This window comes from Papaver somniferum, chromosome 2 (assembly GCF_003573695.1).
Source record: "Papaver somniferum cultivar HN1 chromosome 2, ASM357369v1, whole genome shotgun sequence".
Classification (NCBI taxonomy): Eukaryota; Viridiplantae; Streptophyta; class Magnoliopsida; order Ranunculales; family Papaveraceae; genus Papaver; species Papaver somniferum.
Genome location: NC_039359.1, coordinates 25356167 through 25428255, shown reverse-complemented (window position 1 = coordinate 25428255; position 72089 = coordinate 25356167). Strand labels below are relative to the sequence as shown.

The 72089-nt window shown below is 37.0% G+C and overlaps 3 protein-coding genes, 1 non-coding gene and 1 pseudogene across 4 annotated transcripts; 3 read left to right on the top strand and 2 right to left on the bottom strand.

Moving 5' to 3' along the window:
• Positions 1-1270: 1270 nt before the first annotated feature.
• LOC113350758 lies at positions 1271-2970 on the top strand. The gene is made up of 3 exons (XM_026594881.1): positions 1271-1580; positions 1662-2511; positions 2706-2970. The coding sequence occupies exons 1-3, from the start codon at positions 1271-1273 to the stop codon at positions 2968-2970; spliced, it is 1425 nt and encodes a 474-aa protein (XP_026450666.1).
• A 353-nt stretch (positions 2971-3323) lies between these two features.
• LOC113350757 lies at positions 3324-3887 on the top strand. Its single transcript, XM_026594879.1, has one exon. It carries the CDS (start codon positions 3324-3326, stop codon positions 3885-3887), a length of 564 nt encoding a protein of 187 aa, XP_026450664.1.
• Positions 3888-33546: 29659 nt separating this feature from the next.
• On the top strand, positions 33547-33646 carry LOC113354611 (annotated as a pseudogene).
• A 12713-nt stretch (positions 33647-46359) lies between these two features.
• On the bottom strand, positions 46360-46431 carry TRNAC-GCA. The gene has a single exon. It is a non-coding gene; the product is annotated as a tRNA-Cys (tRNA).
• Positions 46432-54214: 7783 nt separating this feature from the next.
• Positions 54215-61366, bottom strand: LOC113347177. The gene is made up of 11 exons (XM_026590779.1): positions 60738-61366; positions 59580-59844; positions 59076-59235; positions 58019-58991; positions 57501-57909; positions 57190-57371; positions 56455-56614; positions 56002-56232; positions 55559-55912; positions 55329-55430; positions 54215-55092 (listed from the first exon to the last, which is right to left on the bottom strand). Exons 1-11 carry the CDS (start codon positions 61220-61222, stop codon positions 54844-54846), a joined length of 3570 nt encoding a protein of 1189 aa, XP_026446564.1. The 5' UTR covers positions 61223-61366; the 3' UTR covers positions 54215-54843.
• Between the last annotated feature and the right edge of the window lie 10723 nt (positions 61367-72089).

Here is a 72089-nt window from a genome sequence, read left to right as displayed (position 1 = left end):
GCAACTAATAGATTTTCAAAAGTAATAATTGTAAATACCAAGTATGAAGCATCAAGAGTCTATAAACTAAGCATACTCCATCAAAATAGATCACAATCACTCAAACAAAAATCATATTCAATAATAGTTCAAGGCAAATAATCATAATAATAATTGCAATAAATTAAATAAAATAGATTGTACCGCTTTTTGTTGGAAAAATAGCTTGCTCTATCGCCTCAGCAATGGGGTTTAGCTCCTCATATTAATCATGATCTCAAAGTAATTGTTTATGGCTCAAAAGATGATTAAAAAGATGAAAAGTGACAATACAGACGATTCGCAATAGTTTGTTGGTGCTGCAGAATCACTGTTACAGGGAGAAATAGTAGCTAAAGACCTAATGCAACCGCTGTGATGAACGACACATAGGTACTGCTGTGAAACAACGATAGTTTGTTGCGACAGTTGCTTGTGCGTCAATGTTCTTCGTGTTCTTCTTCTTCAGCAGCAGCAGCAGAATATTGTATTTTCCTGCAACTCGATCTCCGGAGCTCTCTATTCTCCTCTAAACTTCTCCTAAGGTTTCGTACCCCTTATCTGACTTATCCCCTCTCCTTTTATAGGCCACATCTTGATTAAATCTCCCCCAAAATCTTGGTTTATCTCCACAGCAAGTTTCGGAGTTTTCTTTCTGCCAAACTCTCTTCACGCGTATTTGACCTCTCCCAATACTTCCAAACTCTTTATTAGATAACTGCGAATGTTGGGGAAGCTTTTCTAGCCTTTAATCTCCCTGAATTGTCGAAAAATACTCCAACAGCAACCTGTGACCACAACACCTCTGTTTCCTTGTCCCGATCGATCTAACCCAATTCATTCGATCCAATCACATATACCGACCCTGTTATGCTCTAGGAAGTCCAGCCCAACAAAAATCCGAGATTGAATCTCCTTAAATCTTCCCAAGAATGCGAACCCTAATCTGCATGCATGCTGGTTTGTTTTCCCGACAAATTTGAAATTTGAATTTGTGAAGAAAGGGGGGCGCCCCCTATCCAGAGTAGGGGTGCCTTTAGCAGCTGCCTTAAGGGGTTTCCTGAGGGTTCCCCTTATCCAAACCGAGGGTCCGAATAGCAAGTGTCCTCCGGGTGCTTTCCGACAACTTTTCGAGCCAATTTTTTCCAAAAATGTTTATTGGCCAAAAATACCTACAAATAAATAAAACACCATAATAAGTACAAAAATGATCCCTAACAATATATAGAATCGAGACAAATCGGACACAAAAATGTCTCTATCAACAAGGTCGGATGCTATTAAGGATTTTAGGCCTATTGGTTTGAGTAATTTTTTCTTCAAAATCATTACAAAATTTTTGGATACCAGGCTTGGTACGGTTCTGAATAGACTGATTTCTGAAGAACAAGTGGCTTTTATGAAGGGAAGGAACATTCATGAAAATATAGCTCTTGCGTCTGAATTGATTAATGAGATTTCTACGCCAAGGAACTTTGGTAATGTCGGCTTAAAACTTGACATTGCTCAAGCTTTTGATACTATAAGTTGGGAGTTTATAACTGAAGTTTTCCGTCAATATGGTTTTTCTGAAACCCGGTGCTCTTAGATTCATAGTATTCTTAGTTCGGCTAGGATTTCTGTGCTAATAAATGGCAATCCAGAGGGTTTCTTTGGCATCACTAGAGGGTTGCACCAAGGTGATCCTCTTTCACGTTTGATTTTTGTTCTTATTGAAGATATTTTGAGTCGTAATCTCTCTAAATTGTTTGCTAATAGAAGTATGCACAACATGGTTAGTAAGAAAGGTGTGGCTCCAACACACTTTCTCTTTGCGGATGATATTCTTGTTTTCTGCAGAGGTAATCTTCATAGTTTGCAAAATTTGAAGACTATGCTTAGTGTCTATGAGAAGGCTTCAGGCCAGTGCGTAAATTATGCGAAGAGCAAATTTTATTACAGTGGTGGCACTTATTCTCGGAGTATTGCTATTACTAATTATTTGGGCATGGAAAGAGCTTTATTTCTGGATAAACATCTGGGAATTCAATTGAAGCCTGGAATTTTGCGGCACATTCATGTCAGGCAGGTGGTTGAAAATATTATGGACAAGTTGGCTGGTTGGAAGGGTAAACTCTTATCTTTTCAAGCTAGACTGGTGTTGATCAGATCGTTGATTGCTAGTTATGTTATTCACTATATGGCTGTTTATAAATGGCCTTGCAATATCATTAAACGGGTTAAGAGAGCCATTATGAATTTTCTTTGGTCGGGTGATGCGGAAAAGAGTAAGTTCTTTACGGTTTTATATGACAACCTGTGTTGTTCAAGACGTGAATGTGGCATGGGGCTTAGAAGATTGATTGATGTTAACAAGGCTATGCTTATGAAGTTATGGATTTCAATTCGTGATTCGGACAAGACTTGGGACAGATTTTTGAGGGTGAAGTACTTCAAATTGAATGGAGTTTTGATTGATTACAAACTTGGTTATACGGTTTTTCCTGGAATCAGGTGGGTTTATGATTTTGTGCAGCAACACACTAGGACAATTATAGGTTGTGACGCTAATACTTCATTATTCTTTGATAATTGGCTTGGTGATTTTTTGATTCCGAAGAGATTAGGTATTATTTACAAAGGCCCTAATGATTTTAAGGCTAAGTTAGTGATATCATTGTTGATGGTGCTTGGGCTATTCCTCAAAGCACTCGGGATTTGATGGTTCGGCTCAATATTGATGTTGGAAACTTGCCTATTATTGTTGGGGGCGATGACTATAAGATTTGGGATTTTGATAGCAAAGGAGTCTTCTCATTTAAATCTGCAAAGGCTGCCATTAGAGAGAATGCAGAAACTCTGCCAACTGCAACTTTATTTTCTCGGCCAGTTGTGCACCCTACTCTAAGTGTTCAATATTGGAAGATCTGGGCAAAGCAGTGTTGTGCTAGTGATGATAATGTCATTAAGTAGACTGGGAGGTGTTTTCCTTCAATGTGTCGTTTGTGTAGACGGGATTGCGAAACTCTTAGCCATATTACTTGGAAGTGCAGATTTTCCAAGAGAATTTGGGCTTGGGCGGCTCGTATTTTTAATCTGCAACCAAAAGAAGATTTGGTGGCTTCGTATAAGGCTGCTAAGGGGTGAAGCAGGATGATTAAGGATATGTGGTTGGTTGCTAATCTTGCAATCACTACGGAGTTATGGAGGCTGCGCAACAAAGTTTATTTTGAAGATGTTGTTGTGCATTGTCTAGGTTTTAAAGGTAGAGTTTATCAGTTAATTCGTGATAACTCAATACGGATGAAGGGCCATATGAATAATCAATGGAGGATTTAAGCATCTTGAATTATTTCAAAGTGAAGCATAGATCGTGCAAAGTTTCTTCTCCAATTGAGGTAAGGTGGTGTCCTCCTAACCAAGATGAAATCATGATTTGCTGTGATGGTGCGTCCCTTGGAAATCCAGGCCCGGCTGGTGCTGGCGTTAGATTTCGTGATGCAAACGTAGCTATTTTGGGAGTCCTCTGCGTTGGCCTGGGATTGCAGACAAACTTTTATGCGGAAGCGTGCGCAGTTATATATGGTGCTATGTTGGCTAGAAGGTGGATTTTTAGGAGTATCTGCGTACAATATGATTCGATGAGTTGCATTCAAGCTTTTCAAAATGAGGGTTTACCTTGGCAATTAAATCAGAAGTGGAGATTGGTGAGGAGTTTCTACTCCAATATTCGCTACATTCATAAATATAGGGAAGTTAATTTTTCTGCAGATGCTTCGGCTAAGCAAGCCTATTTGCTAGATGAGGACATTTTTGAGTTTTATGAGGAGAGGCCAATTTCTATGCTTTCTGTAGAATGGCCGGGTGAGGTTTATTTCCGTTTTAAATAGGCTAGTTTTGTTGGTAGCCCATGGCTAACTCATTATAGCCTACGACCTGTAAAGTTTTTGCTTTTTTAATCTATTTTATCGACTGAGTATAAAAAACTGAAGACTTCATTGGGACTGTGAATCCAGACCGATACTACTTCCTTGTAGTTGTGTGATCTGATCTTGCTGTTTTTATTGTACTAAGTACAATCGTAAGATTGGCTTGAGATTGATTTCTCCGATAGGCAAGATATAAAAGAAGTCACAAACATCTTTGTATCATCGTTTGTGATTCCGCAATATCTTCTTTCGCTAGTCGATTAAGATTATTGTGAGGTGATTGATAATACTAGGTTGTTCTTCGGGAATATAAGTCTGGGTTATCAATTGGTTCCTGTTCACCTTGATTTATCAAAAGACAGAAAAAAAACTCATAGGTATTTATGTGGGAGACCGATTTATCTATTATCGTAGATTTTCTGTGGGATACGTATTTGTTTATTAAAGTCTTCGACTTTGGGTCGTAGCAACTCTTAGTTGTGGGTGAGATCAGATAAGGGAATCAAGTGCGTAGTATCCTGCTAGGATCAGAGACGTAAGGAGCGCAACTGTACCTTGTATCATTGTGAGATTGATTTGGGTTCAACTACAGTCTAGACCGAAGTTAGTTTGTAGTAGGATAGTGTCTGTAGCGGCTTAATACAGTGTGTGTTCAAATCTGGACTAGGTCCCGGGGTTTTTCTGCATTTGCGGTTTCCTCGTTAACAAAACTTTTGGTTTCTGTGTTATTTCTTTTCTGCATTATATTTTGTTACATAATTGAAATATCACAGGTTGTGCGTTGAATCGATCGATTGGGAAATCCAACCTTTGGTTGTTGATTGAAATTGATTGATCCTTAAACATTGGTCTTTGGTACCGTTCAAGTGATTTTTCTTGTGTTCAATTAGACTTGGAGATTCCTATTTGCTTGAGTAAGTATCGAATCGAGAAAGTGAGATATAACTCTTTGATATACTTTTATTAAGATTGAGTTTGAATGTCTAGTTGATTCTCTTAAAAGTATTTTGGAGTAAGTCCATACAGATTGCTAATCGAAATATTGGGTGTGGTTGTTAGAGCCTCGCTTTTTCAATAACATTAGATGATTCCATCATGACTTGGGTTCTGAGATTAAATACTCAGAAGCCACGACTGCCAGATGCATAGCCGAGAAAAATACCCTCATCGCTTTTTGAATCAAACTTCCCTTTCTGTTCTCGATCCTTTAGAATGTAGTACTTACTGTCGAACACTCTGAGATAGTGTAAGTTGGGTTTCTTACCTTACCACAACTCATAGAGGGTGTTTAAGGTCTTTGACCATAAGTAAACACGATTGATCAAATAGCAAGCCGTAAAAACATCCTCACCCCAAAACCTTAACGGTAAGTCTTTGTTATGGAGCATTACCCTAGCCATTTCCTGAATATTTCTGTTCTTCCTTTTTGCAACTCCATTTGCTTGTGGAGTGATAGGTGGTGAGTGTTGTTGAATAATTCCCAGAGAGTCACAGTATTCAAATACCTTGGTGTCTTTGAATTTTTTGCCACGATCGCTTCTAATTTTCTTTAGTTTGAAACCTTGTTCATTCTGGATTCTATTAACAATAATCTTGAACTCACTGAGAGTTTCATTCTTGTGAGCCAAAAATGCCACCCAGGTGAATCTAGTGTAATCATCTACCATAAGCAAAGCATACTTCTTCCCATCCACTGTAGATTGTTGAATTGGGCCGAAAATATCTATATGAATTAAATCAAGTGGAGCTTTGGTGAGAATATTTCTAGATGATTTGTGTGGATCTTTCGTTTGTTTACCATTTTGACAGGCACCACATACAACTTCAACCTTACCATTGATTTTGGGAACGCCTCTAACAAGTTTTTTGTTAATGATCTTAGTTAGAAGGCGATAATTGATGTGACCAAAACGTTCATGCCAAAGGTGTGTGGATTCTACCTTAGTGAAATTGCAAAAATTACTGAACTGAGTATCTAGAAGATAATAGTTATTTTTGCCACGTGATCCTTGAAAAATCACTTTCTCAGATTTGTCGACAATGTCACATCCTTTATCATTGAAGACAACCTTATGGCCCTTGTCACAGATTTGACTTATAGAAAGAAGATTAGCAGTCATACCTTTAACGTATACGATATCATGAATTTCAGGAACACCAGGTAATTTGATCGCCCCTTTCTTGCTTATGTAACAACAACTTCCATCTCCAAAAGTTACAGGTCCACCATCAAAATCTCTTGAGTTGATAAACCATGAGAGATCTCCAACCATGTGCCTGCTACATCCACTATCAAGGAACCATTGAAAGGGTGATGTTGACTTCAGAGAAAAAGCTCCCATACTAGCACTACTAACCATTTTAGGTTTTCTTGTTAGTATTGAATGTCTTTTAAGAGATGACACAAGTTGAATAGCTTTTTTATGAAAATAACTAGCAACTTTTAGTTTTCTCTTGAAGGACAAACACACATGTTGAAAGTGATTGTGAAAACTACAAAACAAACACGTACCAACATCATCAACCTTGTTCGAAGAGTTCTAAGCACTATTTCACAAAGCATAGACTTTGCTTATCACCTGACAAATGGTATTTCTTCAAGGAAGAATTAGAGTTGTCATTTAAAACCTTTGAAAAAGACTTTACGAACTCCAAATCCTTAAGCTTTGCAATTTCTGCAGTAAGATCAGAATCGATCTGGATTTGTTTATCTAACTTTTTCTGAAGCTCAATAACATCTTCAGAGCAATCTTGAGAATTAGGGTTTTTGATATAACTTTCGCAATGAGATCCATCAATTTCCTTTATCCATCGAAATTTTTCGAGACACAGGAACTTGATGAGTTTTTTTAAATCAGGATTATCAACCTTTTCGATGGTTTCTAGAACACACTTGATATTGAGTTTATCCATTTCTGGTGAAGCGTTTTCAGAGACAATATCGTCCATATCAGATCGCTACAAACATAGACTTATGAGGTCTTTAACGTGTTTTCCTGTTCTGATACCAATTGAAAATGCGGGGGTCTAACAACCACACCTAACAATTCGTTTGGAAATCTGAGAGGACTTATTTCAATACACTTTATAGAGAATCAACTAGACAGTCAGACTCAATCTAGAATAAAGTATATCAAAGAGTTTAATATCTGTAACTCTTAATCCAAACCGCAATAAGCAAATAGAAATATGCGAGCCCGATTGAATATAAGAGGAAGTACTTGAACGGTACCAAATTCCAATGTTCAAGTGTCAATCAATGTAAATCAACAACCCAAGGTTGGATATTCTAATTGATTGATCTTAACGCACAACCTGTGATATTTCAATTATATAACAAAATATAATGCGGAAAAGAAATAACACAGACACCAGAATTTTGTTAGCGAGGAAACTGCAAATGCATAAAAACCCCGGAACCTAGTCTAGATTGAATACCACATTGTATTAAGTCGCTACAGACACTAGCCTACTACCAATTAACTTCGGACTGGACTGTAGTTGAACCCTAATCAATCTCACACTGATTCAAGGTATAGTTGCGCTCCTTACGTCTCTGATCCCAGCAGGATACTACGCACTTGCTTCTCTTAGTTGATCTCACCCGCAACCAAAAGTTACTACAACCCAAAGTCGAAGACTTGATAGACAAATCTGTCTCACACAGAAAAATCTATAGGATTGAATAAATTTGTCTCCCACAGAAATACCCAAGAGTTTTTGTTCCGTGTTTTGATAAATCAAGGTGAACTGGAACCAATTGATAAACCAGACTTATATTCCCGAAGAACAGCCTAGTATTATACATCACCTCACAATAAACTTAATCGACTAGCGAAACAAGTTATTGTGGAATCACAAACGATGAGACGAAGGTGTTTGTGATTACTTTTCTATCTTGCATATCGGAGATATAAAATCTCGAGCCAATTATTTTAATTATAATCAACAAGATAGAAACAACAAGATCAGATCACGTAATTACAAAGATAATAGTTGGTTCTGGCTTCACAATCCCAATGAAGTCTTCAAGTCGTTAACCTACAGGGTCTCAAGAAGAAACCTAAGGTTAAAGGAGAATCGACTCTAGTTATGTAACTAGTAGCACACAAGAGGTGTGGAGATTAGTTTCCCAGTTTCTAGAGTTCTCCTTTGTATAATTCTCAAATCAGAGTTTGCGATCCAAGTTACCTTGGTAAAAAAGCATTCAATAATCACCGTTAGATAAAAAACCCGATTCAACCAAGCTAATATCTTTCAATTGTTAGATCGAACTTAGCTTGTTACACACAAATGAAATGTACTCTCATTTAGGTTTATGTAACCGTACCTAAACGTGTACACCATGTTGTTTCACAAACAGTTAACCAAGGTTAGCCATATGATTACTCTCATATCAACCTTATTCATCTCAATCATAACTAGTTCAAATGACTTAAATGAAACTAGTTAAAGAGTTGTTCAATTGTTATAGAAAACACAATTGAAACAAATCGGTTTGATTCACTTGAATCAATCATGAACATTATAGACATGGTTTGCAAAGATTGCATTCCTTAATATTTAAATGTTTAAGTCCATGAACTGACCGATTTGACAAAGTAACCAGCTTAAGTATGCGTACGGGTATGCGTACTTAAGCAACCGGATTTGAGTTTGTTAAGTTTCCAAACTCTCGAAAACTTCCGCCAGTATGCGTATGGGTATGCATACTTAAGGTGACTAGTTTAGGAGTTTGTAATTCCCAAACTCAGCAGATATTTTCGGTTCAAAAACTTCCGCCAGTATGTGTACGAGTACGCATACTTATCTTGTCTCCTTCACCAATTTGGTATACACACATATGCATACACTTGGTTCCCGGTTTGGATTTATACACTAATGTGCGAACACAATATATATGCTTATATCTAAACATGGTTACATTCTCAACTCTTTATTTCGATCATTGAAACATTCTTCTATAATGAAAATAACCGTTTTCACACACTATTAGCATCAAAGAAATTTTCAAGATATTGAAATAATCATTATCGAAACATTCCAAGCCTACATTAAATGATTGTATCACACAAACCATGTAAGATGTTACTCGGTAATTTACTCATGATATAAGATGAACTTGCTCGAAGCGAAAGCTTACCAACACATATTTCGAGAAAATAACAAGATCAGAACACGCAACCACAGAGAAAACAGTTGGGTCTGGCTTCACAATCCCAATTAAGTCATCAATTCGTTAACCTACAGGGTTCTGGAAAAACCTAAGGTTAAGGGAGAATCGACTCTAGTCGCAACTGGTATTACACAAGAGATTTGGGGATTAGGTTTCCCAGTTTCTAGAGTTCTCCCTTATATAGTCTTCAAATCAGGGTTTGCAATCAATGTTACCTTGGTAACAAAGCATTCAATATTCACCGTTAGATGAAAACCTGATTAGACTCAAGCTAATATCTTTCAACCGATAGATCGATCTTAGCTTGTTACACACAAATGAAAAGTGATTTCATTTAGATATGAGTAACCATACCTAAATGTGTGCACCTTGTTGGCTCAACAATAGTTAACCGAGGTTAGCCATATGAACACTTTCGTATCAACCTTATTCATCTTAACCATAACTAGTTCAAATGACTCAAATTGAAAAAGCGGGGGTCTAACAACACCACCCAATATTTCACTTAGCAATCTGTATGGACTAACTCCGAAATACTTTCTTGAGAATCAACTAGACAGTCAGACTCAATCTAGGTAAAAGCATCTCAAGGAGTTAATATCTCTCTCTTGTTTTGATTTACTCGAGCTAAGAGAAATCAGCGAGTCTTCAATCAAACACAAGGAATAACTTGGATGGTACAAAAGAGCCATATCCAAGGATCAATCAATGAAAATCAACAACCTAAGGTTGGATATTCTAATTGATGATCTACAACGCACAATATGTATTATTTCAATTATAAAGATAAAACAATATAATGCGGAAATTGAAATAACACAGACACCATAATTTTGTTAACGAGGAAACCGCAAATACAGAAAAATAACGGGACCTAGTCCAGATTGAACACACATTGTATTAAGCCGCTACAGACACTAGCCTACTCCAAGCTAACTTCAGACTGAACTGTAGTTGAACCCCAATCAGTCTCCCACTGATCCAAGGTACAGTTGTACTCCCTACGCTTCTGATCCCAGCAGGATACTACGCACTTGATTCCCTTAGCTGATCTCACCCACAACTAAGAGTTGCTACGACCCAAAGTCGAAGACTTAACAATAAACAAATCTATCTCACACAGACAAGTCTATCAAAGGATCAATATGTCTTCCACAGATAAACCCTAAAATGTTTGTTCCGTATTTTGATAATAATCAAGGTGAACAGGAACCAATTCATAATCCGGTCTTATATTCCCGAAGAACAGCCTAGAGTTATCAATCACCTCACAACAATCTTAATCGTATGGTAGCAAAACAAGATGTTGCGTAATCACAAACAATGAGACGAAGATGTTTGTGATTACTTTTTATATCTTGCCTATCGGAGATATCAATCTCAAGCCAATCAATCTGATTGTACTCGTACGATAGAAGATGCAAGATCAGATCACACAACTTTGATAAAAGTAGTATCGGTCTGGCTTCACAATCCCAATGAAGTCTTTAAGTCGTTAACCTGGTTTCAGAAGAAGAAAACCAAATGTTAAAAGATAACCGACTCTAGTATGCAAACTAGTATTACATGTGAGGTGTGGGGATTAGTTTTTCACAATACATAGATGTCTCCTTTATATAGTCTTTCAAATCAGGGTTTGCAATTAAGTTACCTTGGTAACAAAGCAATCAATATGCACCGTTAGATGAAAACCTGATTTAGATTCAAGCTAATATTTCTCAACCGTTAGAGCACACGCTTGACAATGAACGCTTCTAGGCTTGTTAACCGTACCCAAACGTATGCACTTGTTGGTTCGATGAAGATCCACCAGTTCCTTGAGTAGTCCTTCGTCTTGTATGATGATTGCCATGAAGTCCTTGAGCTCAACTACACTTTCTATCCTAGTATGAGACTTAGCTATAATAGACTAGAAATCAAGACTTATAGTTTTGATCACTAACATTGACAAACATGCTTGAGATAGCAACGCATGTGAGTTCGACCGGACAATGCTCTAACAATCTCCCTCTTTGTCAATTTTAGTGACAAAACTATCAATACATATGGAATACAAAAAATATAAAGAAACTTTAGTAGCTCCTATTCCACGTGTCTAATCTTCAACATTCCTCGAAATCTTCGTCACTTCCAAGTACTCCAATGATCCCAAAGGTTGTAAGTTTAGCATCACCGTTGTTGAAGATCCGTAGCTATAACAATGAGAAAACATGGTTCTCGATCATTGTTATACAGGGTCATAGTATTATTACACATCGTCAAATTTCAATTGTGTCATAACTTCAACAATAATACTATGGTGATATGTATCACTCCACCTTAGTCAATACTCCATCTCACATGAAACCACTCCCCCTTACACAATGATCCGAAAACCATATGTATTTGTAGTGTGAACTACATATTAATTCTCCCCCTTTTTGTCAATAAAATTGGCAAAGGTACAAAAACGGGATCATAATGAAATTTCCGAGAGAGACATTTCATGACAAAAAGAAAAAATACATACCAACTAATTTAGATGCAATCATAAATCCGAAGCTAAATGCATTCATCAAGGAGTTTAAAGATACAAGATAACCCCTCTAAAATTCCACATTCGCACACCCCTCAAGATATGACCATTAAGCACAAGTTCAAAACAACTCTCCCCCATTTGATGTCATTCCCGAAGGAACAACAAGAGCGACCTTAATTTCGAAAGAAAAGAAGGATTTTTATTGGACACAAAGAAAAACCATGAGAATGATTTCCTATATCCCAAAAATCAATCAAATTAATCACAAGTAAACCCATGATTAATTTAATCGGAATACACAATCAAATTAAACACAAGAGGTGATCAATTCAATTGATTGTGCTCAATATAAGAGAACTTATGGAGACACGAAAATACTCAACTAGATTAATTACAAGAGAATCCGTAATTAATCTAATTGGAATACACAACCAAAATAATCACAAAAGTAATCAATTTAATTGTCATTTGTTTTGCTTGACATAAGAAAACTTACGGAGCAATAACTAAATAACCAAACAAGATGATTAATTTAGTTCAATATGCTCGACATAACATATCTCACGGAACAACAACTAAGCTAAAAAATCAACTTGGTTGTATAGTGCTCAACATAAGATACATTACGGAGCCTCACAGTAATACATAAAATATGGATCAGGGATGATCAATACTGCGAAATACACAAGGATTCATTCTATTTTCCATGACCATTTGCATAATGATTTTTAATAGACATAATCCTTGAAAACAAAAGATTTTAACCTATCTTCCATCAAATATTTGACTATATAAGCTTAACTTTTGTATTTGTCAAAATTCCATTCATTCTTTTATCAATACGTGAAAATCGATCACGAACGACTTTACTTTTGACAAAGTATGGGACGAACATAGTTCACGAACGTAAACACAAATATCCCATAACAAATTTCAATATAGCAAATCATAAAGATTAATACTGTAAAAACATCATCTTCCAAAAAGTTTTTAGAATTTAAACCAATAAACCTAAAAAGGAACAAGAAGATGAAAAAATAATAGCTATGTGTAGTCACAATCATTGCTATTCCTAATTATTCTTCCAACTAATTCAAAAAGAAGACATACTAGGCAACATAAATAACACAAGATAAAGGAAAACAGACTCCAGTGTTATTCCAAACACAAACTAAGATCATATGGACGGATCAGAATCCTCATGAGATAACGGGTCTTTGAGCTTGTGAACAACAACATTCATTGCAGCATTAAAGAGGTGATTCTCTTTGCGACGATCATTGATGTAAGACTTTATAAGACCAAGGTCAGCAGTAACCTTTTCCAACTCAGTTTTCAATGCATCAAGATTTTTCAGCGTAACAATGAGCTCTTGTTTTGCTTCCCCAAAATATTTTAGAAAGTCATGAACCACTTCAGCAGAAATCATATCATCTTTCTCATCATCGTCATAAGCATAGGCGTAGTAACAAGAAGCGTTAGGATGATCTTCATCTACAAGAGTTATTTTCTTCTTTTCCTTGGACTCAACTTCAAGACCTTTGTCAAGAAATCCTCTTGCAAAACCACCATAGCAAGATGAAGAAGAGACATTCTTGACAACCCAGATGCCAACCTAGAGTATGCGTACGTGACTTTCCTAACTCAATAGGTTGGTGTTTGTACCATGAGTAAAATTGCCATATATTGGGCCAAAATGTTACATGAGCCACTGTTCAAGCCTGCTAACCAGTCAGCCGACGCAGCCCACCAGCCTACCCAGTGTTACATAAATTCAACGCCCGGTCAATGGTCAAAGTCAATGCCCGGTCAAAGGTCAAGGTCAATGGTAAAAGTCAAGGTCAATGGTAAAAGTCAACAATCGGTCAATGTCAAGGTCGTGTTGCCGATGGTGCTGCCATGCAGTTTCCATCCATGTTTCCAATGGTGCTGCCATGCAGTTTCCACTCATGTTGCCAGCGGTGCTGCCAACCAATTCCCAGCTAAGTACTCAATTGCACTGCTAGCCAGTCTCTACCCGTGCTATCAGCTGTGCTGCCAGCCAGCATCCATCCATATTGCCAGCCATTATGCCTGTCAACCATCAATCAAGTCTGCCAGCATGCAAAATTAATTCAGGAAGCATGCAAAAGCAGTTTCATGCGAATTAATTCTGGAGACATGAATCAGTAGTTTCATGCAGAATTTAACATGGAAGCATGCAGTATTAATTCCAGCAGTTTCATGCAGAATTTAACAGCAGTATTAATTCCAGCAGTTTCATACATAATTGAACACGCAGTATTAATTCCAGCAGTTTCATACAGAATTGAAGATGGAGGCATGAATGAGCAGTTAATGCCATTTAGGTTTATATTGAAATTAGATATTGAACTGTATAAATAGGGAGAGAGGGGTAGCTAATAGAAAAAAAGATACATTGTAATACAAATATCAATGAAATATCACTCCCCAAGGGGATTCGTCCGTGGACGTAGGAAAACCATGCCGAACCACGTTAAATCCGTGTGTCTGTCATTTCTTGTTATTTCCTATTATTAGCCATGTTTTTATCAACAACACCAGTTTAATCGTGTTCTGTGCCTAGAAGTATTTCTGGGTGCAAACATTGGCGCCGATGAAGGGGAATACGAGAAAAGGTATCGTGTTTTCCCATTGAGAAAAGTTGTATAAAATGCTTCAAAATCGTGTCCGTGAAAAAGCAGTTTGAACGTCTTGAAAAATCACTGTTGCAGTCCAGTTTTGATCACAATTGCAGTAATCCAGATAATCGCAGTTAATGCAGTCCAGTTGGTCGCAACTGCTACAGTCCAGATTCGTTGTTCGAGATCTACTAAAACTATTACCTTCGGAAACTACTAAAACTGCATCACTACAAAGACCGATGAAACCGCACTCAGGACGTTCGGTCCACGGTAAAAGGTGGCGTAAAAACATCATCAAAATTGTTGTTGGATGTTCGATCCGCAACATGGATGGGTCCAGTTTTGATTTCAATCACTGCAGTCCAGCTGATCGCAGCTGCTGCAGTCCAGTTAATCACAGTTACTGCAGTCCAGTTGATCGCAACTGCTGCATTCCAGATTCGCAGTCGGAAGCCACTAAAGCTGACTCTTTGCAAAGATCGCTAAAATTGGTTATTGGTTATTTGATCCGCAGAATGTTCAAGTCCGAAGTTCGGAAAACTTGCTTCCCAAATAATGCAGTATCTACATGTTCGAGTTTGTTGTATGTCGAAATCACTACTTTCATGATCGCAAGGTTGTCAAGTTGTCTACATATTTAGGCGCTTGAAAATCCTAGAGAAAAGTTCCAGAAAATACCACAAAGTGTAGCAAAATAGTGGTGGAAGGTCCGAGAGAAACGGCAATAGTACCCAATAAACCGTTGCTAAAAGTTCAAGGAGATTATTACAACAGACGAGAAAAGATAACAGTTCAGAAAACTGTTGCGAAATGTTCGAACAAAAGATAACAGTCAAAAACTGTTGCAAGAATTTTCAAAGGAAAGACCACAATTCACAAAAAGCGTTGCGAAAAGTTTCAAATACAAAAAAAATAAAAAATCAGATCACCCACTTCTGGAGGTTTTGTTCACCCGCGTTAAAGATGTTCACCCACTTTTGGAGGTTTCGTTCACCCGTGTTAAAGATGTTCACCCATTTTTGAAGGTTTCGTTCACCCTCGTTAATGAATGTTCACCCACATCATCTGACACGTCAGCAACTCGGCCTAATCAGCAACCACCACATCATCAACCTTGTCAGGTCAGTGGCTGCCACGTCATCAAAATGGCCGAGTAAGTATTCCACGTCAACATCCCGACCAACCGACAACCGCCACGTCAGCAATCCATGTCAGCATCCTAGACAACTGATAACTGCCACGTCAGCAATGTAAAGCCACGTCAGCAGCAGAATCACCCAACTGTTGTCTTCTCCGACGACGTCATCTTCCCCGTCACCATCACCGTCCTCAACTCCGGCACCGTCGTCTTCTCCGGAAACAGCAACAGCAGGCCCCGGGCATACCCGCCGGCAATACCCACCGGCTAATTACCCAGTGTTTCTCGGTGTACCCAACTAAGTTGCAGATTATCCAATGTTTTTTTGAGTAACATAATTGTGTGGTCCCTGGATGGTTACACCCCACTCAGATTGAACTGCAGGATGTTTCCACCCTTACTAGCCGAGTCAAGTCAACTTACCACTGAGTCGCTGAACAAGCCGAGCCATGGCTCGCTGGGATTTTTCCGTCCCTTTCCACGCGCGCTAAGGGAAAATCTTGTTCGACAATAACTTCTTCGTTTTAAGTCCGAATTGAGTGATTTTTGGCTCGTTGGAATCGTCTTTCAATTCCCTACAACATGAAAGTGAAAAATCATGAGTTTGGAAAATTTTATTTTTGAGGTTCCGAGCGGCACGTCAACCACTATCAAGTGAAAACTACATATCATATTCAATGTTCGCGAACACTATTGTGTCAAGTTTCTATCCACAAAATGCCCGTGTGCAAAGATCGTGAGAACTGGTTGGATTCATAAACCTAAACACGCACATGTACGGTGCTAGTTAAAACTGTTAAAGTCCAGTTATGTGAACTGTTGTAATCTAGTTATCCTCAGCAATACTGCAGTCCAGTTGATCGTAAGTGCTGCAGTCCAGTTTTCATCACAATTTTTGTATTCCAGTTCTGCAGTAACAGTTGCAGTCCAGTTCCAATATAACTGCAGTAGTCCAGTTTTGATTCAACTGGTGCAATCCAGTCTGGCAGAAAATCTAGTGGCTAGGTCGAGCCAAGTCGAGACGCTGAGCCAACTACACCAGAAAAGGCCGCTGTCACAGAGCTGAGATGCTCGAGACGTCTTCTTCAGCATGACGTCGTCATGAAGTTACCCCTCATTTACAAGAACAATATCGTCGCAATTTTTCTCTCGAAAGTTCGTCAGCAGCAAGATCAATCTCGATCAACTCAATTGACTTCACAATTCAGAAGAGTTGTTGCCTGGAACACTTTTGGTAGCACACTCTTCGACTATCATCATCACTTAGAAACAACAACATAGCCAGTGGACATCCTAACTACCACATATGAAAGAGTTGCAATACCAAATCTCATAAGGTACGAATACAATTAAATATTTTTGCATCATTTCATATAATCATGCATACTTTTGTTCAATGAAACACCTACAATGTGGAGAGCATTTTCTCATGAGGAGATGCACACATTTCAATTCTGCACGCATCTGGAATAGTGGGATTGGCCCCCTGCGCGAATTTCAGATAGCAGACACAGTCAACTTCATTATATGCACGAGCAAGATGCAGCAAGGAAGCGCACCCTTGTGCGAGCATTAAACAGCGTGATAACCACTATCTTCTGGGGATGAGTTGTATATCACTTCAACGTGGATGACCATCACTTGGGGGCAAGATATGTAACACCTCATGGTCTAAAATAACTCCTTTTTGGCGAGCTACGTAACACTCCATACGCTTGGGGGTGAGTTACATAGCACCTAAATGCAATGCGAATTCAGCTTCTGAAAAATAGAAACAAAAGGTAACCCAAACTTCTTAATCCTCCAACGAGTTACAGGATTAAGAGGGGGTGGGCATACACCCTAATATTTTGACGCAATTATTGCAATAAGTGTTGTTAAACTGCTACATCTAAGTCGATCGAACTGTTGTAATCCAGTTCCTAAGCAATTGTTGCACTCAGTTGGACGCAACTGATGCATTCCAGTTTTGCTCATCCATTTTGTACTCAGTTGGACGCAACTAATGCAGTCTGGTTTTATTTATAACTGTTACACTCAGGTTTATCGAACTGTTTAAGTCTAATTCCTCAGCAGCTGTTGCAGTCTAGCTTATCGCAGCTGATGCAGTCTAGCTTATCGCAGCTGCTGCAGTGCAGCGTTGCTCACTCCTCTTGCAGTCCAGCTGACGCAACTGCTTCAGTGCAGTCTTGCTCGTCGCTGCTTCAGTTCAGCTGATCGAAGCTACTGCAGTCCAGCTATGTTCGCAGTTCCTGCAGTCCAACTGACCGCAGCTGTTGCATTGCAGTCTTGCTCGTCGCTGCTGCAGCTCAGCTGATCGAAGCTGCTACAGTCCATCTATGTTCGCAGTTCCTGCAGTCCAGCTGACCGCAGCTGTTGCAGTGCAGTCTTGCTCGTCGTTGCTGCAGCTCAGCTGATCGAAGCTGCTCCAGTCCAGCTATGTTCGCAATTCCTACAGTCTAGATGATCGCAGCTGCTGCAGTTATGTTCGCAGTCCTGCAGTCCAGCTGATCGCAGCTGCTGCAATCCAGCTGATCGCAACTGCTGCAGTATAACTTTGTTCGTCGCTGTTGCAGTCCAGCTGATCGCAGCTGTTGCAGTCCGGATATGCTCTTCGCTGCTGCAACTCAGATGATCGAAGCTGTTGCAGTCCAGCTATGTTCGCAATTCCTGCAGTCTAGCTGATCGCAGCTGCTGCAGTTATGTTCGTAGCTCCTGCAGTCCAGTTGATCGCAGATGCAGTGTAACTTTGCTCGTCGCTGTTGAAGTCCAGCTCATCGCAACTGCTGCAGTCCGGATATGCTCGTCGCTGCTGCATCTCAGCTGATCAAAGCTGCTGCAGTCCATCTATGTTCGCAATTCCTGCAGTCTAGCTGATTGCAGCTGCTGCAGTTATGTTCGCAGCTCCTGCAGTCCAGCTGATCGCAGCTGCTGCAGTGTAACTTTGCTCGTCGCTGTTGCAGTCCAGTTGATCGCAGCTATGGAAGTCCGGATATGCTCGTCACCGCTGCAGCTCAGCTGATCGAAGTTGCTGCAGTCCAGCTATGTTCGCAATTCCTACAGTCTAGCTGATCGCAGCTGCTGCAGTTATGTTCGCAGCTCCTGCAGTCTAGCTGATCGCAGCTACTGCAGTGTAACTTTGCTCGTCGCTGTTGCAGTCCAGTTGATCGCAGCTGCTGCAGTCCGGATATGCTCGTCGCTGCTGCAGCTCAGCTGATCAAAGCTGCTGCAGTCCAGCTATGTTCGCAATTCCTGCAGTCTAGATGATCGCAGCTCCTGTAGTCCAGCTGATCGCAGCTGCTGCAGTCCGGATATGCTCTTCGCTGCTGCAGTTCAGCTGATCGAAGATGCTGCAGTCCAGCTCTGTTCGCAGATCATGCATTCAGGCTGATTGTAGTTGTTGCAGACCAGCTTTTCTCAATGCTATTACTACCCAGTTTTGTTCATTATTGCAGAGGACAGTTTTTTGTGACCGTCGCAATCCTGATTCATATAATTATTAAAGACATATCAAGATCGAACTCACATCCAGTAGCACGGCCAAGACCATTGGAGATCCAACAACATACAAAATTTGTTACCGTCTCAACTATTAAAGGGTCACACCCTTTCGCTCGCAACTACCGCGGCTCAGTCCGTAATTGACAGCAGCTACCAACAGCTACTACTACCTAGTTTGGTCGGAAATTACTGACAGTCTGCAAATTCAAATTTCATTTACAACAACAGTTACTTTTCAAGTTCTATGCAACTACCACAGTTCAGTTTTACATCAACAGTTACAGCTCACTTTCAACACCACTTCGCTCCTGCATCACGCTTCCGCTGCAGACCAGTTCAGCCTTCAGTCCTGTTTTTGCATACAACAATGGTTCATACCCAAGTATTGACCACCGATCTCCCAGTCACAACAGCCTCACTTGGGGGCGTCTTGATTGTGATTTCCGCAAACAACAAGGGAAGTTTTCCAATCACCTCAGCATCAATAATTCACATTTGGGGCGAGTTTTGTCATTGACTAAGGAAAACGAATCATCTTAACCCCCAACAAGTTGGAGGTTAAGAGAGGGCAATGTTTGTACCATGAGTAAAATTGCCACATATTGGGCCAGAATGTTACCTGGGCCACTGATCAAGCCTTCTAACCAATCAGCCAACGTAGCCCACCAGCTTGCCCAGTGTTACATAAATTCAACGTCCGGTCAATGGTCAAAGTCAACGCCCAGTCAATGGTCAAAGTCAACACTCGTTCAATGGTCAATGTCAACGAAAAAATTAACAACCAGTCAACGTTCAAAGTCAACCATCAGTCAATGTCAAGGTCGTGTTGCCGATGGTGCTGCCATGCAGTTTCCATCCATGTTGCCAATGGTGCTGCCATGCAGTTTCCACTCATGTTGCCAGCGGTGTTTCCAACCAATTCCCAGCTCAGTACTCTTGCACTGCCAGCCAGTCTCTACCCGTGCTGTCAGCTGTGCTGCCAGCCAGCATCCATCCATACTGCCAGCCATTATGCCTGTCAACCATCAATCCAGTCTGCCAGCATACAGAATTAATTCAGGAAGCATGCAAAAGCAGTTTCATGCGAATTAATTCAGGAGGCATAAATCAGCAGTTTCATGCAGAATTTAACATGGAGGCATGCAGTATTAATTCCAGCAGTTTCATGCAGAATTTAACATGGAGGCATGCAGTATTAATCCAGCAGTTTTATACATAATGGAACATGCAGTATTAATTCCAACAGTTTCATACAGAATTGAAGATGGAGGCATGAATGAGCAGTTAATGCCATTTAAGTTTATTTTGAAATTAGATATTGAACTGTATAAATAGGGAGAGAGAGGTAACTAATAGAAAAAAAGATACATTGTAATACAAATATCAATGAAATATCACTACCCAAGGGGATTCGTTCGTGGACGTAGGCAAACCATGCTGAACCACGTTAAATCCGTGTGTCTGTCATTTCTGATTATTTCCTGTTATTAGCCCTGTTTTTATCAACAACAACAGTTTAATCATGTTCTGTGCCTAGAAGTATTTCTGGGTGCAAACAGTTGGTATTTAAGGGTCTCTTAGGGAAGGGATTCTAGGGTTTTCTTAAACAGTTCACTCGTGCCAGAACACGGGTATCCGTTCGAGTGCAACATGACCCCCAAAAATAATAACGCCCAAAAGGGACTTTTGCAACAAAAGACTCGGAAAAAAATCCATAACTCAGGAAACCAATTTTGAGCACAGTTGTAGAAAGAAACAAGACTCAAACAAGGACTTCCTAAAGAAAAAGAGAAGAAAATTAAGACACAACAATACTTTAAGCACAACAAATCTGCAATCAATAGTTTACCTATGGACGATAAGAAGATAGCTCAACTCAACAAACGCAGATGCCAAAAGTATACCTGATTATTAACATATCTTACTCAACATGGTTTTTATGAGTAAGCTCTTCAAACCTTGTGATTAATTAGCACAAGTATGAGCCACGAGCTCATCAAGAGATTTGTGTTTATGGTCAAGTCTCTTTTTCCTCCTAAATCTAGAGAGGGATCCCTTTAGATGTGAGAAATTATCATAAAACTTACTGTCATCAAAAGACGAGACATAGTTTGAGTTCTTACTAGAAGAATGTTGATTTGAGGAGGAAGACAACCTGTTGACAATTTCCTTATACCTTTCGATTATCTCCTTCAGATTATCTCTCATTTCATCAATTCTTCTTCTTTCTCCTGGAATTTTGTTCACATCAGGGACAACGTTATTTCCAGATACCATGACATGATCTTCCTTTAGACGATGTTTATTAAGACGTTTGTTCTGCACTTGAGCGTTTGAGGAACTCATTGAACTGACTTTCCTGGTAGCATACACAGGGTAGGTACGAAAACCAATCGGTTTAGTCATACGAATGTCAGTTACACCTTCGAGAATTAAGTCTAAGGTGTTCTGAAGTTGAACCAAGGAGTTTTTATTCAACTTAGAGTTTCCCTTCGTTTCATAGATCTCTTTGTCTCACATAGGAGACATATTTTCTGAACACAAGAATGATTAGATAGTACCGTCTTAGTATCATCGTTTGAAGATTTCTTCCCTCTATCTGATGTGCAACATTGTTGATTGATGGAGATTTCAAGCACATCTGTTTTACAAGAAGGGGCTTCCGTTTTTACTTCTGAGTATGTAACATCTTTATTGTGTCAGAAGTACATGGCATATTAGATTGCTTTGAGCATTCTTGAATAGAGAGATTACTCAAGCGATGTTAAATTTCCAAGGCATCTCTTTTGAGGCTAGCTTCAAGAGTCGTACACGAAGAATGATCTTCAGCATTACCTTTGGATTTTCAATCTCTTATTACACCAAGTAGAATATTGACATGGTGCTTCAATCGGTTAAATCGTCAGCTTGGATTCTAACAAGATTGAATCAATTCACTCTCTTCGACTGAATCCTGTTCATTAATGGAGAAGCTCTCTTTTGAAGGGTAATCGGGATCACACATGTCAGTGTTTGTCTGTCTCGTCAGTACAGAAGATTCATCTATATTCGAGATTGGGGAACCTTTCTCTTTAATAGAATTAGACGATATAGTTTTTTTATTTCTGGTGACGCGTTTATCAGAGATAGTACTCTTGTCCATAGAGTCAGATCGCTACAAACACAGACTTGTAAGGTCTTGAACGTGTTTGCCTGCTCTGATACCAATTGAAAAAGCGGGGGTCTAACAACACCACCCAATATTTCTCTTAGCAATCTGTATGGACTAACTCCAAAATACTTTCTAGAGAATCAACTAGACAGTCAGACTCAATCTAGGTAAAAGTATCTCAAGGAGTTAATATCTCTCTCTTGTTTTGATTTACTCGAGCTAATAGAAATCAACGAATCTTCAATCAAACACAAGGAATAACTTGGATGGTACCAAAGAACAATATCCAAGGATCAATCAATGAAAATCAACAACCTAAGGTTGGATATTCTAATTGATGATATACAACGTACAACCTGTATTATTGCAATTATAAAGATAAAAGAATATCATGCGGAAATTAAAATAACACAGACACCAGAATTTTGTTAACGAGGAAACCACAAATGCAGAAAAACCTCGGGACCTAGTCCAGATTGAACACACAATGTATTAAGCCGCTACAGACACTAGCCTACTCCAAGCTAACTTCGGGCTGGACTGCAGTTGAACCCCAATCAATCTCCCAGTGATTCAAGGTACAATTGTACTCCGTACGCCTATGATCCCAGCAGAATACTGCGCACTTGATTCCCTTAGCTGATCTCACCCATAACTAAGAGTTACTACGACCCAAAGTCGAAGACTTAACAATGAATAAATCTGTCTCACACAGACAAGTCTATCAAAGGATCAATCTGTCTCCCACAGATAAACCCTAAAAGGTTTTGTTCCGTCTTTTGATAATAATCAAGGTGAACAGGAACCAATTGATAATCCGGTCTTATATTCCCGAAGAACAGCCAAGAGTTATCAATCACCTCACAACAATCTTAATCGTATGGTAGCGAAACAAGATGTTGCGGAATCACCAACAATGAGACGAAGATGTTTATGATTACTTTTTATATCTTGCCTATCGGAGATATCAATCTCAAGCTAATCAATCTGATTGTACTCGTACGATAGAAGATGCAAGATCAGATCACACAACTACGATAAAAGTAGTATCTGTCTGGATTCACAATCCCAATGAAGTCTTTAAGTCGTTAACCTTTTTTTAGAATAAACCAAAGGTTAAAGGAGAACCGACTATAGTATGCAAACTATTATCACAGTGAGGTGTGGGGATTAGTTTTGCACAATACTAGATGTCTCATTTATATAGTCTTTCAAATCAGGGTTTGCATTTAAGTTACCTTGGTAACAAAGAAATCAATATCCACCATTAGATGAAAACCTGATTTAGATTCAAGCTAATATTTCTCAACCGTTAGATCTAAAACTTAGCTTGTTACACACACTTGACAATGCACGCTTCTAGGTTTGTTAACCGTACCCAAACTTATGCACTTGTTGGTTCAACAATAGTTAACCAAATGGTTAGCCATATGAGCATTTCATATCAACCACGTTCTTCTTCACCATAACTAGTTCAAATAATTTCAAATGAACTAGCTAGAGAGTTGTTCAATTGCAAGGAAATATCATGTACTACACACGACACAATTGAATCAAAGATGACTTCATTCACTTGAATTGGTTCATGAATTTTTATAGCCACGGTTTGAAAACTGCATTCCTTAGTCTTTTTAAGTTTAAGTTCAGAAATCATCTTCAGATAAATAACCTTCTCAAGTTCGCAGACTAGGTTCACGGACTTAAGTTACCGGGCAGAGTTTACAAACTCCAGCAGAAATTCTCGGGTATGAGAACTTCGCTGGTTCGCGGACTTAGTTTCACACAAATAGTTTGTCAACTCCAGCAGAAATTCTCGGGTTTGAGAACTTCGGCAGTTCGCGGACTGAGTTTGCGGACTTGGCTCACGCCATTCTTGTGGTTCTCTTGATCAACAAAGTTCGCAAACTTTGGTTCAAGGAATATGACTTATACATAAATGTGTTTCCACAACAATGCTTATATCCACCATTGGTTATGTAATCTAAACTCTCATTTCAATCATTGAAACATTCTTAGAGGTTGTTATATAGTTGTTGCACCATTTCTCGTCAAAGCAATTTTCAAGATGATTGAAACATATCATGACTTTCGTCACATGGTAAAGATAAACTTGGTTAAAGCGAAAAGCTTACCAGCTCATATTTCGAGATATAGATAGGCGAGGTATACTCGGCTCAAAAAACCAAATGTGTATAATCAAAGTCTATATATATAGCATACAACGTCTTTTCTCAAAGAGTAGGAGATAGAGTAGATAGACTTTTGAGTGATAGATAAGTTCAAGTCTTCACATACATTTTTGTCGAGAAGTTCCACCGGTTCCTGGAGTAGTTCTTCTACTTGTATGATGAATCGCCATGAAGTCCTTGAGCTCAACTACACTTTATATCCTAGTCCGAGACTTAGCTATAATAGAATAGAAATCAAGACTTATAGTTTTGATCACTAACATTGACACACATGCTTGATATAGAAACGCATGCGAGTTCGACCGAGCAATGCTTTAACACAAATGAAACTAGTTATAGAGTTGTTCAATAGTTTATATTCTCATAGAAGTATACAAGACACAATTGAACCAAAATCAATTTTGAATCACTCGAATCAATTCATGAACATTATATCCACGGTTTGCAGAAGATTGCATTCCTTATTATATAAATGTATTAGTTCATGAACAAACCGATTTTGGAACATAACCTACTCAAGTATGCAAATGGGTACGCATACCTAAGTGGTCGGACTAAGTTTGGGTTCGCAGTATGCAAACGGGTATGCATACCTCCAAACTCAGTCGAATTTCTGGACATGAACTTTACGCCAGTACGCATACGAGTATGCATACTAAGTTCTCAAATTTTCATTAACCAACCAGTACGCATACGGGTATGCATACTATGGTTCCCGGACTTGGAATAACATGCAACAGTTTAGCATACAATTACGCGTACTATGTTATACCCAATCATGGTTAATTGTTGTAAACTCCTATTTCAATCATTGAAACATTCTTAGAAGACAACAATCGCCGTCTCATAAAAACTATTAGCTTCAAAGCAATTTTCAAGTGATCGAATGATCAATACGTAACATTCCTAGTCTACATCAAATGATTGTCTCACAAAAATCATGTAGATGTTACCAAGCGATTTTCACATGATGATTTTTTGACTTTCGTCAAGATATAAGATGAACATGGTTAAAGTGAAAGCTTACCAACACATATTTCGATAAATATGTAAGCGAGTTAAACGTAGCTCGAAATATCAAATGTGTATAATCGAAGTCTATATATCTACACAACTTTTGTCTCAAATAGGAGATAGAGTAGATAGACTTTTGAGTGATATATGAGTTCAAGTCTTCACATGCCTTTTGTTGATGAAGTTTCTACAAGATCCCCTTAGTAGTTTTTCGTCTTCAATCGATGAACGTTGTGAAGTCTAATGCTTAACTACACTTACTATCCTAATTCGAGACTTATAGTTTTGACAACTAAACTTGACAAAAAAGCTTGAGATAGCAATGCTTGCGAGTTCGACTGAGAAGTTCTCTAACAATCTCCTCATTTTTCAATTTTAGTGACAAAACTATAAATATATATGGATTGCAAAATAAATAAACTTTCTAGCTTCTCATCCAAATGCTTGATTTCCTTGGTTCTTCAACATTACTCTAAATCTTCGTGACTTCCAAGTACTCCAGTGATTCTGAACGTGTTCATCAATTCAGCATCATAGTTTTTGAAGATCCGTATCTATAACAATATATAAAAACAATATGTTTTCGTATTGTTATACAGTGTCGTAGTATTATTACACAGCATCAAAGTCCAATTGTATCACAACTTTGACAACAATACTATGGTGATATGTATCACTCCCCCTTAGTCAATCCTTCATATCATATGAAAACCACTCCCCCTTACTGATGTGATTTGTAGATAGTGGTAAAAGTGGTTCGATTCTCAGACTTGTGAAGGATATTAATTAGACTTAAATTATAATATTAAAATAGAAAAATCACTAAAAATTATAGCAAACTCAATCAAAGATGATATCAATACTGAAAGAAACACTGAGGCTAAGATTCCACTATTTTCCAAGTTCAAAGTGATTAACCAATACTTATATTTATGCAATTTTCTCATTTAATTTGATTCTAAAATATTGCAACAAGTAGATTTCCAAAAGTAGTAATTGTAAATACCAAGTATGAAGCATCAAAAGTCTTAAAACTAAGCATACTCCATCAAAATAGATCACAATCACTCAAATAAAAATCATATTCAATAATAGTTCAAGGCAAATAATCGTATAATTATTGCAAATAAAAAGATAAAATAGAATATACCACTTTTTGTTGGAAAAATAGCTTCCTTTATCGCCTCAGCAATGGGGTTTAGCTCCTCATATTAATCATGATCTCAAAATATGTGTTTGTTTCTCAAAAGATGATTAAAAGAGTGAAAAGTAATAACACAGACTGTTTGCAACAGTGTATTGGTGTTGCAAAACAGCTGTTACAATGGAACTGTTACAGAAAACTGTTGTAAGTACTGTTGCTTTGTCGCTGATTTTAAGACCCTAGAATACGACTGCCCTGCAAAGCTTAATATTCTTCAGCTGTTAAACAACGACACTGTTCTGCGACTGTTTACCGTGCGTCAATGTTCTTCGCGTTCTTCCTCTTCAGCAGCAGCAGCAGCAGAAACAGAGTTTGGTAAAGCTCTGATTTCTTCTTCTATGGCTCTCCTTAGGTTCCCAAACTCTCAACACCTCTTCTATATGACCCAATACATCTATTTATATCAAAAATACCGATTAAATCTCTCCCAAATCTTCCAAAATCTCTTTCCTTCTCTTCACGGCCAAGTTGCGGCAATTTCTTGTTTTAGAATTTCTACGCGTTTCTGAGCTTTCCTTTTTATTCTAAACTCTTCCTTAGATAGATACAAATCTTTGGGAAAGTTTACAGCACTTTAACCTTTCTAAAATTCCGTAAAACAGGTCACACATGTGACTTTCCATATTTTCTGTTGTGAGAAAAATCCGTCGATTGAGCCCAGTCTAATCGATTTAAACACCCATATCAGATTACTAGACCCATAAGGAGTATATCCTATGAATATCAGAGGTTTAATCGACCTCAAACTCCTCCAAATCACGATTTCCAAAACTGTTCTTTACTGCACCTATTTTCCCGCCAAAACCTGGTTTTTTGAAATGTTGAAGATTGTTTCCCCTTATCCAGGGTAGGGGTGCGATTAGCAACTGCCTGGAAATGGGATGCCCCTTAGTAATTAGGTTACCCCTTATCCAAAGTGAGAGTCTGAATAGCAAATTTCCTCCGGGTGCTTTCCGACAACTTTTCGAGCCAATTTTTTCCAAAAATGTTTATTGGCCAAAAACACCTACAAATAAATAAAACACCATAATAAGTACAAAAATGAGCCCTAACAATATATAGAATCGAGACAAATCGGACACAAAAATGTGTCTAAATAATACCCCCAAACCTATTATTCGCTAGTCCTCGAGCAAAAATAAAATAGAAATAAAATCCTAACTCACTGTCGCAGGCATCGTCGATTGCATTTAGCGTATGCAATAAGCCTTTAAACCCCTAGGTGTCCCTAGTGGCAGAGTGTTGTCTCCGGAGGGCTTATCAGAGGTATACCCACAAAAATTGTATACTCCAGACCCTAGATATCTACACAGAACTTTGGAAGGCACTAAAGAATCTCCTTGGTTGGCATACTTATTTACTACAGGAGGAAGTACCCTGATGCGAAATTCCAATTGTTGTACACGAGTTTGCACTCAAGCATACTAAAATTCATATGAAGTGACAGAGCTCTACTCAGATAGTCGTACTATGGACATCAATATCCGGAGTCAAAACTAATCACATGGATAGATCAAGAAGATGGATATAGAGAAACATAGATGGTTTTGATGTTTACTAGGTGAACGGTGTTTCTCATATCTGTCTGAAGGCCTCCGCCAAAATGAACCTATCCTAATGGACTGATATAGTCTGACTAATATCAACACACTGGCATATACAAGGGAACCAGTGTGATAATCCTAACTCTAGGTCAACACAACTGGCATATACAAGGGTTCCAGTGGTCGACTTTATTGAATTTATTCCAGTTGGTCTGAGTCTGGTCTCTTTTTTTTTTTTTTTTTGTATCTCAATCACTCTAATTCACCCTAGCATTGGTAACAACTTGAATCGTGAGCCCCACCTAATCACTTAGAGAAACATAGTTTAAAAACAAAACAAAATAAAAACAGAAGTGAAAAGGACTCAACGAGATATGGTGAAACTATCATGTTATTTCTAACACCTGAGCTCTGTGCTTTTATGAATAGACTCTTTAGATGTTGCCATCTAGTCAGATTGGTTCCTCAACTCCTACAACCAAAATGCTTCCATCCACTTAGATTGGTTAGTGCCATCCTTAATAGGGATAAATTTCTAGGCTCTGGAGTTTATTTATTGCAACGAAAAGGTAACAAAAAGTTCTACCCACCCCCAAACTTAAATCTAACATTGTCCTCAATGTTTCTAATCAAAGAAGTACCAAAAATATAAGTAACATGAGGAAATAGTAAAGAGAGAAGTCGGAAAGATAGTACCTGGGTGAAGTGTAACCAAAAACCTACAAAAATATTATACAACATACAAAATCGCCTCGATGGTCAATCAAGGTAAACAGGGTCCTCCAGAGGGACCTCCTCAACATCACCTGTAGGAAAAGGCTCTAAAAAGGGCTTCAATCGCTGACCGTTAACCTTCGAAGAACTACTACCATCTGGTGTCTCAATCTCAAGCGCCATGAGGAAAAACAGTACGGACCACAAAAGGACCGGTCCACCGAGAGCGCAACTTCCCGGGGAATAGATGCAAACGAGTGTCATACAGAAGAACTTTTTGACCTGGAGAAAATGACTTTCGTAAAATATTCCTATCATGCACAAGTTTCATTTTGTTCTTATACTCCTTAGCACTATCGTATGCATCTCTACGAATCTCGTCCAACTCATTGAGCTGGAGCTTTCTTTGAGCTCCTGCCTTGTCAAGTGAAAAGTTTAAGTTCTTAATAGCCCAATAGGCTCGATGCTCTAACTCAACAGGCAGGTGACATGCCTTGCCAAAACTAAACGATAAGGTGACATTCCAATGGGTGTCTTAAACGCAGTACGGTAAGCCCATAAGGCATCAGTAAGCCTCGACGACCAGTCTTTCCTATTTGGATTAACTGTTTTCTCTAGAATACGTTTAATTTCCCTATTGGAAACCTCTACCTGACCACTAGTCTGAGGGTGATATGGGGTTGCTACTTTATGGGTAATACCGTATTGTTTCATTAAAAGAGAAAACGGTCTATTACAAAAGTGTGAACCTCCATCACTAATTATAGCTCGCGGCGTACCAAAACGTGTAAGTATATTCTCTTTCAAAAACTGGACTACGACCCTGTGGTCATTCGTTACACGGAACCGCCTCAACCCACTTAGACACATAGTCTACAGCGACAAGTATGTAAAGATAACCAAACGAAATAGGAAATGGACCCATAAAATCAATGCCCCACACATCAAAGACCTCAATCACTAAAATAGGGTTCAAAGGCATCATATTTCTACGGGAAATGGTTCCTAACTTCTGGCAACGCTCACAAGAAACACAATGACTATGGGAATCTTTAAACAACGAAGGCCAGTAAAATCCACACTGCAAAATCTTAGCAGCAGTCTTCTTAGCACTAAAATGACCCCCACATGCATGTTCATGACAAAAGGAGATAATACTAGACTGGTCACTCTCAGATACACATCTCCTAATAATCTGGTCCGGACAATACTTAAACAGATAAGGATCGTCCCAAAAGAAATGCTTAACCTCGGCTAAAAACCTAGAACGATCTTGCTTACCCCAATGTTGAGGGGTTCGACCAGTAACAAGATAATTCACTATATTTGCATACCAAGGTGATTGGGAAACAGAGAAAATTGTTCATCAGGAAAGCTATCCCTTATAGGAAGGGAATCACTAGGGGAACTAACAACTAGCCTAGACAAGTGATCTGCTACTACATTTTCTGCACCCTTTTTGTCTCTAATGTCTGGGGAAAATTCCTGTAACAATAGGATCCATCTAATCAATCTAGGTTTGGTATCCTTCTTAGATAAAAGGTATTTCAAAGCAGATCTGTATAGATTATGATCTTAGAACCTAATAGGTAGGACCTAAACTTATCCAAGGCAAACACGATGGCTAAAAGTTCCTTCTCGGTAGTTGTGTAGTTCATTTGGGCATCATTCAGAGTTTTGCTAGCATAATAAATCACATGAAGTAATTTGTTTTCTCGTTGTCCTAAAACGACGCCTATAGCATAATCTGAAGAATCACACATAATCTCAAAGGGTAGGTTCCAGTTAGGTGCCTGGACTATCGGGGCAGTAGTGAGTAAAGTTTTAAGCTTCTCAAAAGCCTCTAAACAAGCATCATCAAAGACAAACTTAACATCTTTTGCAAGCAAATTGCAAAGAGGTCTAGAAATCAAGCTAAAATCCTTAATGAATCGACGGTAAAAACCTGCATGCCCTAGGAATGACCTAATATCTTTTACGGTTTTTGGGACCTGTAAAGTCTTAATAAGGTCAACTTTGGCTTTGTCTACCTCTATACCCTTTGAAGAGACGATGTGCCCTAATACAATTCCTGATTTAACCATGAAATGGCATTTTTCCCAATTAAGCACTAAATTTTTTTCCTTACACCTAGTCAACACTAATGTCAAATGATGCAAGCACTCATCGAAAGATGAACCAAACACTGAAAAATCATCCATAAAGACCTCTAAGAACCGTTCTACCATATCAGAAAATATGCTCATCATACAACGCTGAAAAGTTGCAGGGGCATTACATAGCCCGAAAGGCATGCGTCTATACGCAAAGGTACCAAAGGGACAGGTAAAAGTGGTTTTCTCTTGGTCTTCTGGGGCAATAACGATCTGATTATAACCGGAGTAGCCATCTAAGAAGCAATAGTGACTATGTCCAGCTAATCGCTCTAGCATTTGGTCGATAAAAGGAAGGGGAAAGTGATCCTTCCTTGTGACCTTGTTCAATTTCCTATAGTCAATACACACACGCCATCCCGTGGTCACTCGGGTTGGGATTAATTCATTATTATCATTCTGGACTACAGTGATACCTGATTTCTTGGGGACAACCTGAACAGGGCTGACCCACTTACTGTCTGAAATTGGGTAAATAATACCCGCATCTAACAACTTAAGCACCTCTTTTCGAACTACCTCTTTCATGTTAGGGTTCAGTCGACGTTGCATCTCCCTAGAAGGTTTGGAGTCTTCCTCTAAATGAATCTGATGCATACACACAGTAGGACTTATACCCTTAATGTCTGCTATAGTCCACCCTAAAGCTTCCTTATTGTCTTGAAGTACATTTACTAGCCTACTTTCCTGATCACTATCCAAATTGGAAGCTACAATCACAGGTAAAGTCTCAGATGGGCCTAAAAACACATACTTTAGAGTATCGGGTAGTGGTTTAAGGTCCAACTTTGGGGGCTCTTCTAAAGAAGGAATTAGGTAGTCTCAGAAACTGGTAACGGTTCGAACCTAGCTTCCATCTATCAGTGTCTAACAAGGGGTAGATCTAATAGAGCATTCAACCTGTCAATAGTGCTATCGTCGTCAAAATCTAAACCAAAATGGGATAACAACTAATGGTCTTCAGACAATGTTTGGTAATGACTCCTGAACTAAGGCTTCTATCATGTTCACCTCCTCAACACATGTGTCATATAGCTCATGAGGTTGCTTACTGACATTAAAAATGTTCATCTCCATAGTCATATTACCAAAAGATAAACTCATCACACCATTTCGACAGTTAATGATCGCATTAGACGTAGCTAAAAATGGGCGACCTAAAATCACAGGTATCTGGTTCTCTAGGTCAGGGACAGGTTGGGTATCTAGGACCACGAAATCCACTGGATAAATAAACTTATCGACCTCAATAAGGACATCCTCAACAACACCTCGAGGATTTTTAACAGACCTATCAGCTAACTGCAGTGTTATCTGAGTAGGTTTCATTTCACCAAGTCCTAGTTGTAAGTACACATGGTACGGAAGTAGGTTCACACTGGCTCCTAAGTCAAGTAAAGCTTTTTCTACCCGGTGTTTACCTATCGTACAAGCAATAGTAGGGGAACCTGGGTCTTTGTACTTTGGAGTTGTGGTGTTTTGAATGATTGAACTTACGCGACTAGCTAAAAAGGCTTTCTTGTGGACGCTAAGTTTTCGCTTAAGCGTACACATATCCTTAAGGAACTTGGCATAAGCAGGAATTTGCCTAATTGCATCTAATAAGGGAAGGTTTATGGTAACTTTCTTAAAAACCTCCACTATGTCATTAAAGTTCGATTCCTTCTTTGTTGGTACTAATAGCTGAGGAAATGGGGCTCTAGGCCTCAGATCTTTCAGGAACCGAATTAACATCATCAGAAACTTTATCAGTCTCTTCAGCTACTAGTCCTGAGAGGTGAGATCCTGAGGGGTGAACTACAGTATGTTCACTATCGGGCATGGTTACCTTATTGTCTACAACTCTACCACTTCTGAGGGTTCTAACAACATTCAATTGATTCGATGGTTTTGCACCTAATTCATGAACTCCTCTAGGGTTGGGTTGTGTTTGACTAGGAAACTTACCTTTTTTCTCTCAAAGAATCACTTATCAGACCAACCTGTGTTTTTAACTCAGAAATAGCCTGACTATTTTCTTGTCCTATCCTGTTACTAGCTTGTAGACTCTGTTCTACAGATAGCTGGAATTTTGCAGTTTGCTAAGTTAACAAGGCGAGAGATTCCTCTAAAATTAGGATTTTCTTATCTGACTGATTCTGAAACTGAGCTAGTCCTGAAGGATTCTTAGTATAACCAAAACCCGGGGGAGCATTAGAATTACTAAACTGACCTTGACTTTGGCCCTTATACCACGAAAGGTTCGGATGGTTTCTCCAACCAGGATTATAGGTTTCTGAATATGGGTCAATCTTTTGACGGTTATCAAATCTAGTGTTATAATAAAGAGCATTGGCCTGCTCTTCAATATTTTGTCCTTCCCAAAAAGGCTCCACTCTACCACTAGTTTGGCCCACTTCTAAGGCTTCTAACCTTTTTGCTATAGCAGCAATTTTGGCATCTGATTCATAGCCTCCTTCTACCATATTAATGTTTCCTCTACTTAAAAGAATTGTTTTCTGGGGTGCCCTACTATTTTCCCATTGCTGGGTTTTTTCGGCGATTTTATTAAAAAATTCCATCGCCGCATTAACAGTTTGGTTTTCAAATCCACCAGTGCATAGAGACTCAACCATGGTCATTGTGGAATAATCTAAACCCTCATAAGGGATCTGAACTAGCCTAACCTTTTCTAAACCATGATGAGGACACTGGGATAATAAATCATTGAACCTTTCCAAATACCTATATAAAGATTCTCCCTCTTGTTGTGAAAATATGCATATTTGCGTCCTAATAGACGATGTTTTGTGCCTAGGGAAAAACTTATTGAAAAAGGCAGATGTAAGTTTTTCATATATCTCAATTGACTCGGAGTCCAAACTATACATCCGCGACTTGGCCTTATCTTTCAGAGAAAATGGGAATAACCTAAGTTTCAAAGCATCATCATCTAAGCCTCTAATTCTTAGAGTACTACAAATTTCCTCAAAATCCCTAACATTGTAATAAGGGTTTTCATTTTCTTTCCCTAAAAAGATTGGGAGCTTCTGTAAGGTCCGAGATTTCAGTTCATAGGTTGCCTCCGTTTCAGCTAACTTAATACGCGAAGGACGGGTAGTCCTAGTTGGATTCAACAAAGCTTTCAAAGTTGCCATTTCTGGCGCTATCGGAGCAACAAGGATTCTCTCCTCAGTCAAAGGACGTTCAAAAACAGACTCTTCAAAAGTCGGACTTTCTAGATTAATGTAATCGAGACGCTTCGAACTACTAGGTTTCTCTTTAACAAATCTACCTAGTGCGTCTCTTTTACATTCAGGCATACAATAGAATTTTCTAAATTGGAAGGGTAAGCAAACACAGATCAAGGCGGACTCAACCAAATCAAACCTATTGATTTCTAGCAAACAAAAAGCATGATGGCTCCACTTAGATTGTTTCTAGACCAGCTTTTAATCCTTCGAATGGGAATTCGTTACAATTTAAGCAAACCCCTCTGGAATCAATTCGAGTTAACGTAAGTTGAATAGAGGCGAGGGAAGCTCGGTGGAGCTTTGATACCCAAGGCCTCACTGGTATTACAAGGCGGCGCAGTCACGCATTCAACTTACAGAAACCGTCAAGAACTTCGAAGTATGCTTAAAAGAGTAACCAATATTTTTCCAATGACTTTCCTGTTAAGCTCGTTACTTTATCGGTCTCGTTCTAGTCAAAATTTTAGGCTTAGGTTCGCGTAGGTTACGTGTTCCTAAATCGGGCAAGAAGAGAACGGTGATGAAATCCGAACCCTTATCTTGTATGGCCAGGCCTTGCCCTTTACTAGAAAAATAAATGTCCATATTCAGTCCTCAACATATATGCATACGAAGGAGTCCGGTAACTCGCTGGCAGGGGATTCGCGAGTGTTTATAATCTTACCTCCCGTTCCAGACGGGGGATGAATCAGTTGTACTCGACTCGGGCCACTGACTCCGATGTCTAGTGTACGAACCCAAGGTGCAGAGACAATATCGTAATTTTCCTCCTTCTCTGCAAACAGTTTATATTTAAAGTACCCTTCCGTAGGGTAATAAAAAAAAATAATGTCCCAAAGTCCAAAAGTCCAAAAAAAAATAAAAAAAGAAAAATTACAAAAAAGAAAAATTACAAAAATAATAAACCCTAATACAGTTTTTTTTTTAAAGAAAATAAACAAACCCTAAACTAAAATTGTCTAAAATAAAATTGTCTTCTTTTTTGTTCTTTTTGCTTCAATCTTTAGCTCCAAGTCTTTATGACATCACCAAATTCTTTGGCTCAATTTTCTTTATGATCCAGAACTTGTAGACACAAGATAAATACCCAAAAACATAAAAAAGGACAAAAATAATTAAAAATAAAATAAATAAAAATAAATCTAAAACCCTAAAAACAAGTCCACGTTGGCGGCGCCAAAAATTGATGTGATTTGTAGATAGTGGTAAAAGTGGTTCGATTCTCAGACTTGTGAAGGATATTAATTAGACTTAAATTGTAATATTAAAATAGAAAACTCACTAAAAATTATAGCAAATTCAATCAAAGATGATATCAATACTAAAAGAAACACTGAGGCTAAGATTCCACTATTTTCCAAGTTCAAAGTGATTAAACCAATACTTATATTTATGCAATTTTCTCGTTTAATTTGATTCTAAAATATTGCAACAAGTAGATTTTCAAAAGTAGTAATTGTAAATACCAAGTATGAAGCATCAAAAGTCTTAAAACTAAGCATACTCCATCAAAATAGATCACAATCACTCAAATAAAAATCATATTCAATAATAGTTCAAGGCAAATAATCATATAATTATTGCAAATAAAAAGATAAAATAGAATATACCACTTTTTGTTGGAAAAATAGCTTCCTCTATCACCTCAGCAATGGGGTTTATCTCCTCATATTAATCATGATCTCAAAATATGGGTTTGTTGCTCAAAAGATGATTAAAAGAGTGAAAATTAATAACACAGACTGTTTGCAACAGTGTATTGGTGTTGCAAAACAGCTGTTACAATGGAACTGTTACAGAAAACTGTTGTAAGTATTGTTGCTTTGTCGCTGATTTTAAGACCCTAGAATACGACTGCCCTGCACAGCTTAATATTCTTCAGTTGTTAAACAACGACACTGTTCTGCGACTGTTTCCCGTGCGTCAATGTTCTTCGCGTTCTTCCTCTTCAGCAGCAGCAGCAGCAGAAACAGAGTTTGGTAAAGCTATGATTTCTTCTTCTCTGGCTCTCCTTAGGTTCCCAAACTCTCGACACCTCTTCTATATGACCCAAGACATCTATTTCTATCAAAAATACTGATTAAATCTCTCCCAAATCTTTCAAAATCTTTTTCCTTCTCTTCACGGCCAAGTTGCGGCAATTTCTTGTTTTAGAATTTCTACGCGTTTCTTAGCTTTCCTTTTTATTCTAAACTCCTCCTTAGATAGATACAAATCTTTGGGAAAGTTTATAGCACTTTAATCTCTCTAAAATTCCCTAAAACAGGTCACACACGTAACTTTCCATATTTTCTGTTGTGAGAAAAATCCGTCGATTGAGCCCAGTCTAATCGTTTTAAACACCCATATCAGATTCCTATACCAATAAGGAGTCTATCATATGAAAATCAGAGGTTTAATTGACCTCAAACTCCTCCAAATCACGATTGTCAAAAATGTTCTTCACTGCACCTATTTTCCCGCCAAAACCTGGTTTTCTGAAATGTTGAAGATTGTTGCCCCTTATCCAGGGTAGGGGTGCGATTATCAACTTCCTGGAAATGGGATGCCCCTTAGTAATTAGGTTACCCCTTATCCAAAGTGAGAGTCCGAATAGCAAATGTCCTCCGGGTGTTTTCCTACAACTTTTCGAGCCAATTTTTTCCAAAAATTTTTATCGGCCAAAAATACCTACAAATAAATAAAACACCGTAATAAGTACAAAAATGAGCCCTAAAAATATATAGAATCGAGACAAATCGGACACAAAAATGTGTCTATCACTTACATAATGATTTGTAAACCATATGTATTTGTAGTGTGAAATACACATTAATTCTCCCTTTTTTTGTCAATATAAATTGACAAAGGTACGAAAACTAGTGGGATCATAATGAAATTCTCATAGAAATTCTTCATGACTAAAAGAAAACATATCAACTTTGTTTAGATGCAATCATATAGTTGAAACTAAATGCATTCATCAAGGAGTTCATAAAGATACAAGAAAACTCTTACAATATTCCACAGCCGCACTCCCCACAAGGATTTAGTAATTAAGCACAAGTTCAAATAAGAATTCTCCCTCATAAAATGTCATTCCCGAAAGAACAACAAGAGCGACCTTAATTTTGCAAGAAAAGAAGGATTTCTTTGGACATTAAAAAATTACAAGAAACATGAATTTGTATCCAGAAAACTCAATTAAATTAACCATAAGAGAACCTACGATTAATTTAATCGGAGATGCTCAACATAAGAGAAACTTACGGAGCCGCACAGTACTTTCACATAGAAGTGGAATAGGGAAAGATCAATATTATGGAATATTCAAAGATTCATTCTATTTGTATCAATATATGCATAATGATATCATATAATTAATCTTTGTAATCAAAAGTTCATCCTATCTTCCATCACGATTTGCATAATAACACAATAGGCCTAACTTTTGACAAATATGGGATAATCATAGTTCACGGACGCAAACACACATATCCCATAATAACTTTTGCAATATATGAACCAAATAAAGATTAATATTGCAAAATCATCTTCCGAATAAACTTTAGAATTTAAATAAATAACTCTGAAAACATTGCAAGATGAAAATCGTTGGCAATAGTTATGTGTACTCACAATAATTGTTATACCAAACCCTAGTTATCCTTCTTAAAATACAAGAATAAATTCTCATAAGAAGTTTCCTAGACATTAATACCTTTGAAAAATTATTTATCGTCCCCGAACTCCTTGTCGTGAATAGCTATTGGAACATAAGGTTCATGAAGAAATGAGTCAATTCCAACAAACCTTCTTGACTGATGCCGAACCAGGGCCTTCTGAATTTCAACAGTCTTAAAAACAGTAGCCTTTATTTGTTGTATCTCCTTTCTTATTTCCTTCAACTCTTCAAGAACACCATAGAACTTCTGAAGATTTGAAGGAACAGCCCTTGGTTTTCTTACATTCCTCCTTTTTCTTTTCAAGGTTGAAGGTGCAGGAGAAATATATTTTTCCTTCATGGTTGATGGCTTAACAATCATATTAACATACTTTCCATCAGAAGACATAATGTTTGGAGTCTCCATGTAAGTACGTGATTGTGAATGGAATTCACAGATCAGGCTCAACAAGCTATCTTGTGATAAAAAGAGTTTTTCAGAGAAGAAAAAAGGAATGTTGCGTTACGAAACCTTTAAATAAAAGAGGATTCACGTACGCACAATTCTCAACCCTTGTAGATGGGGAAAAACTATTTGTTGGTTTTTCAGGGAATGGAGAGACGACCGTACAGACGGAGGATCCTCAACCGAGAAAATTGCCTAACCTCAAACAGATGCACTACACGAGAGTGCTTTGATTTCGAGAGATCAATCTGTAGGAATCCGGCCTAAACCAAGACAATGGTCGTTCCAGAGTCAATTCGGTCACAAAGAGGGAAGAGGGTTGATCTGTAGGAGGGAAGATGAGAAGTGTGTAAGATCAATGATGATCAAGGATTGTGAATGTGTTTAAGGTTCTGCAAGTTTTCTGTGAACAGTTGAGTTCGAATAAGTTATGGTCGATTGACTGAATTCCTGAGTGATTGCTCGATAGAATTCTCTGTTGAACGTTGTCTTGTTTTCAATGGTGGATTCAGAGACTTATTTATATTTCCAGAATAGTAGACACATTGATCTCTAGTAAGTGTGACGGTTGCTCGAGTGAAAGAGTGGTAAAGTGGGAAATCGTGGTTTAACCAGTTCCAGGTCGTGCAGAGACTTGGATAGTTGTCCACCCACTACTTTGCTAAATACCTCAACTGCTTGCACGACTTACTCACATTTCTCATCGAGGATGAACACACATGTCGTAGGCCGCTAGACCAAAACCTAATTAATATCCCCCATGTGACGTGATTGATGTCTCACGAACGTGGAGTCTGTAGAGGAGACGTGTATTTGATCAGTCAGTCGTTGACTTGATTAGACGATGAGTCTATGTATTGTTCAGTCGAGCATGATTGTTGAATGCTCTAGGATTCATGAATTGAACAAGTCTGCTAGGACGTATAGTTCTCGAATGAATGATGTTCATAGTTGAATCAATATGATGAATATTGATATTCTGAGCAAATATTGCTCATATGGTGAATTGTTGAATATTGATAGTTGGATCAATATTCGAGCATCTGAGCAAGTATTGCTCATTCGATAAATTACTGAATATTGATAGTTGAATCAATATTCGAGCATACGAGCAGTTATTGCTCATTCGATAAATTACTGAATATTGATAGTTGAATCAATATTTGAACATCGGAGAAAGTATTGCTCATTCGATAAATTATTGAATATTGATAGTTGAATCCATATTCGAGCATCTGAGTAAGTATTGCTCATTCGATAAATTACTGGTAACGTGATCGAATAAAATATTGGTAGCTGGACCGAATATTATAGATATTGATTGCTGGATCAACATAAGATCATCAGTGTTTGAACTCGCTCAGAATTATTATTTGCAGGGCATTTGTTCGAAACTCTAATTTTGATCAATTGCTGATCAATTAATGATTTACTGAAAATAAATCACTGAGTGAAGGAGTGACCGACTATATCGGCTGATATTCCACCATGTAGCGCCTAAGTGCTCGAGTGAGCATGCACCAAAGTCCTTTGTTGACCAGTTGGTGAAAGGATGATCAAATGCTGGTTTAATAATTTATTAAAATAGCCCTCGTGCGAGCGTTAGGTAATAAAACCTATTTATAGAGAGATGATGGACCGACCAAGGGGTCATGGGACCATCCCTTTTGGTCGTGGGACCAGCTGACGGTTAATTGAGAAAATCCCAAGTTGGTTGGAGTGAGTTTGGACCCAATACGAACAATTGACAACAAATTAGGTCAAAATTGTGAAGATGTGTGGGACCGGCTCATTGAAATCCTTAGGGCCGGCCTTGGACGGTCAAGGTAGAATGCTTGTGTCACCACAGTGTCTATGTCTCAGTCCTGAGAGTTTTAGTATTTTCTGGTACGCGTTTGAGCAATATTTTGGATTTTCAGAAGAGTTTGATCTTAACTGAAACTCCCGATTTTGATCGAATGAGCAAGTAGAGCTTTGCTCGTGCGACCAATATTTTGAAAATATTAAAATAATAATATTTTAATACTTGACGTGAGTAGCCTAGTCATTCATGTGACCATTTGACTTTATTGCTTTTTCATGGTTTGAGCAATATTTGAAAATATATTGAAAAACTAGGGTTTTCCTCAAACGATGGAGTTCCATGAGATGAAGAAAATAATAACATGAGAGAATAAGGGATTGTAAGGTGTGAGATCGGCCACGGCTAGGGCATGGCCGGCCGGCTAAGTGGTCCAGTCCCGTGAGACCTTTCCCTATTTTCTTTTGATGAAAGTATGGAGAAACTAAGAGTTTCGCTCAAACGAGGAAGTTTGCTCAAATGAAGGAGCTTCCATGAGATGAGGGAAAAAAATTAAAATAAAATAATGTGAGAGGGGGACCGGTCACGACGGCATGACCGGCCGGCCGGTGGCCCGATCCCACGCCTCTTATTTATTTTATTATTTTCTTCATAAGTTCCTCGTTTGTCCGTATTTTCGAACGTTTGTTCGTGCGTTCGGGTGCTCGTTCATGCGCTATTGTCAAGCACACTTGCACCATTTTCTCGGGACTTACTCGTTGGTGGCCCAGACGCCCGATTGTTGAATGATTATTACTAATTCATGAAATTCGGCTGAAAAAGATTCATGAAACGGAGTAATAAGATGAGTTGAGTATCTATTACTAATCCATGAAATCTAGTTGGGGATTCAAGGAACGTAGTACAGTAGAAACTCTTTTAATTAATACTCGATTATTTAATAAACTCTCTTAAATAATATTTTTAGCCGGTCCCGAGTCGGGGACAACGTGCCAAATTAATAATTCGGTAAAATTATAAGATAATTACTTTTTTGATTACCTATGTAGGTCCCATATGAAATATAAATTAATAATGCATTATATATATATATTCAATATATTAATGATTTACGAAGATTTTTTGAAAAATGATTTAATTGTCTTCTGTTTTTTGCTAAAATCAATATCGCATTGAATTTCATCTCTAACTTTTCTTATCATTGCAAGAATTTTTGGTGTTGTTGGATTATCCTTCTTGTGCTTGAATAATGCTCCATGAATTTCATCGGTCATTGTTGATTTTTAACACCTTTAAGATGAGAAGCCATATTTGTGTGTATGATTTGTTTGTGTTAGTGGTATGATTTCATATTGTATTTATATAAAATAATTTTTTATTTGTTAGCAGTATGATTTCATATTGTATTTCTATATGATTTTTTTTATATAAAAATTTATTTAGAAAATATGATTTGATATTGTGTTTATAAAAAAATATGATTTGATATTGATATTGTGTTTATATAAGAAATTAAAAATATGATTGGATATTATGTTTATAAAAATATAATTTGATACTGATATTGTATTTATATAGGAAATATAAAAGATATGATATGGTATCTTATTTGTATAGAAACTAATTATTTGATATGAAATTTATCTATAAATTAATAAGTATTAATTTATCGGTTAATTAATATCTCGCTTAATTAATAAATTTTGATGGTCCCGACAACATTAATTTATAGAGTTTCTACTGTAATGAGATAAAGTGGTTATCTATTACTAATCCATGGAATCCAGTGGAGGATCAGCCGTGGAATGTAGTAATGAGATAGAATAGATTACTTTCTAGGAATTCAGATGATGAATGACACGCTAGAATTAATCTATTTGCAGAGATATGAGATAATTGAAGCATCATACTCGTTCTGAGGGGGTGTATAGTCAGGGAACAACGTGCAGCGTGACGTCCTGAAGGCGTTAAGCTCTTGAATAGACATTATGTATAAGGAACCACCAAATCATCAAGATTATATACACGGTCTCTCTACGTAGTCAGGGAACAACGTGCAACGTGACGTTCTGAAGGCGTTAAGCTCTCTAACAGACATTATGTCTAGAGAACCACCCAATCATTAAGACTTTATGTAGAGGTGATGATGAAATGTGTGAAGCATTGAACGCTCAGTTGAGAGGCCTTTCGAAACATATTCATCATAGATCTGAGAGGAATGTTAGCTCATCCAGAGATCGTGAAACGGTTCACGGATCATAAAATATGAACCGTCACATGCATTCCTGAAACCGGGTTAGAAACATGCAGTATCATGATTTTACGATTTTATCCCTTGTCAAAAATCCACCATCAACAACTCTAAAGAAGGCAGAATTGTTGATTTTAACCCTTCTTTTATTGATCGGAGAGGGAAACCCCTTTCAATATCAATTAGATATGAAAAGATGGAAAAATTCCAAACAGGCGAAAAACGAAACCAAAAAGAAACAAAACAAAAAAAAAAATCTAAAGCCTGAAGTGTGCAATTTCTTGTCTCTTCTGAACCAGCTACTTGAGACAAGAAACACCAACAACACAATTAAGTTGTGTTGGGGTGAACAATAATTTGTCCACCATAACCTTCTTGAACTGGAATTCTTAGAACCATGTTTCACAGATTGTTTAGACCTTATTTCTTTCTCTAGTGGTCTAATATTTTCTTTGGAAATTAACTTCTTTGAGCTTGTTTGCTAGTCGATTTGCTCTTCGTTGAAGTTGATTGACATATCTTATTTTATGTTTGTACTTGTAACACATAGAGAGTTTATGAACAGTAAAAATACAATAAGAACATGTCAATATGGAGGACGGTTCAGAAACCATAGCTGAGCATGCTGCTAAACAACATGTGGTACCTGAAACATGTGAAATAGTATTTTCAATAGTCAGGGAAAAATCCATTTTATCCTCCAATGTGGTTGACGAAGTTTTTCTAAGAAGAATATCAAGATTGATGTACGTATTGCTACAATTATCAAAATCAATATTTTCACTAAGGAGTGCAACACTTGGGTTTTCATCTTCATTTGACTCATAGTGATCAGACATCTCATCAAGAGTTGCAGCAAGACCTTTGTTCCCAGTGTATTTTTAACGATTTGGAAACTCATTAGCAAAATGACCAAAACCTTTACACTTGAGGTATTGTGGCATATACAAGACACAATTGAAGCAAAATCGATTTTGATTCACTCGAATCAATTCATGAACATTATAGCCACGGTTTGCAAAAGATTTCATTCCTTAATATATAAATGTATTAGTTCATGAACAAATCGATTTTAGAACATAACCTACTCAAGTATGCAAACGGGTATGCATACCTAAGTGGCCAGACTAAGTTTGGGTTCACCAGTATGAGAACGGGTACGCATACCTCCAAACTCAGTTGAATTTCCGGACATGAACTTTACGCCAGTACGCGCACGAGTATGCATACTAAGTTCCCGAACATTCATTAACCAACCAGTACGCATACGGGTATGTATATTATACTTTCCGGACTTGGAATAACATGCAACAGTTTAGCATACAAGTACGCATACTGTGTTATATCCAATCATGGTTAATTGTTCTAAACTTCTATTTCAATCATTGAAGCATTCTTAGAAGACGAAAATAGCTGTCTCACACAAACTATTAGCTTCAAAGAAATTTTCAAGTGATCGAGTGATCAATACGAAACATTCTGAGTCTACATCAAATGACTGTCTCACACAAATCATGTAAGATGTTACCAGGCGATTTCCACATGATCATCTTTTGACTTTCGTCAAGAATATAAGATGAACTTGTTTAAAGCGAAAGATTACCAACACATATTTCGAGAAATATGTAAGCGAGTTAAACTCAGCTCGAAATATCAAATGTGTATAATCAAAGTCTATATATCTATACGACTTTTGTCTCAAATAGGAGACAGAGTAGATAGACTTTTGAGTGATAGACGAGTTCAAGTCTTCACATACCTTTTGTTGATGAAGTTCTACAAGCTCCCCTTATTAGTTCTTCGTCTTCAATCGATGAAAGCCGTGAAGTTTAATGCTCAACTACACTTAGTATCCTAATCCGAGACTTAGCTATAAGTAGACTAGAAATCAAGACTTATAATTTTGACAGCTAAACTTGACAAACAAGCTTGAGATAGCAATGCTTGCGAGTTCGACCGAGCAGTGCTCTAACACCATTCGTGTCACATGCATCCATGTTTAACTTCCGAGAGGAGATCCATTAATTCTATGTCTTGATTTTTTGTGAATAAATCTCATATTCCTTCTCATATAAATCTTCTCAGCGAGACCGGAACTTGCAGTATTCCAAAAAGTATCATTGTCTCTTTTATCATCTGAAGCTGAGTGTAAACTCACACCATCTAAAAGATTACCAGAAAAAGGTTTATTTCCCTCTTGTTGCTCAAAGATTTTACCAGATTTTTCCAAAATCGATTCCACTTAGCTAACTTCGTGAAGAACACCATCATCATCATTATTTTGATCCACTGCTGGTTCTGAGGCAATAATTATAGTGTTCTAAATATCGCATGGATGAGTCATACTACCATTTAAAGTTTGTTGCTTTGAACCTTGATTATTCATAATGTATTATTGAGTAACCTTATTCATCTTTTGCTTCTTTTGATCTTTGTCATTCGATGCTGAGCTTGTGACGAGATTTTTGCGTTTGCACTCGCAAAGAGCATACTCAATTGTCATACAATGTTGGAAATATGCAAGGAGTTTAATTTTCATATGTAAAATATTCCATGAAAGCACATCCTTATCATTCCACCAAGACTCTATCATGCAAGTGCTCGGATAAATTACTTTCAACCTGAACCATTGCAAAGTGACCATAGGTTTTCCTAATTATTGCATTATTTACCAGCAAATGAGTTCCAACTACACTTACGATTTCGAAAAGTGTTTTCACTCTTCAATATTCGAGAGTAATAACAGAAATACGAACCCATACCTACGTTAAAGATTGTTGTTAGGTATTGGGATTAAAATCTGGAATCTATATCTGAAAATGGATGATATCTAGCTTCTATTAAGTTGAACCGGCTGATTCAACTTAATAGGAAAACTATTGGACATTATCTCAGTGATGATATAAAAGAGTTGATTAGAAAATAAAAGAATCCCTTTTCTATAATAACAATACTCCACACAATGCCAGTTGATCAAACTAAGAGAACGAAGCTTAATTTTAACATCATCAGTTGTTAACGGTATTGTACCCTTAGGTAAAACCATATGACCAAGCAAACTATTCTTACAATCTTCAGCACCCTTCTTATATTCATCTACTTTCTTTTATGCGGGGTTTTGGAAATTGCGAGGCACTAAAATCAAGGTTCTGAACTATACCAACAAAAGAAATCGTTGTTTTATATTTTGAAACAATGGGGTTTTCACCAATAGTTTGGGGATTGAGTATCTCAGGGTCTAGCATCATCACATCATCACTGAGATAATGTCCAGATCGCCTGATTGATGAAAACGAAAGAAAAGAATCTAAACCGGAGTCCTTTTTGTTTTTTTTAATTACATCTCTTAGGTTGAAATTTAATCATCGAAATTTGTTTATTTTCGGACGTCGAAAATATCTCCCTCTATTCAGATAGAGAGCTCACTTATTTCAGGAGAGAGAATAATAAAATTTGTTTGAATGGAATTCAAAATTGTTACTCCTTCCGTTTCTTTTTAATAGGCCAGTTTTGTTTTTAGAGAAATTTAAGGAAATTAAGAGAATTAATTATTGAAAGTGGTCCTCATGACACTTGTCAATAAAAGAAGTGAAGTGAAATGGTCCCCGTGACACTTGTCATCAAAAGAAGTAAAGTGAAATGGTCCACATGATACTTGTCATCAAAAGAAGTTAAGAGAAAAGTGGTCCCAAAAAATTAAAGTAACATTTGACTTTCCCAATTAGAAAACTGGTCTATTTTTTTGAAACTTTTATTTATAGAAACTGGCCTATTAAAAAAGAACAGAGGGAGTATATTTTAGTTGTAATTTGTGAACTAAAAAATATAAGTATAAAAATAGTTACAGAAAAGTTCATTAGAAAAACAATAATGATGCAGAATAGGAACGCAGGTTGTCGAAGCATCTAAACCTAAGCCATTCACATTTAGGTTGGGCTTTTCTATGGACAAAAAGCAAAGACAAAAGTTAGAGTGGGCCAACCAGGTTCGAACATTGGCCTTTTCTATTGACAAAAAAAACAGGCCTTTTCTATTGACAAAAATAACATTGGCCTTTTCTATTGACAACAAAAAACAAAAAAATATTTAAAGAGGGCCCAACCGGGTTCGAACCGGTGACCTCTTGATCTGCAGTCAAATGCTCTACCACTGAGCTATGGACCCAATTGTTCACTTTTGCATGAAAACCAATCTTAAACATAAGTAAATGTATTTCATATCTAAAAAATGTGAGAGGGGCATATCAAGCAAACCCGATGTGTCAGGGGTGTCAGGGGTCCTAGGAAGAAAAGCAGTTGAAAGTTGAAACTAAATAGTCATTTTCAGTCAGAAAAGGGAAATCAATTTGAACAATTATTTTCTGGAGTAATTCAAGGATACTTTCAGTTTTGCAGATCACTTTATTGTAAAGCAAGAGGCCCAGAGGATTTTCCAAACCTCAGGTGCCTGGCAAATGAATTTCTATTTGTTGAACAGATCTAAAACGAAGTGTTGATTCCCGAACAGAAAATGCAAGTGAAAACCTCGTTGTGGACTATGGGAAGCCTTCCTAACGGGTGGGAGTACTTCGATTCATTAGATTTGAACTTAATCTCCAACAAAATATATAATTCTTAAGAAGACAACTTTTTCTCAAAGACATTTTGTTTGACGTCCAATTCAGATTATGCATTGTTAAGCTGACATCTTCTCCAACAAATATTTCTAAGCTTTACGTGTGTAGCACATGTACACATGATTAGAAATGCAGTATAGGTACACAAATTGTGTCCCATTTATTTATCATACAACACCAAGTGGAACTGTCGATATCTCCCTTACGTGCGCATGCTCATGACTGATTGAACTTTTTGGCTTCTTAGGTAATGCGTACATGAGTGTGTAGCAGTGCACAAAAAGGTTGTGGGCTACGCAACTTAAATAGAATATACAGACCCTACACGGCTACACCTAAAGTGGCCCAAACTGTCCTCTTCCGTACTAGAATTGGCATTTCTCTGGAAAGCTCTTCCTAGCTTATGATGTGCTATATTATACAAAAATGGCTCTTCCATCTTAATTTTTAACCAAGCTATTATAGGAAAAAAACAATTACGGCCACTTCGAGAACTTCCACACCTTAAGCAAGAATCATACAACTAAACCAAATAAACATTTGTGCAAAGTCGTATTATTTTAACAATGTGCCAGCACACATTGTTCCTCGCCATGGTGTTAGCACTCCAAAATCAGAAGAACATGTATACAGAATAGGTAACCATGCCATGTACGTTGAGTTGATTCTCTGATAATTAATGAGCAATTTTCAGTCTCATGATTAGCTTACATTTAGTGAGTGATAGAAACAATGAATTGGCAATATTGATTAGGGATGTAGTTGGCAATTATCTCCATCAAATTTTTTTATTAATGCCCCTGATAAAGCTACCAAATTAAAATTGGTGAGATATTTCTTCTAAGATAATGTCAGTATCAGCTTTTACCCTTCCAGTACACTTATTGTTTTCGCTTTGACTGCTTGATCAAAATTTCTTCAATTATTTTCAAATAACCGTGCGTGGAATAATACATTGCAATCACTCCTGCTGTACTGCATTAGTTTCGTTTTACAGTTGCCATGGCATTCGCATTAGTCGTTGCATAGCATTAATTAAAAACAGTGTAAAAAGAAAATAAGCCGATCAAAAAGAAAAAATGTAAAGAGAAAATAGACGAGGAATAGAGTATCCAAACGCTTATTTATACAGTATAGTGTGCTAGCCAGGGGCATCAAATGTGTCTAGCCAGGAGCATCAAACGCAAGTAAGTGTGATTATCCCCGAAGATTCAAGTTAATCTAACAGGGGTTTTGCGTGTTATGCATATATTTTAACACCAAATCCAACCGAGAGAAACCAAGTCTGAATTTTTATGAACGCAACAATCAAAAGCAATCTCCTCTGTAATCCCAAGGTACAACGAAAGCAAGAATGTGTTTTTCTTGAGAATTTATTTTCAATAATTACCAACAAAAAAGCTACTCTGGCAATTTGTTTTGTTATCAATGCTGACTGCATCCATGACCATAAACGGTTAACGAACCCTAAAACTTTTTGATTCTTCAGTTTTAATTTCTAAAAAGTGGACAACTACAATTTATTTGATATCTCCCTGGACCCATTAAGATTCACTCTTTTATCATATGAATGCTAGTTATGTCTAATATGCATGTACTACTCAAAGTTGCACATTTGTTAGGGTCTTAGAGTGATTTCAGTGGCTTAATTATCTATATATAAGATGAATAATGAATTCACATTCTGCAGTAGTGAAAAGCCATTATACGGTGACAACGCCGCAAAAGCAAACACCTATACTTAAAAAGTATTTCAGAGAGTTTGTGTGTGCTTCTTTTGTAACGCCGGACTTGGATGTCTAGGACTAGGCGAATAAATTTAGTTCAAGTTGGCAGGTCTTTTCTTAAAGCTAATTGATGAATTAGTGTTTTCTTCCATTCTCTTTTTTCATTACAGGAAAGGTTATAAAAAGTTAACAATAAAGAACGTGAAAGAGCATGAGAAGTTTCTTGATCGAAATTCAAAACCACCACCTATTCCATTTTTAATTTTCTGGATTACGAATTCTTCATTCTTTGCTCTATGAACTAAAAAGCCTCAGGCAATCTATAACTTGAAATTATTTAAAACATAGTTCCAGATTTACATCTGGTACTTCATTTTTTCCATACGTAAAGTTAAAGAAGCGGCCTGCTTGAAATTGACCTTGCTCTCCCACATAGAATTTCTTTTTCTTGCTCAACCCATACTGCAAAAGAGATGTTTAATTAGAGTCTGAAACAATGCCGCATGCACCAAAGCACTTTTGAACAAACCGGCAAGCTCAACTGTCAATGCAATGCCATCTCTCTTTTTCATGATATTTGCAAACCTTCGATGTTAAACAAACTGCTGCATTTTCTGCTCGTGTTGGCCACAGTGCCAACAGATCTGTACGGACCTTATCATGAAGGAACCTACCTAGTCTGGCACTAATCAGGCTAGCTTACACAGCAGAGGAGACATATGACAGAGATAATGCCTTTTGCTTTAGATAGTCAGACTTGATACAGTTTTAGGGTTTCAATGAAACAGTTGTCTCTTCCATCTTAACCCTAAATATACTGCTTTTCTTCGGGTTTCAAAAAAATAAATACATTTACCTTTCGTTAAACCCTAGAATTAAAGGTTAGTTTTAAAGAAACTTGATCTAAACAGACTAAAGAAACTTTCATTAAACCCTAGAATTAAAGGTCAGTTTAAAGGAAACCTGATCTAAGCAGACTAAAGAAACGAACAAGCACTTTTTTTTTTTGTTACAAATTTGGATGTCAAAAAAAAGAGCTATGGACTCTTTGAACCCTAATTAACAATAGGTCTCATAAATGAAATTCTTCTGTTATTCAGGTAGCAATATACTACAATAACTGAAAACACCCATCACTTGGTGGAAGGATCAGCCAACCAGAACAACAAACAATCAAATAAGAACACACAAGAAAACTAATAGTTAAGCAAAGTTAGAAACAATTAAATAAGAACACAAGAAAACTAATAGAATCTGCAGCAACTGGCTAAAACGTAATAAATAAATCTGATTTTACAAGTTTTCTGAATGAAAACATGTACTTGTGGAGGGAGGTGTATATATGTGCGTGATAATTAGGTTGTTGTTTTCTTGCTTAGGTTTCGGATCGATTTTGTGCGGCCAACAGCGGGTGAAACTGCACGCATGATCTGATCTCCTCTTCTTGTAGAGTAGTTTAGATCATGCTGGCAGCTTCAACTGCTAGTGTTGCACTACCACCACCACTATATAGTATGTATCTAGCTAATCCAGAAAACTCAGCTAGGGTTTGCAATTCTCCATGAAAATGAAAACCTTCCTAAAACCAGCTTCTTTCTAGCTAGTTTGAATTGAGAAAAAGTGAAGTGATGAGGCATATATTTATATAGAGGGGATGATGTTAAGGGAGTATATAGTAATTCTGGTTATTATTTTAAGGAGTAGTAAACAATAAAAAGAAAGTAATGGTCCCCTGAAAACAAGTCTTCATCAACTGATCATTTCTCTCAAAAATGAAAACAAATTCATACAGTAATTTTTAATATTGTCATACTACCCACTACCTCAATGAAAACAGACTAGGTTAAATTTTTCCAGAGATTATTTACAGGAACTTTTGATGTTGTGGGGGACCTTTATTACCATGATCATCTCTCTCTCCCATGGGACCATTTTCAACTTGGATATAGTTTCCTAATTAGCTCTTTTCAAGGTTACAATCAAAAGAAGAAATATAAAAGATAACATCCCAAAATTATTTGACCTAACAATCTCCAAGTACTGTATTATTGGTTGTAAAGTAGGATTCAATGCATGGTGCTATATTTTACTTAAGTTAATTTTGTACCATAAACCTAAAAAAAGAAAAAAAATTGGAGAGGAAAAAATGAGCGATGAAAGCATAAACATCCGGTAAGCAAGTCGGATACAAGTGGCAGACTCCACGGTCGGTATACATTTGGGTTGTGGTTTGCTTGGGAATCTTATTTGCACGGACACAGCCAGGCCATTGCAGGGGCATACCCTCCCGGATGGCTCCAAAGTTTAAATTTGGCCCAACAAAAATATTAGACTATTTCCAAGCCTAATTTTGTTTGTTTGTACCCTTAAAAAAACCCCAAGCCAAATTTTTACACCCCAAACCTAAAAATCTTTGCTTCGTTCCCGTTTATTTGGCATCAAAACTGCTCCCACTTCCCAATAAATATAGGTAGATATATATAGTGTGTCAGTCCCAGACTTGATCATAATTTTCAATATGCACACAACATAAAATTTGTGAGTGGTAGAAAAACATTAATTATTCTATTGAGACCTAAATTTATTTCTGGAGATACTTTCTTATGAAGTTTTGTGATAGCATCCGTAGATGATTGGACCATCAGATAAAGGAGCGTATGGCTTGGCCGTTTGTACTGTGTCGCATGATGTGTTTGTGTTGTGCGACACTATAAATTCCATAACCATCGACTAAAATGAGATGGAATGAGTATAATTATCTCGAATTTTTATTAGATTTCTCATTCTACAAATATTTATTTAGAAAGCATAACATAAAAGTGGTCAATTAACCCAATAACGATAATTTCTGAGTAAAAAAGACATGTAAAATTTGATACTGTTTAAATGGACGAGAATGTAAAAATAGCCAGGATGTAAACAGGTTCATCCTACCCATTTTCAAATATTTTTTCTTATTTTTAATTTATATCAGGATGCATCAAGTTTCACCCTCGCTATTTTTTTAGTTTAAGTCAGGATGAATCCACATTCATTCTTGCTATTTTTTTTGTGTCTATTTCACCCATACTAATTTTTACTCGTCCATTAAAACCGTGTTTTAAAAATATTTGGGCAATTGACCCAATTTCCGAAAACATAAAGTGCCATTAGGACAATATTGTTATTCATGCACTGAGTCCTTATACAATAATGTTGTGTTAAGCTATTGACTAAACAAGCACATCACTTCACATCACACCTTTACAAGTCTGCTAATGTGGATGCCAGGTTTAGTGGGGATGTATCAAATCAGGGGGAAAACTGTTTTGTCCTATACGAAAATCTGTTTTATCTTATTATACACTCACACTTAATTTGGTACCCCTATTAGGAATGTTGCACGTTTAGTCTCTGGCACAGTACGCACTACATACAAACACACATTTTAATGTGTGGTGTTAAGGTTTTACCTGTGCGTTTTACACGCGTATTAAACAACTTATGGTGCTATTTGTTTTGTTCGATCATGTGGAATAATCTCCCTAGGAGTTGAGGCTTTCATTTCCCATTATTCGTAATTATATGTTTATATATAGATGGAATCAGGGGAGATGGAATTTTTCAGCAATGTGTAATCGACATGCATAAAGGTTCTTTTAAGAAATTGACCTGCATAATCAAGGTATTCTTAGATTATATGCATGAAATTAAGCTTTTGAGATTTGATTTGCTAAGTTGAGGGAATAATCTCCTCACAATTGTTAGTTTTTTACTATATTTTGTTTCGCAAATAAAGCCTAACTTGGAATACTAGCTTGTTATCTAGCCTAACTTTCCATTCTCCCTTTGTTTCAGACACGGCACATAGGGTATCAAATAAACAGCTAGGGAGGCTCAACCTATGCATCGTTTGGCATGACGAAGGAGAAGAAGACCGAACCCACAACAAAAAGATATTCGAAACAAGAAGAAAATCCGAACGACCCTTCACATATGGATGTAAAGGGCATACGGGGTTAAACCCAAGTGATAACATAACATTCCCCAAAAAGGATGTTCTAGATAGTATATGGTTTTCCTTCTACAAAATGAACGGTCTATTTGTTTAATTAGGGTGAAATGAACGATGATATGAGTCTGAAACTCGTCAACACCAGAGTGCATGGGATTTTTCTTTCTTTGCCTAGCGAGCTTGCAGGCAGCAGAGCAGATTTAAAAGGAAAAATTAGGAGGGAGAGGCAAGTAGTGGAAAAATGAAAATCTTTAACATGTAAGGTTCACTTCACATTGCTTTATTGCTCGACATGTTACAACTTACAACCTTCACATTTCTATAAATTTTGGAATAAGTTAATGCTGGGAAATGGCATGAAAGTCAGTTAAAAAAAAAAACACTCTAATTGATCGAAGAGGAAATGCCCGTTACAAGTTAATCAAACTAGACATACATTTGTGTTTGCGAATGATCTCAAGTTTAATGGGAACTGGAATCCGAAGAATACTTGGTTATTCTAGCTGGGAGTGGGGGCAAAAAATAAATATAAGTTTTACCTTAAAGGTAGTGAAAATGTAACATGCGAGAGAAGTTGGTCACAGTGACTGAATGACACTTTTCATGAAAAATAGATGGGAAGGAGGAGTATTAGTTTCAGTTAGAGACAGATAGAGAGAGAGATAGAGAGAGAGAGATCTGGCATCTCATTGAGCTAGCTAGCTAGGGCGTGGTGGTGTTTCATAGTAGGGTGGTCCAACAACTATATATTATATGTATAATAGAGAGAGTTGAGACTGAGGAGAGTAAGAGTCAGAGAACAGTGGGGACCATTCATCTCTCTGTCCCACTACCCCCCTCCCTCCCTCCTCCTAGCTGGCTCCCTTGTTCTTGCCTTGGATGCATTAATTCCTTTTACAAATTATTATCCAAGAGCGATAGAATGTGAATGGGCATGGTGACCCAACCAGTGATTTATCTTAAATTACAGCATTCATCCTAAAGCTTTTAGCATCTTGATCGAGGATTAGGTTTCGAAGTATATCTGGATATACCCCAGTCAAGTAGCTTGCAAAGTGGCGTGAGTCCCAGCACGTCCCATACACATACTTGGCACATTTGAAATAAAATTTTCTAATGACTCTTTTATGTTCTTTTATGGGTAACCTCCATAGGAGGGATTCCTCGTTGACGTATATACTCCACTTGCAGTCACACAATCTCATGTCTGTAAAAAGTGCGGAAGGCCCCGCGGGGAAAGGATGGGTGGGGTTCATCCTAGGGTCCTCTATATACTAGCCCCTACAGGACTCTGGACCTAGACCTGCTCTCCGACTGATCTTTGAGCTCCAACCTTAACTCTCTGTTTACCAAAAAAAGGTTCATCTTTCTGTTTTGCTTACCAAGAAAGGTTATCCTTCTGCTGGTTGTCATGTGTATGTTTCATATTGTGTTTGGGTAAGTTAAAAACTTCCATCTCAGAACAGCTTTATCTTCGGGTGAGAATCACTCGACCAAATGGAGACAAATGTCTTCTCTCTCTAAATTCAGTTATCTTTGTGCTTCTCGCACATGATGCAAAATTGTAAACAATTTTCAGACTGCACATATAGAATTTTTAAGACGCTTTCCTTGTAACCACAATATTGAAGCAACGATTTGCATCAAATAAAGTAAAAATTACAGCAACTTATTACAGGAAAATTTCCTCCGTATCCGATATAATTAACCTGGTAGGTAAAACTAGTACATTTAAGACTCCCCTAACTCTTCCCAGATAAAAATTACTCTGTATAAAAGCTTATATAGTTTTTAGTTTACAATACATGACTACTGTTCTTACAAAGACGGTGGAAACTAACCTAACTTGTGACTAACACGGGGAGCAATAGATATACATTGCTGACACCCTAAAATTAAAAGCTACAAAATTTTGAGTGAATAAATTAAAGGGAAGGGGAACAAGACAGTTGGTATTATTGAATAGGATTTACATCTGCGCAAACTGTCATCTCAAGTCAAGCAGAGGATGGTGCAAGATTGCGAGGTTCTGGGGATGGGGATGAATCGAACCTAGAGCAGCTGATGGTGTGTGTAGTTCAGTTGAGATGCTGGATCTGGTGCTGGTGCTGGTGCTGGTGCTGGTGCCGAAGGTGCCAGAGCTAGTGGGTTCCAGACGAGGGTGGCGTCAAAAGTGACAAGGTTCTTGAATTGGGAGCAGGTGTGTTGTGATTCTAAATACTGTCATTGCTTTTTTCTTTTTACTTCTCAGATCTGACAAAAGACGCTGTTTGAGCTTGCAACATTTTGTAGATGCAACTAGCTGTTGGACGCTCCTTAGGATTTCGTCGCGTACACTGATGAAATAAGTTAACGAGGAATTTCAAAGAGTCTACTTCAGCTTTTATCCCTCCTTCAGCCTTTATTTCCAATGATGACCTATCCATCTCAAGCTCATCTGATGATGACAAACCCTCCAATTCATCTGTAAGGTGCGGCCGACAACCCATCTGCATCAGTCAAACACAGCCATTAATTACCTTAAATTCCACAAATTCAAGTTAGAGTTGCAACACGTTTGAAATTTGATATTATTAATTTCAGGTTTCTTGATTAGTATCCTTATTTCTATAATTTGACTTTTACAGTGCTCACTTCTCTCCATTAACAGACGCTTTACCCATATCAACACAAAGGGAAAGGGAAAAAGATAAAGAACCGAGGAAGAACGAAATTTGACACGCACCTGAAGTAGATAATGGATTCTCGACTCTGATAAACCTGCATATGGAATGTTCAGGGTAAGTAATTCCAAGAGCAGGCACCCATATGACCATATATCAACCTCCTGCAAAACAAAGAACATGAAGCCAGAAAAACATGAGAAGATTCCCATGGAGAAGGCCTATTCGAGAATGATAACCAACATTAGTTTTGATCCAAAGATGAAAATTTACAGCATAATAAGACACTCACCAGCCCGTACATACTCCTTATGTGCATTGCCTGTAGCACCTCCGGAGCCATCCAACGAGGTGTCCCAACACAAATATTAGGTTGAGGTATTCCCACATGCGCGATGCAACATGTGTGTAACGAAGACCGTAGAGGAACTGCTCTATCAAAGTCACAAAGTTTGATAAGAGGCACCCTTCCATCAGCTGTTGATCTATCCACGTCAATCAGAATGTTTTCACTTTTTATGTCCCGATGAATGATGTGCTTCGCGTGCAACTCCGCCAATGCACAAGCAACATCCCTAGCAATAGATAGCGTCCACTCCACCGCAACACGACTTTCACCATTTTTTGAAAGCTTCTCTAAATAACTCTGAAATGCAAAGGAATAAGAGATTGAGTGCAAATGTGCAAACAAAAATATGTAGAAACCTATAAAAAGCTAAATTTAAGCATAATTACCTTCAGAGAACCCCCTTCAAAGTATTCCATCACAATTGCAGATTTCAATAAACGCTGCTTTTCATTTCCATCTGCTGACTGAACCCACTCAGACCAGATCTGATGCCCATAAATGTCTATGATACATGGGTGTTTCTTCAAAGCACATAACATTCTTACTTCGCCTAAACAAGTATACTCAAAGTTTTTTATTTCCTCAACTGTGGCACCACATGTATCTAAAGTCCGTACCTGTAACAACCCAATAGCTCAGTCAGCACGCCTGACTAACTCAACACTAACGATTAACACAATCGTAACAAAACAGATTAAATCAAGCAATACAATAAAAGGTCATAAATTATGACATTAGTTGACTTTCCAAATTGACCACATGCAGTAAAATGAGTGTAAAGATGTTAAAAGTGACAGTGGGTGATGGTTCGAAATTACAAACAGAGAAACAAATCACACCTTTGCCACAGCTTGAACAGATCCTAATTTGCAGCGGACAAGAGAACTCAATGCCACTTGTTTGACTTCATCGGAAAATGATATGGAAGGGAAGGAGTAATCTGAGATTGTGATATCTTCACTTGACAGAGAAAAATCAATCCTACGCATGGGAATATACCTACAACAGCAAGCTAATAAGTCAGACGAATCTCAGAGTACCACAAGAAAGTAAGTTAAGGCAAACAGATGCAAATCCAAGACAATGATACCATATTTCAGCACACAGATGCAAATCATATACAATGGAGACAATGGAGTACAAAAGTAAGTTAAGGCAACCAAAAATAACTTTTTCCTACAGCCATTTAGATATTTGCCTTTTTTGGTTTGTAACTGCCCATGTGTCATCTTGTAAGGGAATGCTTAAAACAAAATTTAAATACATAAGCACCATCACAGTACAACATAATTTGCTATAAATATAACTATTACAGGAATGATGTGTACACCACAAGACCAACCACATAAGGATAATACAAAATTAGTCAAACATCAACAACTAGTTTCTAAGATAGATAACATAAAAAACTCAAGAAAAATGCATACAGTGCTAAAGACAATTGTTGGAAGTAAACAATGTCCAAACCAGCAAACAGAAACAGAAAAAAATATTTCATCTCCAGAACTGAAACTTGAATGGGATTATATAATCGAAATTAGTAAAGAGATCAGTGGAAGAAAAAAATTACCGACCTACAAAAGAATTCTGGATCAGTTTCTACTCTTATATCAATTGGACAACATGCATCCACAACCATCCGCACCCACGAGTCATCCCTCCTGACAAGAACGGTGTTCCAGGCATGTGGCATGAAGTCGAGATACCCCCGCACGAGCTCGCAAGGAATGGGTGGATCCACTCGATCACATAAATACTGAAAGTGTATGAATATCAGTCAGCATCTTAGTCAAAATTGCAAAAGGGTTAGGCGAGATGTAGGGAATGATTGGTAACCATTAGTTGAGAGTTGATAGAGTAAGTCGAATATAACTGCAAGACTTACCTTCATCAGCACTGCTCTGTGTCTACATACACCCCAGCGCAAAGCCCCAATCGGGACAACACTTGAATTGCGTGCTTGCTTGATAGTTTGCAAAGATTTCTCACAAAGTTCAGTGAAGTTAAAAGTTTCCGCAGCACATGTACTCTGTTTAGAAGAGGTTTCAGCATTCTCACTATTTCCAGTTGGGCAAGTGCAAACAAACGGCTTTTGGTTATAATTAACACCAGAAGCAGATCTTCTTGTCATTCTTATAAGATTACTTCTGTCAATGCCTCCAAACCAATCTGAAACCAATAAAGCAAGAAGTGATGCTCTCTGCAAGTTATCAACGGCACCATTTGGCTGCTTCGATGGAGACAGCAAAGCATTGGCAGACTTCACAATCACATCCAACTCCTCGTCCCTGTTTCTGGAAGTCACAAAAAATTCAGCAAATTAATGCAACGAAAGTCATAACTTATAGCATAGACACTAGATCGAAACTTCCAACAATAAATGTGCAACATACAAAAACTAACCTATCAAGAAGAATTACTTCGCGTGAGCTGAGACAAACATGATGCTCATAGTTTTGTAATGACCTAAAAGGACGATCACGTCCTGCATCATAGAATCCATCAGGTAGACGATCTTTTATGCTGCAATATGACTCGGTGCTGTATTTCATTGATAAGTTCAAGCATTCATCAAAAGGCCTACGTGATTTGCTCGGTTTAGGATTATCAGGAAACCCATCAGAATGCCTTTTTGAAATTGAACTATTTTTAGAAACCTCTGAAGCTGAATCTTCATCCTCCCTACCTGTCTTACTAGCAGACACTTCTTTAGGCTCACCGTTATGGTCACAATCACACTCTTTATTACTACCAATTGAGTCGACAATGATGTTATCATCCTCTGTTGATTCATCCTCTTCACCTGTCTTATTAAAGTTACTAGCAGACACTTCTTCGTGATCGACGTGGTCACAATCACACTCTTTATTATTATTAATAGAGTCGACAATGATATTATCATCCTCATCTTGAACAACCAAAAGCCGGTGATAGTCTTCACCGGTATCATCAAGACCTTTTACCAAGTCAGGTGCACTATCTACGATGGAACTTGACTCGGTTAAAGACTCAGATGCTCCAACAGGTAGCTTGCATTTCTCACATTTGGAATCAAAATGATCATCCTCGCCAGCAACTACCCGTTCAGTGGTTCCAGCAATATATTTCACACTGCCGGACTCACTCTCTACAATAGAACTTGATTCGGACATGGACTCCGATGCAACAGCAGGTAGCTTACAATCTTTGCATTTCACATCCACTTTCATCTGCTGGTGATCGTCATTTCTCCACTTTCTAATGCTGTTCAGACGATCTTGACGAGCTCTTTGTTGCAGATCATCACGCCGTTTCCACCCTTTTCCTCTTCTCCTTACTGCAGAGGATCTATTTTTTGGTAAGGCCTCAGACGACACACTAGATACACAATGGGAACCTGGCATCAAATTCGCTTATCAGAAATCAGTATAGATTAGGTGATCGAAAATTAAATCAAAATAAAAATTTCAGTGTCTCTCACCATTATACAAATGCCTTCCCTCAACCTCTTGAGTCGGAACCTCGTCATCGACTTCAATCAAATCGCTAATGAATTCGTCGTTGCTCATGTCTTTGCCGTTTCCTTCCAAATTGCAGCATATCCATGAAGGAATTTGACAACAATTGAGAAGCTTATTGTACTTAACAACAGTAAAGAATAAAGGCAACAAAAAAACACGTCAGATTTAGAACATTTGAACATGAAGGTGCAGAAGACGTATAGATAAACTAACAGATGTGCAATTATATATCTTTCACCAACAAGTTACACTAGAACCTAGGATGCAAAACAAACCATCAAATTTAGCTTCAAAATAATTAGAAAGTGAGGGATAAATATTAACGCACTTGAAACAATGAAAGCTAGGGAAGAAACTGGAAGAAAAAATCCCTACAAGCAACCACAAATTAACCTGACATTTTAAAAGGTTTAGAAAGTTAACAAATGCGCTCCATAATATAGTTTATAAGCTTTATTCAATACCTGGAGGCTCAATATCCGGAGGTTTTGCATGGGGTAGAGATTTAAAGATCCCAATGATGTCAGCTTATTATTTGAGACATCCAAAGTCTCCAACATCTGCAGACGGGAAATATCTGAAGGCAGTTCTTCCAGTTTGTTGTTTGCAATCTTCAATGTTTGCAGGGAAGTTAGAGAAGTAATCTCACTAGGCAAATGTTTTAGCTTATTGAACGAAAGATCTAGATCCTCCAGATTAGTAAGACAACCAATCTCCCCAGGAAGGTATCTGAAGAAATAAGACATATGCAGCAATTTAAACTTTGTTAATATAAGTGTAAACCCATCAAAATACGATGGTCCAATAGCTGCACGCCTACTACACCTCCAAAGTACAAGTTAAATGAAGGCATTACAAAATTGAATAGATTTTTTTGATTTCTGATTAGACATAAGGAATAGTTAATAATTAATCGATAAATGATATAAAATAATACAAGTGCTGAACTTTGTCCCCGTCAAATACAAAAAAGTAACCAACTTAAACATACAATGGCTGGCAAATGCATTGATTAAGGAACTTACGGATGAGTCAACTGTGTTACACAAAACGACATGTTTGTGAAAACAACTGTACACTCCAATTAGAACTAAATGTACCACTGGTTAGATGCCTCAGCAAAACAACTATACATCCGGTACATGATCCAGAGTTTATGTCAACTATATCATAATAACAAATTAGTGAACTCTAAAAACTAGACACCGTACCTAAGCCTTTTGATTTCTTTATATACTACAAAAGGCACCAGCAAGCTATTCCAGAGATGAGGTAAGTTACAGTGAACCTTACAGAACTTCTCTAATTGATCAAAAAAGCCTACGCTGTTTACTTTATCTCATTGCTCTGTAATCCAAAATTGTTGGAGTGTCACGCTTTCTTACTGTTCGATTGTGAATTTCGACGAACTCTTAAGCCTCTATCCAGTATTTCCTTCAGTTGAAATTGTGACATTCGAAAGAGTAAAGCCTAGTTCGCATAACTAGCATGACCAAAAATTCTAACTAAGAATAACACTTATTTTACATGAAAAGACCGTACAAGTTAACATTTTTATGACCTAATACCATCAAAACAACTTCAAAAATAACCAAAATCACCATAACAAAAGAAAATAGTACCTGATATTGAAATGACAAACTGTAAGCTTCGTCAAGCCCGTAAGATTTGCAATCTCACTCAATAACGGAAACGACGAAGGCCTCGCGGGCACTTTGCACAGCTCAAGCTCCTTCAAAGCTTTCAATTTCTGTAACTGCAAACCTGATAACTTGGGTGATGAAATCTTCACTTGTAAACATTCTAAGCCAACTAATTCCCCAGTTTCTGAAGGAAATAAATTTATCTCATTCCCAAAAAATTTCAATGTCTTCAAACCTCCATAACCTCGAATTGACTTAGGAATTAAATTAAAAACATTCTTATACACAAATAAACCCTCAACAGAACTCTTCGAAGGTGAATCTAACAATGATATCTCCCATGTTTTATCAGTTACATCTTCTGCACTTTCAACATCTAAAGCAGCCCCCTTTGGTAGAACTTCTGATACGACCTCTGCGCATGACTGAGCAGGAACAATTTCTAAGCCCTCTGATGCTTGCATTGGATAAAACTAGAGTTCTGGTTTAGGTTTCAGGAGAAGATTGAATAAATTAATTTAGGGTTTAGTTGCAGAGGGGAAGCAGAAGGGGGAAAAGCGTGTTGAAAGTTTTGTGTGAAACCCTAGATTGAGAACAACGAAGATACGGTGATCTAGTATATATACGGTAGATTTCAGTCATGATACAACTGCCTAATCTCCTTGCCTTTATTAAGATCACAAAATAAGAAAGTCATTTTCAACGGTTACGATTATTGTTTTGTTTATAAAAGGTAATGTAATACGGTAGAAGTAACGGGGAATGGTATGTCGACTTGATTTAGGAGTTAATCTAGACCGGTAATCTCAGATAGGATACTCTAAACGGATAGAACAAAATGATGCTTACGAATAAAGCGACTACAAAAAGTACCTGGACTGGACTAATGAGTATGAGAATGGCCAACTTTGACCAAACATTTCCATGGTCCAAAATGAATTTTAATGTAGGAATTTGGCTTGGTTATTTTGCCGAATGACTACTTTGTGTCCCAGAACAATGAATAATAGGAGAAGAAAAGTGCAAACTAGATTTTGAAGTGTAATGTAATGTCAATTTTGTTGATTTCTCTACTGAGATTACTGTGCATTGATGAAAATCTTCAGTAATAATTGATCAATTTGCGCTACATATGTTATTATGGCTATGGATTTTCAGTATTTTATCAATTATGGTTGAGTCACTTTACCACGGTTTAAATGCAATGCATCACTTTAAGGCTTATTCACTTAAAAGCGTATATATTTTTGATTTTTTCTAGAAATTTTTTGTTACAATTCCATACTATAGCAGGTGAAATGTTTTTTTCATTGTTCATTCTTATTTCTTTAGCAATTTGTTCGTAGATTATCAAACCCTCTCTAAAAACATATTTATATCATCGTACAAGGAATAATTTATGATTAGTCCGAATTTACTTAAATTTCTATTAATTTTATACAGTTAACACATTAACACTTTGACAAGTAATTGGTTTGACTTCTATTCCATAAGTTACTCAAACCTTTTATGTCCTACCAGAAGTTGAAAGATACCAGATTAATTTTCATGTGTTTATAGTATGAGGTTTGTATGTGGCTGGGATCTTATTTGAGCCCAACAACAGCACACTGTTATCTAATCTTGTTAGAGCATAGCTCGGTTGAACTCACCAAGCATTGGTATGTCAAGTTTGGTTGTCATATTTTAGTATTAAAACTCATCTAGAGTCGCTTGATTAAATACCAGAGACAACTTCGTTTAGGTTAGACTGGAAAGTCTAGGAATGTTGAGACATGCAAGTATTACTCCGAAGACTTGAAGAATGTGAAGAAATAAAGAACTACAATGATGACGTCATCCTTCCACTTGAGGTTCGTAATATTGATTTGAACGGTTTCATTCCTAACATATATTTCAAGTCGTGCTATATTAAAAACATAACTGCGAAGTTGTATATATTATATAATACTCTAATGATGTGACATAATCATAATAGTATGGTCATAGTATTAAGGAATTAGACTACATAGTATAATACTTATCTTTTGAACTTCATAGATATAACATCGACATAATCCTGTATATATTGTTATGATTATGTGAATGGGTTATGGTGAAGATTTAATCCTAGGAAACAATGTTTTACATTTGTTTAAAGGAAGTACATTCATGAACTTGTTTCGTGAATCGAAAGGGAAATCAATAGGCTTATTGGTCCAGCTATAAATTGCAAATCTTTGGATGACCAATATGTGTGAAATGGTAGAACCGATCTTAACTCAGGTTATGTATCTTGGTATAACTAATCACAATGCCTGACTTATGATTTGGTATGACCAGTTTTGTTAATTAGTGTAATCGATCCTAAGTATTCACCATGTGATGGTATGATCAATCCTTGTAATTGGTGTGACTGATCCTAGTAATTGGTATGACCGATCATGAGTGTGTGTGATGGATCCTTGTAATTGGTGTAACCGGTCCTGGAAACTGGTGTGACCGATCACAAGTAATATCATGTGTAGATGGAACCGATCCTTGTAACTGGTGTAACCGATCCTAGTGACTGGTGTGACCGATCACAAGTATTTCCAAGAATGCAAATCCATGTAAATATGAAATAAGGATTTGTAGTGAAAAGACGTCAACATACTTTGAGCACGAACAGCAACTCTTATCATTTATTTTTCAAAGATATTCCTTGGTACTCAAGGCGATCCTGCACCGAAATAAATTAAGAATCTTTTAGTTAAGGTTTTTGGTTTTATATGCTTTAATTACCAGCAATTAATGCATAGCTCTAGAGAATAAAAATTAGTAATGTGCATTTACTAATTGGAGATTCTCTATTGAGAGATTTCGGAAACAGTGGACAAAGTATTTATCGGAATTGGGAAAACCGAGTTTTGTCATTTATTGCATATCTTGAGAATATCTTCGGTTTTGGAAATTTCTTAGTGTCCAAACATCTTGGTCTATAAATACCTAACTTTGTATTTCTAGCAAACTATCCCTAAGAGTCACGCAAACTTCATTTCTTATTATTTCTGGTGGAGTCGTCTATTCGGAGAGAAAAGTATCCTAATTAAGTGAAATCTCTTACGGTCGCTCGTTTAAAGACTTATGTGGGATCAAGAAGCTCTACGAGTACCGTTGGTGGGAAACTAGATAATTGCAATGTTATTAGTTTTTGATTGACTAACGATTGTTTAAACTTTGATTGCACCTAGTTTGTCTATTCTTGAGAATATTCTCTTATGATATAAGATACACTCAAACTAGATCAGAGTATCGACGGGATCTTTAGAACTGTTGTTAGATCTAAAGACATTTTGTGATAATCTATTGCTAACAGACTCCGCTCTCTGCGTGATTGATCACAAGAGATTCAAGTGGTGTTGTGCAGGTTATTAAAGATTAAAGAAGATTTGAAGACAAATAACCTCTCTTATTAGTTTTCGTATCTTGTGAATTATGTGCACAAACTTTGATCAGCTGGGATCTAACTAGGATCAGATTTATTCGATTGATTAGTTGTGTGAGATCGGCAATCTCCATGTTTCTCTTAAAGATTTATTTTGATTGAGTGTGAATCTATACTTGACTATTTCGGTAGTTAAAGTTAGATTGATCTAACCAGACAAAGGAGTTTATTAGATTAAACATAAGAGCCTTTGTCAAAAGTTCATCTAAATCTTGTAGTAAGATTGATTAACAGATTATTTCTTTATTGTTTGGAATACGATCCAAAGGACCTGTTATTCACGTGGGTGACTTTAGAAGTTGAAGGTGCACAGATACTGAGGGAAATAAGTAGCTAGGGGTAGTCTTCTTGGTCTCAACTGTACGAAGTTGGTATTAGATTTTGTATAGCGGCTTAATTCTGAGAGTATTCAAAACGGGACTAGGTCTCGGGGGTTTTCTGCATTTGCGTTTCCTCGTTAACAAAATCTTGTGGTGTATTTTACTTTAATTTCCACATTATATTTATTATAATAAAATAAAATACACATATACGTTAACTCCGCATTACTTTATAGTGACCCTATAGAGTTCGGTCAATATCGAACCTATTATCAAGTAACACAATTTGTTGTTGTATTTTATCGATCTTGTATCCATAGTCAATCACACAAGTTATCTTGTTGTTGTATTGTCTCGATCTCGTATCCATATACGATCACACGAAGTGTGAACCGAATTGTCGTATTGTCTCGACTCTATCCATAGACGATCACATTCGATAGAGGACTTATAGGCTGGAAAAAAAAATATTATGGTGTATTTGGGTACCCTCGTCTTTTCAATTGGTATCAGAGCAGGAAACACAAAAAGATCTAACAATATGTGTTTGGTGCGATCCAACCTATAAGGATTAGATCTAATGTCTGATTCAGTTAACGTCGTGGCAGGATTTGACTACTTCAAAGACCCGTGGTGCAAGACACAAATGAAGTATATAATACCCTCTTCCTAAATTTGTTAGGAATTGGGATTATGTATATGTATGTCTCGGTTGACTTACATAATCCCTTGTCCATCATAGAATTGTATCCAATGGTATTGAATACTAACAAGTTTAGTATCAATGATACAATATTTCTATATGACATGTTTTATCTTGAAAATGCATAAGATTCCACATGAGATTTTTCTAAGTATGAACCATGACTATTTTTTTCTTGAAAAATCTGGGATCTTAAATATATGTTTGATTTATTACCCATATATACATATGTACATTTTCAAATCTAACACTGTCAATGTGTCACTGATTAGGATGCAATTATACAAAGAATGATTTTTAGATTAATAATTCTATTAACAATTGATTGCTTCATACACCCCACAATTGTTTTAATGAAGCAAGGGATCTTTTAAAGTATTACTGGATTTGTGATTCTAAAGATATTTTTTGTAAATATCTTGTTATGTTCAAATGTGTTATTGTATACTCTATTGGAAAATTCTTGAGTGAATTTCAAAAATTATCAAGTTTTGTTAATTATGGAGTTAACAAAAACTTGGACATAAATATAGAATTGATCCATAATATAGATCCGGTCTAAGTAAAATTGGTTTTCCAAAAGAAAGACCTAGTTGCAAAATCGGATTTGTTTCCCCACAAATTAAGGTTTCCGATTTTGGAAGGATTTCCTAAAACTAGTTATTTCCAGAAATTGATATCTTCACTCCCTATAAATGAAGATTATCTTGTGTTTTTTTTACAAACATCCTGGGAGAAGTTTTTCGGAACCGTAACTAGGGTTTTTCATATATCATTAATTTTTGAAAGTATGAGAAAGAGGAAATCAAGAGAAAAAACGTCTGAAACTGACAACCTGGAATTGAATCCTTATATTCCTTTTGGTGATATTGAGAAAATCAAGTACTCTCACTTGATCAAAGACAAACATGAACTTACAAACTTTGTGGATAGTGCATGTTTTGAGAAATATCAAGCTCTAAAAGGAGTTAATTTTACTGCTGAAAAGAGATTCGATTCAGATGTTTCATAAAGTAAATATGTAAAGTTTGTTCTATACCGAAACTGGGGGAATTCGTTTGGGTTTGAAAAATACTCACCTGATATAGTAAGAAACCTCTATGCTAATATTCATAATATTGATCATGAGTATCTTATTTTTAACACTCTTGTTGGTTATACGTTTCACCGTGTCAATAGAGAGATGATATCAAAAATCATTAAGTACAATGAGAAAGGCATTCATTTATTTTCTTCTTGAAGGTAACATGCAAATCGATCTATGTGAATGATTATAAATCAAATGATCAGTATCTCTGAATCCATCATTTCCATAGTGTTCCAAAGAAATCTTGGATATCCCTATCTCATCACCAACACTTGTGAAAACACAACGGGGAATAACTTTGGAGATGAGAAATTCACTAAAATTTTCTCTCAGGGAATTATCAAGCAAATGAGTAAAACTATAAAATTAAAAAAATTAAAAAAATAAAGAACTATTGCTTCAACTGCTCAGATCTATAGCTATGGAGATCTCTTGTTCCATATCTTGCGTCTTGGTAGACAATTGAACTGTATTCAGAAACAGTTAGCCTTCGCTGCTCGAAATGATCTAGAAACTCTTCAAATAATCTTAGAGATCAATGTTGATTTCTTAAAAGGTGAAGTGGACCAAGAATCAGAACAAGAATCTGATGAGCAGCTGACAAATAAGGAGTAGTCTACCTTTTTATTTTAAGAAAATAGACATAAATGTTTTGGTTTACTTCAATTGTAGTATAAGGTTTATTTTGGATAAAATAATCATTATTATTTATGAAAATAAAACTATTATTTTATAATTTTTGTGATAGTTACCGATTACATAGCATGTGAATGAATGTTCATATTTTGATGTGTGTATTCGGTTTATGAGATGTCTAACTTCGGTTTTTATTAATCTTAATATTCGATCTCATATGATGTAACCCTTATGATTTGTGTGGCTTTTTGATTTAGCAGGATTAAGTTCTAACCCATGTTGGTAGGCTTTATCAAAGGACCATAAGGTGTTCTGATCGAAACTCGTATGTGAAAAGTCACAATATGTTGAATCAATTTGTATTTACATCAGTTGTGTTTAGCGTAACATATGTGTTTCTGGTTTTGAAAGTTTGTTATTGGCACGCATAAGTTAAAACCGATTCAACCTTTCTTTGATAAAGGTTGCTTTTATTGTTGTTCTTTTGTTCTTGTTAGAGGATGACAACACACTGGGTGAGAGTTCTTATTTGAACTTGCGCTTAATGATATATCTTTATGGGGAGAAGAGGCTGCAGAATTTGAGGTAACAAATTTGTCAGTTAATCGTTTTCCTATTTAAGAAAAGCCTGTTTATATTGCATATATTTTTCTTTTGCTTAACAAAAATTCGGTACAATTGATATGTTCCATTATATTGTGTATGGATGTGTGTGATTCAATTGTTTCTGGTTAAGAAAAACTGTGTCAATTTATTTTGTTTATTGTTTGATATCTTCTTTATTGTTGGGTATCAAGTGTTTTTGCTTAACGAAATTCAGTGCAATTGCGGTGCTGTAATGTTTATATTTGTTCAATTGCTTCCGATTAAGAAAATAATTATGCAAGTCAATTTATTTTGGTTTGTATTGTATTGTATTGTTTAAGGCTTAACAAAATACGGGATCATTTGTTTAGTCCAATTGATTCCGGATAAGAGAAACTTAGTTAATTCTGACCTTAGTTAGACTTATCAAATTGGAGGATTCGGTTATTCAAGTCTAATCGAATGCCTTGACAAGAAAAACTAGTTAACTAACCTAGTGTTTGTCTTGGCTGAAGGTAAAGGTCTAAGTTATTGCCTGAATAATTAGAGCCTGATGAGGGAAATAAAGTTGATTCTGATCTTTATGCTGGTTTTATCGAAATAAGCGGTTGTGCATACACAATCGGTCTAATAAGGGAATTAAGAGTCTTAGTCGATTTGTTAGACTATTATGGAAAATTGCTTCAGGCAATTGTTTCTTTGATAACATATTGAAACTAAATTACTTTGTAGTTTCGGTTTTAATATTGGTTATCTAAAGTCGTATGTGAAACCTTCGTGCTTAACTCTTATAGGTTGTTTACAAGTCTTTTAGATTTGTAAGATCCTTTCGGTTTGACCTTTATTTGCTCGAAATTTTATCAGTTGTGACAAAAAGGTGGGAGAAATATATGGAGTAAACAAGTTGAAAAAGCGGGGGTACAACAACCACACCCAATATTTCGCTTAGTAATCTGTATGGACAAACTCCAATGTAATTCCAATAGAATCCACTAGACAGTCAGACTCAATCAATTGAAATATATCCAAGAGTTGTATCTGTATTTCACAATATAATCAACAAACAAAACATATAGAAATCCGTGAGCCTGATTATTATGTGAAACAACTTGAACGGTACCAAAGATCAATGTTCAAGTGTCAATCAATTTATATGAACAACCAACGGTTGGATTATCTAATTGATTGAATATAACGCACAACTTGTGATATTTTTATTATTTAACAACATATAATGCGAAAAGAAATAACACAGACACCAAAAATTTTATTAACGAGGAAACCGCAAATGCAGAAAAACCCCGGGACCTAGTCAAGATTTGAACACCACACTGTATTAAGCCGCTACGGACACTAGCCTACTCCAAGTTAAATTCAGACTGGAATGTAGTTGAGCCCTAACCAATATTACACTGATCAAGGGACAGTTGCGCTCCTTACGTCTCTGAATCCCAACAAGACTCTACGCACTTGATTCCCTTAGCTAATCTCACCCACAACAAAGAGTTGCTACGACCCAAAGTCGAAGACTTGATAAACAAATCTGTCTCACACAGAAAAGTATATTGAATAGATAAATCTGTCTCCCACATATAAACCTATGAGTTTTGTTCCGTCTTTTGATAAATCAAGTTGAATAGGAACCAATTGATATACTGGACTTATATTCCCGAGGAACAACCTAGAAACCAATCACTTCACAATAATATCAATCATATGGTAGCGAAACAAGATATTATAGAATCACAAACGATGAGACGAAGATGTTTGTGACTACTTTTTATCTTTCCTATCGGAGATTAAAAATACCGATCCAAACTTAAAGAAGATAGTACTCAATCACGATAAAAAACAACAAGATCGGATCACGCAACTACAGAGAAAATAGTTGGGTATGGCTTCACAATCCCAATGAAGTCTTCAAGTCGTTAACCTACATGGTTTTGTGAAAAACTTAAGGTTAAAGGAGAATCGACTCTAACCGCAACTAGTATCACACAGAAGGTGTGAGGATTAGGTTTCTCAGTTGCTAGAGTTCTCCTTTATATAGTCTTCAAATTAGGGTTTGAAATCAATGCTACTTTGATAAAAAATCATTCAATATTCACCGTAAGATGAAAACCTGATTAGACTCAAGCTAATATCTTTCAATCGTTAGATCGAACTTAGCTTGTTATACACAAATGAAATGTACCTTCATTTATATATGATTAACCGTACCTAAACGTGTGCACCTTGTTGGCTCAACAATAGTTGGCCGAAGTTATCCATATGAACACTTTCGTATCAACCTTATTCATCTTAACCATCACTAGTTCAAATGACTCAAATGAAACTAGTTCTAGAGTTGTTCAATTGTTTATATTCGCATAGAAGTATACATGACACAATTCAAGCAAAATCAATTTTGATTCACTCGAATCAAGTCACAAACATTATACCCATGGTTTGCAAAAGATTGCATTCCTTATTATATAAATGTATTAGTTCATGAACAAACCGATTTTAGAACATCATCCACTTAGGTATGCAAACGGGTATGCATACCTTAGTGTCCGGACTAAGTTTGGATTTGCCAGTATGCAAACGGGTATGCATACTTCCAAACTCTGCAGAAATTCCCGGACCTAAACCTACGCCATTACGCGTACCGGTATGTGTACTAGGTACCCAGACATTCACAAACCAACATGTACGCATATGGGTATGCATACTATGGTTCCCCGAAATGGATTACGTATATGCAAGTACGCATACTAAGATTAAATCCAATTGTTCCAAACTCTCATGTCAACCATGGAAACATTCTTGGAAGACGGGAATAACTGTCTCACACAAACTATTAGCTTCAAAGCAATTTTCAAGTGATCGAATGATCAATACAAAACATTCCAAGTCTACATCAAATGACTGTCTCACACAAATCATGTAAAATGTTACCAAACGATTTTCCCATGATCATCTTTTGACTTTCGTCAAGGTATAAGATGAACTAGGTTAAAGAAAAATCTTACCAACACATATTTCGAGAAATATGTAAGCGAGTTAAACTCAGCTCGAAATATCAAATGTGCATAGTTGAAGTCTATATAGCTATACGACTTTTGTCTCAAATAGGAGATAAAATAGATAGACTTTTGAGTGATAGATGAGTTTAAGTCTCCACATACCTTTTTTTGATGAAGTTCCACAAGCTCCCCTTAGTAATTCTTCTTGTTAAAATATATGAACGACGTGAAGTCTAATCTCAACTACACTTTCTTTCCTAATCCGAGATTTAGCTATAAGTAGACTAGAAATCAATACTTATAGTTTTGGCAACTAAACTTGACAAATAAGCTTGAGATAGAAACACTTGCGAGTTCGACTGAGCAGTGCTCTAACGATCTCCCCCTTTGTCAATTTTAGTGACAAAACTATCAATACATATGGATTACAAAATAAATAAACTTTGCAGCTTCTCATCCAAATGCTTGATCTCCTTGGTTCTTCAACATTACTCGAAATCTTCGTCACTTCGAAGTACTGCAGTGATTCTGGATGTGTTCAACTCAGCATCAATATTGTTGAATATCCTTAGCTACAATGAGAAAACAGTTGCTCTCAATTATTGTTATATAGTGGCATAGTATTACTGCACAACATCAAAGTCCAATTGTATCACAACTTTGAAAACAATATTATGGTGATATGTATCACTCCCCCTTAGTCAATACTTCATCTCACATGAAAACCACTCCCCCTTACATAATGATCTGTAAACCATATGTATTTGCAGTATGAACTACACATTAATTCTCCCCCTTTTTGTCAATAAAAATTGGCAAAGGTACGAAAACTAGTGGGATCCTAATGAAATTTCCATTGAGATACTTCATGACCAAAAGAGAACAACATATCAACTTGTTTCGATGATTTCACATAGCCGAAACTAGTGTATTCATCAAGGAGTTTATAAAGATACAAGAAAACCCCTACAACATTCCACAGTCGCACTCCCCACAAAGATTTGGCGATTGATCACAGGTTCAATTAAGAACTCTTCCCCATAAGACGTCATTCCCGAAAGAACAAAAAGAACGACCTTACTTTCACAAGAAAAGAAGGATTTAAAAGAATATTTTGATACCGAACAGAATTAATATCCACGTGAAAACAAATACGAAATTGAAACAACACTACACTGGCGTTCTAAGCCTTGATTGCCCAAAAGATATAAATGAGTCCAGGGGAAAAAAGGATAAAAAACTAATGAACCAAAACAACACCAATACACCGTCGTAAGTGTTGAAATGTAGCAGTATCTAAAGGTTTTGGAGAATATCAGCCAATTGTTGTTCGGAAGGCACAAATTCTATATTGATGATACCATTCTCATAGATATCTCTAATAAAATGCTACCTTATATTAATGTGCTTATTTCTTGATTACTCAACAGGATTCTCAGTGATGCGAATCGCACTTGAGTTATCACAAAAGATCTTCATTATTCCAGTGTCAATTCCATAATTAGCAAGCATTTGTTTCATCCATA

Excerpts from the sequence above, each read along its gene's own strand:
- LOC113350757 (XM_026594879.1), top strand. The coding sequence starts at position 3,324 with ATGGAGGATTTAAGCATCTTGAATTATTTCAAAGTGAAGCATAGATCG.
- LOC113350758 (XM_026594881.1), top strand. The coding sequence starts at position 1,271 with ATGTCTCTATCAACAAGGTCGGATGCTATTAAGGATTTTAGGCCTATT. Across the intron at positions 1,581-1,661 it reads TGAAGTTTTCCGTCAATATG|AGGGTTTCTTTGGCATCACT; the intron begins GTTTTTCTGAAA and ends ATGGCAATCCAG. Across the intron at positions 2,512-2,705 it reads ACGGTTTTTCCTGGAATCAG|CACTCGGGATTTGATGGTTC; the intron begins GTGGGTTTATGA and ends TATTCCTCAAAG.
- LOC113347177 (XM_026590779.1), bottom strand. The coding sequence starts at position 61,222 with ATGCAAGCATCAGAGGGCTTAGAAATTGTTCCTGCTCAGTCATGCGCA. Across the intron at positions 57,910-58,018 it reads GAAGTAATTCTTCTTGATAG|AAACAGGGACGAGGAGTTGG; the intron begins GTTAGTTTTTGT and ends TGTGACTTCCAG. Across the intron at positions 56,615-57,189 it reads GATCCAGAATTCTTTTGTAG|GTATATTCCCATGCGTAGGA; the intron begins GTCGGTAATTTT and ends TTGCTGTTGTAG.